This window comes from Ricinus communis, chromosome 1 (assembly GCF_019578655.1).
Source record: "Ricinus communis isolate WT05 ecotype wild-type chromosome 1, ASM1957865v1, whole genome shotgun sequence".
Lineage (NCBI taxonomy): Eukaryota > Viridiplantae > Streptophyta > Magnoliopsida > Malpighiales > Euphorbiaceae > Ricinus > Ricinus communis.
Window position 1 is genome coordinate 6,201,992 of NC_063256.1, and position 67,085 is coordinate 6,269,076.

Consider the following 67,085-nt stretch of genomic DNA (forward strand, 5'->3'; position numbering starts at 1 on the left):
TAATAATTAAGATCAAATTATTGAGATCGGGAACTTATCCAAACTCTGGTATTTAATTTAAGACGCACAGCAGAAAAAGTAGATTGTCAATCAGCGTCATGATGTTAACACGTGTCATCAAGTCCTACGATATGACCTTCCGTTTTAGTACCGAGTAGCTGCAAAATTGCTGTTTATGGGTTTACAAGTCAAATTTGGCCGTTAAAAACCAATAGATTTGCACTCTAATTATTCTTTAAGCCTTTCAAGTTTGACCTAAATTCTATTATTTCGTGGTTGAGACAGGGTCCCGACTCCATCATTTGGGTCAAATCAAAAATACATTTGATTTCTTAAAAAATCAATAAAAATGATATCATCAAATAATTATTTTTCTAATTAATAGATATATTATATCTAAGGGTCGGATGAATCATATAAAATCTAAAAATACACACATAGTAATAAAATAAATTAATATTTTTTTCATGAAAAGAAGTAGTTTTACTATAATTCAGTTCAGAAATTCAAACAAGCGACGTTCACTGTCTATCAAAGAAAATGAAAAAGAAAGGATATGCTGTAGAAATAGAGAAGAACTGCTATCGTTTCTATTCTATTGCAGTTTCTTTACTCTATGCTCGTGTAGATTGCATTTAATAATAGGTTTGTTTTTTCCTTTTCGGAAAAAGAAAAATAGAAGAAAATATATAATAATAAATAGCAAACATGTCCTAATTTGTGACTACAATTGAAGTCAATGATAATCTTTAATTTTGTTTCAGAAAGCTTTAAGTTTGAAGTCATAGTTTCATGCTTGAAAGTTTGTGGGATGAAATTGCAGGTGGGATGAACAAAGAATCAAGCAGTGGGAAAGACAAAGTGAGGAATTGGCTGCTAGATAAAGATTTGAAAACGCACACTAATATATATATACCAATCCAGTTAGGCGTGTGCTAGTAGAACTTGCTAAATAATAGTCATAATAATAACAAAAGGAACAAAATCAAAATTAGGTCAAGTAATCTTTTTAGCATATGTTTGGTATGTATGATTACTTTTTTATTACTTTTTTTCATGTGATATTTTAGAATTAGTTCAACTTCGACTTTTATATTCAATCATTAGATTAGTGCCATTAGATTAAGAGTGGCTTAATATACCAATTGGGAATGAGTCCATATTTATTCTAATAAATAACAATGAAATTTATAAATGTTAAAATATGTCAAAAATTAGATTCATTCAAAATTTCGATCGGACTAAATATAAACATCATATGCTTGCATTTTTTTAAAAATTTTAGTTAAATTTGATCCATTTAATAATATATATAATTTTTTTTACTTATAGTTTATTGGGGGACTAAATTTATGGATGAGCAAAGAGAATAACATTTTCAAGTTCAACTAAATAAATTAATTTCTTTCTAAATTGGAATTCAAATGGGTCGAGCGGATAGCCAACCTCATAAATAGAGCTATAGGCCACGATAGCAGTGGGCAAGTCGCCCTGGAACTGTATGATATGTACACATTGCAAGTAAAAGGGAGAAGAAACGGGTTAAAAATACTTATATAGATGGGTTTCCGGGATCCTGCCTCCTTTTGGGCGAAGGCACTAGTTACCCCGAAAGGAGTAGCCGGTTTTGGTGCATGTCATCTTCAATCATTTCTCTTTTTATTTAGGATTTATTTTTATTTTTTTGGTGTATTTAAAATTTAAAATAATTATAAAATATTTGAAATATAGTGAGAAATATTTAAAATATTAATGAATACACTATTAATAGTTTATAGTTTTTATTTCATAAATTTTATTTTATAAAAATTTAATTAATGAGCACTGTTGTGTTGATGCACACCAATCATTTTCCAAAATAAAAACTGGAATAAAAAAACAAAAGGGCACGAGGTGGGCAGCAAAGTAAAAATAAGAAAAAGAAAAAGAAAAAGAAAATGAACTATCACACGTGCCCTCTCTCCAACATTACTCTATACCCGTATGCCTCCAACCTCGCATTGAAACTGAAACAACAGTCCCCCTCCCTCTCTATAAAGACCATTGACACCCCCCACCCTCCCTTCACTCTCACCACTGCACTACCACCACTTCCTCCTCCTCCTCTTTCTCTTCCTCTTCCTCTCTAACGCCACTGACACCTTCTCATTAGAGCCAAAAACAGCTTTTTTCTTTTACTTTTTAATTTGTATTACTTGCGGAAATGGGCAACGGGGACTATGTCCACCCGTCAAGTAATGTGGAGTGTGCTCACAGTCACAGAGTGGCGATTCCACCACCACAGCCGTTTGTTAAGACGCTGAAATATAATCTCAAAGAAACATTCTTTCCCGATGATCCGTTTAGGCAGTTCAAGAACCAGCCTCCATCTAAAAGATTCATTTTAGGCCTGCAGTATTTCTTGCCAATTCTTGAATGGGCTCCTCGTTACACTTTAGAGTTTCTGAAAGCTGATCTTATCGCTGGGATCACTATTGCAAGTCTTGCTATTCCTCAAGGGATAAGTTACGCTAAACTAGCTAACTTGCCACCAATTCTTGGCTTGTGTAAGTGTTAAAAGATTTTATAGTAAGAATGTCGTAGCTAGTTTGAACTGGCTATATATATATCATCATGACTTGTATAGCCTGTACCTGATTTTTTTGTTTCTTCATTTTTAACCCAGATTCAAGCTTTGTTCCTCCACTGGTTTATGCAATGATGGGAAGTTCGAGAGATTTGGCAGTAGGGACAGTGGCTGTTGCTTCTCTCTTGACAGCATCTATGTTAGGAAATGAAGTAAATGCGAATGAGAACCCAAAGCTTTACCTTCACCTTGCTTTTACAGCAACGTTCTTTGCTGGAGCCTTCCAAGCTTCTCTTGGCTTGTTAAGGTAATATTTAACTGAAACTTCGATCTTACATATATAGTAAGTTAGATGTTTTTTTTTTTCAATCCTTCCTTTTTCTACCCTTTTCGAAGGCAAGATTCATTCTCATACCAAGTACAACTCTACAGCACTTACTATATACTCATGTAACAATAAGAACTAAACCCAATTCTTGTTTAGTTTAATAGTCATGCCAGAAATTGACAGAAAGGTTACAACAAAAAAAAAAAAAACATTTTGTCTTGTACATCTTTCTTTATTTAATTCTCTCTCTGCTGGAGTTTCTTTTCCTTCTCCTGTTCTTAATTTTCTTCTTTTGTAACTTTTTTACATGAGAATGTAGAAGGGTATTCTGTTGATACATATTATTAAAAAAAGTGTGATGTTTTTGGGGTTCAGGCTAGGATTCATCGTGGACTTTCTATCACATGCAACGATAGTAGGTTTCATGGCAGGAGCCGCAACAGTAGTGTGCCTGCAACAGCTAAAGGGGATGTTGGGGCTTGATCATTTCACTCATGCCACGGATCTTGTCTCTGTTATGCGTTCTGTCTTCACCCAAACTCATCAGGTCCATTTTTCTTCTCTATTAATTAATATTAATTATCTAACCTCGACCGAGTTATATAATTATTAATTACTAGGTAGATCCATTATGCTTGTATTCTCTTTCTTTCTTCTCTTCTTTTACTATATAATTACAATATTTTCATTTGCGCCTTGAGCTCATAACCTTACTAAAGTACATTTCGTGGTAGCTAATTTTTATTCTATCACGTTCTTTCTCTCTCCTGATACAATTACTCTCTATCTAATTTTTTTTTAATAATTGATGAACGATGATGATTATCAAATCATAGATGGTTACAGATAAAGAAGAGATTCCTTTTCAACTATAAATAATACCAATGTTGATTATGATAAACGACCTGCTAATTAAATATTTGGGCTTTTTTAAAAGGAAAAATATAATTAGCCAAATATCTAGTGATTATTTTGCATAAATTCATGAGCGGGTGCAGTTTTCCTTGTTTACTAATATTTAGAACATGTGATCTGCTGTTGGGTATCAGCCTATCTCTCTTTCTCTGTTAAAAGTTTTTTTTTTTTTTTTCCCCTTATATTTGTAAAGATGATAAAATGAATCAGAAAAACAGAAAGAAAGAAAGAAAGAAAGAAGCCAATTGAGCAAGAATCATGTGATCCATATTGTTGTCATTGGAATTGTACACATGTGGTCTGGAATGGTCACCAACTCGCCATACCATTACCTTCCTCTTATTATTACACCTTTTCTGTTTCAGTAAATTTCCTGGGTAAGCTATGTTATATATATATATATGTCTAACAGTAACTCTTTGCTTACTGCAGTGGAGATGGGAAAGTGCTGTTCTTGGGATTTGCTTCCTTTTCTTTTTACTTACGACCAGATACTTCGTAAGCATTCCTAATTAACCTAATACTTTCCTTGATTTCCTTAATTAACTCGAGTGGCAAACTTTAGGCTCTCTCTAGTGTATAATAATATATATATATATATATATACATTAATTCTCCTTATTTGCATATCTAGGCATTAAATTAATCATGATTTGGCTATCCTCGCTTTAAATTATGAATTTAATTTTGAATATGGGTTGGTGTACCTGCTTAATCTTTTGCCATATTTCCACCCCTAACAATAGAACTTTCCTTTTCTTATTCAATCATGCTCCGCGTGCAGCATGTTTTTCTTCCCCTTCTTCTAGTTCATGGCTATATAACTTTTGTACTTTGTGTTAAAAGTCAGATGCAGCAGTACTTTAATCTAGTTTGGTGGTCAGACATTTAATGCCAGAAAGTAAAGGCTCGATTACATCTCATTCATGATTATTCATAATTATTGCTAATTAACCATACCACTCTTAATTTCAAAGGATTAGTTAGTTACTTTACTTGATTAAAGGTCTTACTAAATGTGTACCCTTTTGACTTGCTTCATCAAAAGGAGTTTCTTTGTGGGTGTTTTGATACCAAAATAGTAATAATAATGAATAAGCTAAAAGGTACTAATGTTTAACAATAAATCAAGCTCAATTAATTAGTTGATGACGACTGACTGACTGTGCGCAGAGCAAGAGACGGCCAAAATTCTTTTGGATATCAGCAATGGCACCTTTGACGTCAGTTGTTTTGGGCAGTCTGCTCGTTTATCTCACTCATGCTGAGAGACATGGAGTCCCAGTGGTGAGCATTCCCATAAAATGTTACATTACATATTACTATTATTCTCCTTTTCTTTTCTATGATTACTAATTTATTGCCACATGAAATGTTAATTAAGCCCTTCCCCTAATTTATCAATTCGTCAAGCCGATTCTCTAAAACTTCCCATCTGCCAAAGAAAATTGAAACCGTTTGAAAATCTCCTAACAACTCCATTAAAGGAAATGCAAATTATTTTTGTCTCAATGCTGAAGGAGAGGTGAAAGCCGTGACCTGCAGCAAGAGGAAACATGTTTTTCTTAGGACCACAACTGCTCTAGGTCTCGTGGGGTACTCTTTTTAGTCTGGACCAATCCCAAATAATTTGTTCTCGCACTTGCTTGAGTGGGCCCTGACAATAATACAATTTGGGTGGACCCCCATCCTGCACTGGACCCATTAGTAATACCCAATCACTTCAGGGCTTTAATGCCCAAATCCTGAGGTTTATTGGTAGATCCAACAACGCTTGGTCTCTTTGTTTTTTTCTTCCTTTTTTGAGCCTTTCTGTGGTTCCTGACATGGTGTCATTTCTTACACAGATAGGAAATTTGAAGAAAGGGTTAAACCCACCGTCATTTGGTGATTTGGTTTTTGTGTCCCCTTATCTTACGACAGCTCTGAAAACAGGCATCATCACTGGCGTCATTGCTCTTGCTGTAAGCATATAGCATTTGTATCAAGATTAGCACTTCTCCAAATGCACACTAATGACCAATTAGCATTATTGATGAATCTATTGCTTGACAAAACATATTTTAGGAAGGAATAGCTGTTGGAAGAAGTTTTGCCATGTTCAAGAATTACCATATAGATGGTAACAAAGAGATGATTGCTATTGGAACCATGAACATTGTAGGCTCTTGCACTTCTTGCTACCTCACCACAGGTACCAATAACTAGATATTTTCTTTCTTTCTTTCTTTCTTTTCTTGGCGGAGAAAGTGTTTTGAGTTTTAAATCAAGAACTCCTGCGCCTTCTTGAAATTCTGGATCACTAACAAGTTTAATTCTCCAATTAAATGAAATTCCAGGGCCATTTTCAAGATCAGCAGTGAACTTCAATGCCGGGTGCAAGACAGCAGTATCGAACATAGTAATGTCATTGGCAGTAATGGCGACACTGTTGTTCCTGACACCATTATTCCATTATACTCCACTAGTAGTTTTGTCCGCTATTATCATCTCTGCTATGCTCAGCCTCATCAATTATGAAGAAGCAATCCATCTATGGCACGTTGACAAGTTCGATTTTGTTGTCTGCATCAGCGCCTATGTTGGTGTTGTTTTTGGCAGTGTCGAGGCGGGCTTGGTCATAGCGGTATATATACATGACTATTTTTCCTTGGGCCGAAATCCAAGTTCTTAAACAAGACAGCATGGTAATTTATTTTGTGCTAAATTGATGCAGGTGGCAATCTCTGTACTAAGGGTGCTTCTCTTTGTAGCAAGACCGAGAACTGTTGTTCTTGGCAACATTCCTAATTCGATGATTTATAGAAATGTCGAACAATATCCAAATGCAAGTACTGTACCTGGAGTTCTAGTGCTCGAGATTGATGCACCTATTTACTTTGCCAATTCAAGCTACCTAAGAGAGAGGTATTGCTGCCGATAGTAAAGTTTCATATATATGCTTAATTTTTGAGGAACTCTAAGCTCACTGCAAGTGCTACTTTTGTGGAAATTTCGTAATCAGGATCTCAAGGTGGATAAATGAGGAGGAAGACAAGTTAAGATCATCAGGAGAAACTAGCCTGCAGTATGTGATACTGGACATGGGAGGTAGGCCCAAGAAAATAATCCTTAAGTTGTTTTTCTTGAGGGATTTAATTGAGCTGAGCTCGTAATCTCACAAACCTGGAGATGACTTTGGTCAGAGGAAACTCATCGGTTTCTTTATCCTTTACCCGAGCATTAGTTAAAACAAGTATGCAATTAAACATGTACCACGTTGTTTTGCAGCTGTTGGCAACATAGACACGAGCGGAATAAGCATGCTTGAGGAAGTCAAGAAAGTTACTGATAGAAGGGAGATCAAGGTATATTTCCCAATATTCTGAAAAATTAAATTTCCTTCATTAAGGTGAAACTTGCTTATATATATTCTATGCTAATATGTTTGTAATGTGTTCTTTGCGTATATTAGCTTGTGTTGGCCAACCCTGGATCAGAAGTGATGAAGAAGCTAAACAAGGCAAAGGTCATTGAAAAAATAGGCCAAGAATGGATCTATCTAACAGTAGGAGAAGCCGTGGGGGCATGCAACTACATGCTTCATACGTGCAAGCCAAACCCTTTGAAAGATGAATCTCAACCATGTAACAATGTCTAAAGCCACCATGACCATATACATAGATTCATTCTGCAGAGAATGTACCATCAGTATGAGTTTAATTTAATCCTCATATAGGCAGAGCGCGCGCGTCCGCAATTGGCTAGGAATTAATCAGTAATGTAGTCATCCGATTTAACAGAAAAAGAATATATATATATATATATATATATATATCAAGCCCAAGTTGATCTGATGATGTAGATAAAAGTTGGAAGTATTTTGAACTTCCAGCAACATATAAATGTATGTTATACATGAGCACTCTAATTTTGGGCTCTTAAGAAATCCAAGCAGCGCATATATGTAGATAGCCGAAACTCTTTTTTCTGTTGAGTTGAGTTCTGTTTTCATGGGTACCAAACCCATTTCAAAAGAATTCTCCTCTTTCTGCTTCCAGACCTCAATGAAGTCGCAATGTTTTTTGGGTTTTATTGGGGAAGACTGCAGCAACTATCTCACTCTGGAAAATTAATCTGATAGATTCATAAATTTAGCTAATAAACTCTATTAAATTGTGAGTGGAAATATGATGATGGTTCGTAACATTAATATACACAAAAGTGTGCAGAGGACAATGTAACCGAATTATTTCAAAAGGAGCAATAGTCAATTGAATATTTAGAAAATGGTTTTTCTATTTTTCTTTTTCTTTTATAACTTTCATTCACCTAAACTTTACTATTTGGTTTTGGCTTTTAAAACAAAATCTTAACTGTGAGCCTCATCACTAAAAAACTGGAGCTTGTTATGCGGTAACATTCTATTTTTTTTTGGTTACTCTTCAATAATTGAAAAATATATTATTCAAATTAATTTAATTTATCACTGCTAAAAACACAAATATTCCCCAAATTTTATTTTAAAAATATATAACTGGATAGTTTCCCAGGAATACATTTACAACTGGAATATATATATATATATATATATATATATATATATATATATATATCCTGAAAGATACATATGTAGAATTATTATTATTATTTTTTGTTTAAGGATGTAACTGCTCTATTTTTAAAATTTTAGAGATGTAACTGAGCTACTTTTAAGTTTTAAGAATTTAATTGGACTTTGGCCAAAAGTTGAAGGGATTATTGTACCTTTTGCCAGAACGGAGAAACATAGGATTTAAAACGGCAATGTTTCATCCTTGTAATAAAGATTTCACTTAAACAGTTGTGACACCTCCCTACGAAGGCACTGATGGCATAGACAGTATATAAAGATATGGAGTTCATTGCAACTTCTCTTTCTCTTGCAAAAACATTTTCATTTTCTCTGAGAAAGACCGGCTTTGCTTATTTCTTTTGGCTTTCTCCTCTTCGTTGGTGTACAAGATTTCCCCCATTGACAAATCAGTGGGAAAAAGGTTTTTTCATTTGCAAAATGGCTCCTCCTAAAAAATCAAAGAAAAGCAAGAAAGCATCAAAGAAATTGAAGAAGAAGAAGAAATTTAAAAACAAAAGCAAAAACGTAAGCGTAGTCCCAATCGACCCCAATGCTATTGACTCCGATTGGTGGGACAATTTCTGGCGCAAGAATTCTTCATCTTCAGGTACCTTCTTTCTCTTTGTTCTTAATTTTTCACTTTTTTTTTTTTCTTTTGGGATTCTAGCAAACTTTCTTTTTAGTTTCGGTTTTGTCTTTTTTCGATTCATACCCATTACTCGGTGGTACATGAAGTTTGAGTTCTGCATTTTTACTGTTTGTCGCTTTTTCCCTCTTTTTGTGTTGTTGAATCTGCAAATGCCCACACAAACCCATTTAATTTTCTGTGAATTTTTTTTTTTAATAATCATTCTGAAGTTTAGTGATATTATAGTTTGGTGATCATTTCAGGGAATGCAGAAAGTTTGTGGGTTTAATTTGAAGTGAGAAATTATATACCTTCTGTGTGCAATTAGCCGATTTGAAACTTTTCAAAGCCAGGAATTTTAGAGCATATTGATAATGTAAAAATTGCTACAAGTTTTGGAATTATACATTGTATTATTTTGATTAACATTTATATATATGATGGTGAGGATTGACATTTTGAGCTTTGACATTGTAGATGCTTCAATACCATGTGATGAGGAAGAAGCATTCAAGTATTTCTTCAGAGTCTCAAAAAAGACTTTTGAATACATCTGTTCCCTAGTGAGGGAAGATCTTATTTCAAGACCACCATCAGGTCTCATCAACATTGAGGGAAGGCTTCTTAGTGTTGAGAAACAGGTGGCAATTGCTTTGAGAAGGTTGGCATCCGGTGAGTCTCAAGTCTCAGTTGGGGCTGCCTTTGGAGTTGGCCAATCAACCGTGTCTCAAGTTACCTGGAGATTCATTGAAGCATTGGAAGAACGAGCCAGGCACCATCTTAAGTGGCCTGATTCCAATAGAATGGAGGATATTAAATCCAGATTTGAAGCATTGTTTGGGTTGCCAAATTGCTGTGGAGCTATTGATGCAACACACATCATTATGACCCTTCCGGCAGTCGAAACCTCAGATCATTGGTGCGACCAAGAGAATAATTATAGCATGTTCTTGCAGGGGGTTGTCGACCATGAGATGAGATTTCTTGATATTGTGACAGGTTGGCCAGGGGGAATGACAGTGTCGAGACTATTGAAGTGTTCAGGGTTTTTTAAACGATGCGAGAGTGGAGAATGTTTGAATGGGAAATTAAGAAAATTGTCTGAAGGAATGGAGATAAGAGAATATATTGTTGGTGGGGTTTGCTATCCTCTTCTTCCATGGCTGATAACTCCTGATGGAAGTGATGAACACTCGGATCCACTGTCTAACTTCAATACAATGCATGCGGTGGCAAGGATGCTTGCGGTGAAGTCATTCTTACAGCTAAAAGGCAGTTGGAGAATCCTTAACAAGGTCATGTGGAGACCAGATAAGAGGAAGCTACCGAGTATTATCCTGGTATGCTGTTTACTTCACAATATTATAATTGACAATGGAGATCAATTGCATCCTGATGTTGCTTTGTCTGGTCATCATGACTCTGGTTATGGAGAACAGTTCTGTAAGCAAATTGATCCATTGGGAAGAACCTTGAGAGAGAATCTAGCAAAATATTTGCAGCATATGAAAGAGAGATCTCTATCAAAGTAGTCAAATTTCTCACTTTTAATTCAAAGATTATTTTTGTGGTATTGTGGACGCTCTCAACTGTAACCAGTATCGCATAAATTTACAATTGTTGGCGAAATTAATGAGATATGGGAAACACAGTATTTCTGTACAACATTTCTGGATATCAGCATTGCTGTTGATTTTATCTTTCTGTTTCAGCAGAAGCATCAAGTCCTATCTTAGTAACTGTTGTTGCAGTGCTGCTGGAATTTGGAATTGGCATTCCTGCAATATTACTAATCCCTTATTTTCTCATTTAAAGGAGCATTTCAAGTGAGAATAGATATCTTGAGATCTTACTAGCGGTTTCCTCTTCTAATCTATAAACTTTGTGGAAATTTGAGAGCAAGATAGAATCATTCCATCGGCTACAGATGAAAGGTTGCTATTAGAATTGTATCAATAAGATTGGTAATTGGATGTAAGGAGATGGTTATATCCTACGAGTATCATATTGTGCATCTTGCCATTATTATGATGGCTAACCCCATCCGCCCTGATGGGATCCATCCCGGGCGGGGAATTTCCGTCCCATCTATAGCAATGAGGTGGGAATGGGGTCGAGTCTCATTCCGTGCTGCTTCGATCCCCGCCTTAATTTCTGAAAAACTAATGTATTCATTATAATTTTATATATAACATATAATAAACTAATGCTTATTTTATTGTTTGTTTATTTCCCACACCAACAGGAAAATAGATTGAAATGAAAGCAAGAAATACATTTTTCGAGGAACTGTTCAGAAAGCTCTAACGGAGCTCGGAACATAAACAATCGACTTGTCAAACTTTTATTCTGAATCAACTTGATTTGCTTCATGTTTCTAATAAGCATGTTCTCTATTGAAGAAACAGCTCAAATACCACAGTTTCTCATGACATGCTGTTTATAGAATAAGAACAAGACCCAAAAATATTAATTAAGAAAAAGGAGAGAAGAAGAAAGAAAAAACGAAAAAAGAAAGCTCTTCACAGAGCAGCTCCTTTTGATCAGATGCAGCTCAACATGTACAGCAGGATTGCTAAACTAAGGATCTTTTTAACAAACAAGTGATATTATTCAAGTCTATGGAAGATCTCTACTAAGGAAAATTTATGCACAAAGCAACTAAATGTCTTAGTTTAACCTTGAACTACACCACATATTTGCCGACGAAATGAAATTCATCTCAATCACCTTTGGTTGGAGGTTGCACACATGCACAGAAGTGCCCTTTCTTTTTCATCTGGCTAGTTCTTGTCCCTCCATACAGATAGTCCCGCAGTAGAACTCTTGTTTTTCGTTCTACAATCTTGGTTTTTCCTCGGCTTTTGTTTTCATCATCGAGTTTCAGCAAAAGAAACTGCAATTTCTGCACCTCTAACTGTAACCTCCCAGTTTTTTCAGAGCCTCTTCTTGCCTGTTCTGAAATTCTTCTCCTCCTGACGCTTCCATTCTCATCTGATGCTAATGCAGATTTCTCATCAGAGGACAGCGATTCATCTTCAATGCTCTTAATCAATTTGCGATTCACATCAAACAACTTCGTGATGGCCTCCTCAGATTCTTCTAACTGTTCCTTCACACTGTCATATTCGATACCTTTTCCCTTCCTGTTCTTCTCTGTAATCTCCACTTTCCTCTTCAAGTCTTGCACAGTTATTTGAAGATTAGTTAATTTTTGTGCATCAGAATCAAGTCTTTCTAGAACCTTCCTCTCATTCACTTCTTGACGAGACCCTGACAATTTCCTAGAGATCTCTAATTTGTCCACACTAACATCTTTCTCAACTATTGATTCTGTAGAAGAGTAGCGCCTGTTCCGCTTCTTCTCCGCAAATGCAGCTTTTGCCTTTGGAGACATCCCAACAGTCAGGTCGATGCTGGAATTCTGGTTAGCAGTTTCCCATATCTCAAGCATCTGATCATCAGCCTCAACTGTCTCCCTTCTGCTGATCCCATATGATGAACATTCAGAAATCTGATCAAGCATTATGTCTTTTGTCATCACTTCATTTCCTCCTCCAAAGGTTTCAAGTCTCAGTCCCTTCCCCTCTGGATTTTGATTTCCATGCTTGCCTGCTTCAATGGGCTCTTGATGTAAGCTACTTAACTGTTTAATCTCTCCAATTGCCGCCTCAAGCTTGGAATTAGCACTTGATTGTTCCAGAATAACAAGTCTCTCCCTTTCCATCACTGCCTCTTCAATAGCTTTAATTCTCATGTGTGAACTTTGCAGGTCCTGAAGTCCATCTGGTCCCATGATATAACTAATTTGTCGAGAGCTTTCAGCTTGCACTGCTGATGTAGCATCCTACAGCAAAATGAATAAAGGACATGAATATTAAATGGTAATCACAATCAGATGAAACAGCAGCTAATGGAGGAAATAACAATTGGAAACTTGTTCAATGCATAATGCTGCAAACAATACAGTTCCAGTCAAATACCATAAAAACAAGGACCACATTGTTTAAGATGAGATTCAGGTATGATAATATACTACAGAAAATCTGGTGAAATATGTAACTGAAAGCCCTCTGTTTAATTGAGAAATGAACAGGAACAAGAGTGACTATCAATACATTGAATGTTCAGTCAAGAAGTTATGCAGGTCCAATCAAGCCTAGATGCCATTAACGCCTTAATGGTTTTCAAACTTAATTTACCAATGCATCCATCCCCCATCCTCTCTTCAGTTTTTAGGTGCATATGGGTGTGAGGTGGTTGGGAGGGTGGTTAGTACAGGTTATCAAAAGATTATGCTACAAAGAAGATACATGTGCAAACTATAGCTAAAATGGATGTAGAATTTCAGGTGAGAAAGATGAATAATCATAAGACAGGAAAATCTTTCTGCAAAATCTGAAAGTGAAGGAATTTTCAGTTGAGGATTCAATTGAACCAAAGCTTCAATAGTGAACTCGGAATAGGATAAACCAAATTTACCTTCGCTTCCTTGTTGTCACCTTCAGGAAGTATTGCATGTGAGAGAGTATGATTCTCCAACGATGTTATACTCTCCCTTAAAGAAATGAAAGCTGGAACATACGAAGTCATCCGAGTCTTTAGTTCTTCATTTTCACATTCCATGGTGCTAACTCTTTCTTTCAGCTGGTTGATCTCCACAGTTCTTGCTTCAAGGCTCTCACATGCTTCAATGAGCTCACGAGCCTTTCCTTCAAACAGTGCCTGTTGCACCTGAGATATCTGTAGTTCACCAAAAAGTACAGCAGCCTGAGACTCCCAATTTTGAGCCCCATATCTTGCTTCCTGCAGTTCAGTATTCAGACTTTCCTCCCTGCTTTTAATTTCTTGAAGTTCTCCATTCAATTTCCCCAGGTCAGTCTCCAATTCCCTATTTGCTTCACGAATGCATTCTACCTCCATACTTCGTTGATCATAATCCCCAGATAGTTTGATCATCTGCTTTTCTTGATCTGCTCGTATCATCTCAACCTCATCATACTTGCTCTTCAGGTCATGAGCCTTTCCTTCAAACAGTGCCTGTTGCACCAGAGATACCTGCAGTTCACCAAAAAGTACAGCAGCCTGAGACTCCCATCTTTGACCCTCATATCTTGCTTTCTGCAGCTCCGAATTCAGACTTTCCTCCCTGCTTTTAGTTTCTTGAAGTTCTTGTTTCAATTTCCTCAGTTCAGTCTCCAATTCCTTATTCGCTTCATGAATGCATTCTACCTCCATACTTCGTCGATCATAATCCCCAGATAGTTTGATCATCTGCTTTTCTTGATCTGCTCGTATCAACTCAATCTCATCACACTTACTCTTCAGGTCATGAACCTTTCCTTCAAACAGGGCTTGTTGCACCAGAGATATTTGCAATTCACCAAAAAGTACAATAGCCTGAGACTCGGATGTTTGAGCCTCAAATATTTTTTTCTGCAGTTCAGAATTCAAACTTTCCTCCCTGCTTTTAGTTTCTCGAAGTTCTTCATTCAACTTCCCTAGGTTAGTCTCCAATTCTCTATTTGCTTCACGAATGCATTCTACCTCCATACTTCGGTGATCATAATCCCCAGATAGTTTCATTATCTGCTTTTCTTGATCTGATCGTATCAATTCAAACTCATCACACTTGCTCTTCAGGTCTTCCACCATTTTATGAAGCTCTCTTTTCTCATGCTGCAATACACTAAGTTCCACTAACTTCCCCTCCATTCGCTTCACCTTCTCATTGAGATCATTATTGGCATGATGCAGTTTATCCAGATTTTCACTGAGCTGTACTACTTCTGAGAATTTTTCAGAGATGACGTCTCTGAAAATTACAGACAGGACACTTAAAGATACTGTTTCAGCAAAAATGGTACAATTCTCATCTTCTAAATCAGTTTTCTCCTCTGCCAAGTCTGAGACTGACTTCATTAAGGATCTTTGTTCATCAAGTACCTTGCAGTTCTCTTCCTTCAAATTCTTGTAAGCCCCTTGCAAGTCTAAGAGTTGTCCATGGAGATTATTCAGCTCAACCTTCAATACTTCCTCTTTGTTGTCTCTTTCCACAATCTTCAATCTCAACTCTTTGTTAGTCTCTGAAAGTTTTTGGCTCTCCCTATGCAAAACCAAGAACTGTTCCGACCTATGTGCCAACTCCTCATCAAGAGTGTTTTTAGCTGTCACAAGATTTTCCACCTCTTGCTGCAGTTGCCCAAGCAGGGTAAAAATAACAGAATTCTCAATGATCAACTGCTGATTTTCATATTGAGTCTCTAAGAAGAACTTCTGTGTTTCTTGAAGCTTGTTGACTGCATAATTTAGAAGCATTTGATCTTGCTCAGCCTTATCTTCACAACATTGGTTTGAATCAAGTTCAAGAGTTTTCAGTACTCTATATAAGCCCCGTCTTAGCATGTTAATTTGATCATACAAAGATTTTACCTCAACCTGTTGTTCAAGATTTTCATGCTCTAGTAAAGAAATCAGTTTCTCAGACAACTTAGATGCTTCCAGTAGCTTCTGACACTCGAGTAAGAGGGTAAAATTGTTTTCTCCAAGATCTTGCACACATTTCTGCAAGATGAAAGTCTGTGTCTGAGCAGTAAAGGCTTCCTCAAGTTCTTCTTCATATTCTTTCCTCATGCACTGGCCTTCTTCTTGTAGCAACCGAATCTGTGTGGCCATACCAGCCAATTGAGACTCACTCAACTGGGCAAGACTGGCATGTTCTTGCTTTTGAGCATCTAAGTAAACCCGTAACTTTTCTACTTCATGAAGTTTGGACTCTCTCTCTTTCTCCAGACTGAAATATTTCCCTTCCAAATCTGTATAATTATTCTCCAAATCTTCCAGTCTTTTCTGAGTGACATCCAACTGAGAAATTAAATTTCCTTTCACGGTGACCAGGTCAGACTTCTCATTAGCAAGCAATGTACATAAATCTTCTAAGCTCTTTGATTTTACCCGCAACCCTTCAACTTCAGCATGTGCATCAAAAAGGGAATTCTCCAGAAAATTATTCTTCTCTGTGAGTTTCTCTAAATTATCAGTTGCAATCTGCAACTGAGAGACTAATGCAGCCTTCTCAGAAACAAGAGCGGATTTTTCTCCCAGGAGAGATTGACAGGATTCCTCTAATGCCCTTACTCTCTCTCTCACCCCTTCTAGCTCAACATTCAAATCCGATAAAGAATTCTCTAAAAGAGCAGTTTTCTCTATAAGCTTCTCCATGATCTCCAACTTATCCAAAAGAGCAACTTTTTCGCTTCTCTCTTGCTCATAACACTCTTTTAGCTTTATGTTCTCATCTTGCAAATCCTTCACAGATGACCCAAGGCACTCTGGACTGAAGCCAACTGACTCCAACTGCTCCATGATAGCTTGGTATTTTTTGTTATGGTCACTAAGTTCCTCCTTTAGACAGTATATTTCCTGCTGAAGAGCATTTCTTTGGTCCAACCGAAGTTCGACATCTGCTTCAAGTTTGCCTATTATCTCCCTTAAGCTTGAAATCTCAGCTTGTAGATTCTCTATTGTCAAAGCTGAAGACATGTTTACTTCATTCAGGCCTTTGTTCTCCATCTTTACCTCCTCAACTACATTTTCTAAAGTCCGATTATGAGCTTCCAGGTCCTGTAAGATTTGAGCCTTATTCTGAATCTCTGCCACCATAGATCTCAGTTCTTCCTGAGACTCAGAGTGCAAATGCTGCAAAGTTTGAAAAGCGGTTTCAGCCTCCAAGAATCGCAAGCGCTCTTCTTGTACACAAGTCCAAAGTCGTCCCAATTCCTTCTGCTTGTCTGTAAGTTCTTCACTTTGGGCAGCCATTCTCTGTGCCACAGTCTCCAGCTCAGAGTGCATGCTCTGATTTGATTTCTCCAACAAAAGACACCTTTCTTCCACACCCTTCAACTTCACAATCCCATCATCTATCTCAGAGTTAAGTCTTTGCGCCTCCTCTTGGGCAGATGCTAGTTTTCTCTCCAGACCAGAAATTGTATCCAAGCATTGTTGAAAGAGAACAGCAGCAGCTTCATTCTCTTTAGTTAACTTGGCTACCTCTTGCTTCAAGGTTTCAACTTCTCTTTCAGCTTTATCAGCACGCTCACTAAACCTCCTGGCATCTTCCTCAGCATGCAATAATTTTTCCTGCAGATCAGAGATCTTTTCCAGACACTGGTTGTACTGGTGAAGAGCACTTTCTTTTTCAGCTTCTAATCTAGCCAGTTCTTGCTTGAGTGTTTGAACCTCAGTTTCAGCTTTACTAGCTCGCTCATTCAGTTCTCCTGCATCTTTCTGGGCATGGGAGATGCAGTTCTCCATATTAGCTATTTTGTCCAAACACTGCTGATATTGAAGAAAACTGGACTCTCTTTCAGCTTCAAGCCTAATAAGGGCTTCCTTTAAAAATTGAACTTCAGTTTCAGCTTTGCCGGCTCGTTCATTAAGTCCCACAGAATCTTCCTTAGCACGAGAGACTTCTGACTCCAGATTGGACAATCGCTCCAAACTCTGTTGGTACTGAAGCAGCCCAGCTTCCTTTTCGGCTTCTAATTTAGCAAGAGCGTTTTTTAAGGTCAAAATTTCCATCTCAGCTTTACCCACTCGCTCAGAATCAGATGGAACTCGAGCCTTGATATCGTTGTTTTGTACATTTTGTTCTTCCGTATCATGAAAATTGAGGCCTTTTCTTGCTTTTCCCTCAGTCACCTTTGCATTGTTCACCCCCTCTGCAGAACCAAACAAATCATTGGACTGTTTTGAACCCTTTCTGCCAGGAACAGAATCCGATTCCTCTGTAAAAGCTCCATTCCTCTTTATAGAATGCAAATGTGATGGTGAGACTCCCAAAGCATCCTTTTGCAACTCATCAGGATCAAAAAGTGCACGTATCGGTGGCATTTCAGGCGTACGAGGCTCACCATCACTAAAACCTGAAGGCGAATCATCTCCTAGCATGAAAGGTACTTGGTTGGGAAATGCTTCTGCCATTGTTCGATGTGCTTGGCGGATCACTCCAGTTGCATGATCATATCTTTCAGCCAAGGCACGGTATGCTCTGTAAAACTCTTCAACCAATTTCATAAGCTCCGGGCGTTTCTTATAGTACATTTCTGCCCTCCTTGCAAAGGAATCTGCATCTTCTTCTATGAGTTTGATCATATGTTTGACTTTGACATCCATATCTGTTCAAACAAAAGAGAATTATTGAATGTGTTGGGAAAAAGGGGAAGAGAAGGAGAATTACTGATAAAAATAACTGAAGGACAGAAAGCTATAGAATCCAAAACAAAAATATGGAGATAAACTGTTTAGTACAGTGACAAAAATTGTTTGGACAAATACGACTGCATGATATCCAAAGTCTTATACGTTACAATTTTATTAAACACAAAGTATTCAATATAACTAGAAGGTCAACTGGACGGTTACAGTCCTGTAGACATAGTTTTTGAGTTTAAAATGATCAGGCTTACTTAGGTTATAGATTGTAGAAACATTTAACAAATAACTCCTACAGAGAAATAATGCAGAATGGAATCCACACCCTTCATGGATGCTGAGACTGTTGTAAAGAAAATGAAGAACCTATTAACTGAACTTCCCTCTTAGAAACTCAAAAAATAAGAAAAGAAACAATGTACCATCTCTTGGACTACTCATCTCTAAAAGATCGGTCTCTCGCTAAAATAAGAGCAATTACAGGAAGAACAGAAGGAAAGAGAGGAGGAGAATCCACCGGAATAAACTTCAAAGTTAAATATTAAGAAATGGAGATATAAGTGATGATCTGTCAGATATCACCTATCAAACAAAAGAAAATCCAGGCACAAGCAAAGCACAGAAATAATTTCGGGAAAACATGAAAATCACATCAGCTTTAGCTTATTCATATGATAGATTAAGTTTTCACAACCAAATGTGTTGTCAAGTCCACTGATTTATCTGAGCAAGTAAACACAATATATGCTAACTACAAAAGACAGAGAATTGCACATTTCCCCAAAATATGCACAATGTTGTTCCTTTTGTAAGTTTTATATTTGTGGTTTCTCCAGTTATATTCATTCATAATAAAATACTTACCAGCCACTGGTTAATTCAATTTTAAGGTAAACACAATACACACTGGCCACTGCTTCATTCATCTGTTTGGAGTTCTTAAATTTAGTTTCCTTTCAAGGCAAGTTGTACAAAAAAGAAAGGTCAGGTGCTTTAAATCTCACTTCCTATCACGGATCTTCATTATCATCATCCACACGTTTTAACTATCGCTTCTCATTAAATCAACAGAAAAGAAAATTTTTGTTTTCCTATTCTAGATGAAAAAAAATCTTATGCAAATGATAAATAAGGCAAAATTTCATTATGTGTGTTGGTTAAAAACTTCTCAAATAGTCAGACCACTCTCATAATGCAGTAAAAGTAACTAATCACGACCCTTTTTGGAACTAGGAGAAAAGCTTTAGTAAAAACTTTGCAGACTATCAATGCGGATAAACCAATTTGGATTGAAGACAGAAGTCCCTATTCTTAGAATGACTATGCCTTTATTCACAACCCAAACATTTTTTTGCTGCAAGACATATACAGGCATGAGCATCAAATATGTTAGCCATTTATATATGAATCAGCATTGCCAAAAAAATAGATCTACTATTATCATCAGAATTCAAGTCATTCTTCTAGCACCGCCATTGTCAGATAACAGAGAAATTTCCAGTTCATAACCACATACAGAAAATCCACCATTGATTTCAATTTGTCTCTTAAACAGCTACAATACCACATCATAGCCTTATTAAAAACATCTCAATATGCATAAAATTAAGAAATTGGTGATGCCAGAAATGAGGACTGAAATGCAAACGAAGTCTCCAAAAAACCAATCTATACCTGTAAGATTCTCCTGAAGCCATTTTGAGTTCTTGGGGCTTATGTGGCTGTCCCACCACCAGGAATACTTTCGTTTTGAATCAGTTCGCGATGCCATAATATTTCAATCCGAGAACAAAAGCTCCCTTTTTTCAACAAAATTCTGATCAGAGAAAATTAATATCTTTATATGAGGATCCAACTAAATGATCAACAGCCAAAGAATTTGAAACGCTGATGGCTTATCTCTCACTCCCTGTACCTACCTAGTCAACAACATCAACAAAACAAGAGATCAGATCCTTTAAACCTCAAACCAAACTGAATTTTACTTTGTTGTACATAGAAAAAAATTAAGCAAATACCTCATGAGTTATAATTCATATCCTTTCGGCTATTATATATACACACAAAAATATAACCGTTATCTTCAAAATTTGCAAAAAGAAACCTGATCAAAGAAACAGCAAAAAATATGAAACAGTGAAAATCATTGAGAAGTTAATGAGCATAATAAATGAGATGATTCAGAGAATCCAGTAGTCAATATTTGATCACTGAATTATAAACAACTGTGCGATCCTAACGGACCACATGGCATAACTAGTAAAAGTGATCAAAACAAAACAAGAAAATGAATAGCACGAGGAAAAAGAACTCACTGCAGGTTAGCTTTGTTGTGATGAGAAGCAGCTAATGGAAAAGAGACATTTAGTTGCATGTATGTGTTTTTCTTGATTTTGAGTCTGTCTAACCCATGTTTGTTAGATCTGTACTTCTGTGATTCGCTTGTTTCTGTATGTTTTGCTATTAGCTTTTTCTTTGATGTTTTGTTTGGTATTACTATCTGAGAAAGAGAGAATTTTGTGTATGAAAGAATCTAATCGAATGACGCATGGAGTGGGACAAACAAAACAAAACCCTTTACTATTTCTTTTTTTCTTTAAAAGAAATTAAAAAAAAAAAAAAAAAAAAAGTTAAAAAATACAGTCGTCTTTGACACTCTCTACTTGTATTTTGGAGAATCAGAGTTTTCTTTCCCCTGGGAAATTATTAAGGATTTTGATTAAGGTAAAGAGCAAATGACTATGTTGTCCTTTTATTTTCTTTTTCTTTTTCTTGATATCTGGAACTATGACAGATTACTATGTAAGTAATCACTGGTTGTTGAGGAAAGATTGTGTTGCCATGTTTACCGGAGAATTCTTTATTGTTTTTGTTCATTTCCTTATGTGCGAGTATATAAATAATGGGTTTCGATTCACGCGATTTAACATTTTGATTTAAAATCTTAACTAATAGATGAAGTATCTTCCTAAAATTAGGAGAAAGGTTAGAATGTAAAAATTAAACTTATTTTATGAAATAATCAAAAATATATTCTTTAGTTATTTTATAAATTTAAAAGACATAATTACACCTAATTTAAATAATTCAATTACATTGAGAAAGAAAAAATAAAAAGGGATGGCATTTTGGGAAATGAAGAAGAGAGAATCTCGAATGCTTCGGTTGATGGCTGGTGACTTGGCGCTGAGGGGGCGGAAACAATACGGTGTCGCGCTTTCTTTAGAAAAGGCGGGCGTCTATTTTTGGACGGTGCCTAGAGAGAGGACGGTTGTCGATTTGTCATTCCTCACGCGACTAAGCAAAAAAATTAGAAAAAGAAAAAAGAAAAAGAAAATTCCCTCTCTCTGTACAATTATGACCACGTTTATTTATTTATGCAAAAATAAATGTACTATTTTGGTCACATTTCTTTCTTTTTGTGGTTTCCAATCCTAAAACCTTTCACTTGTATATTTTATAAGTTAAAAGAGGAAGTGTGGACGGTGAGAGTATTGAATTAGTCATCTTATTTTCTTATCCTATGCATATTAAATATCAAATTAGTGAGCTTATTTTTCAGAACAAATAATTGAATTGAATTTCTTCTGATTTTTATTTAATCCTTCAATGCAAAATAAATTATCGCTAGTTTTGGCAATAAAAAAAATATGGTCATTTACGAGAGAAAAAATTTAGAGTATAAATATTAAACTCGCATTTTAATTTCATAATTGGCTATGAAATTTTTTGTTACAGAGATAATCAATTATTCATTTTGACTTTTATTCGTAAAGACTAAAAGACCTATAGAAGAATTCAAGATGAATATAAAAATGATAATAATCTATTTTTGGTCCTACAGGCAAAATGTTTCTTTCTTTTTTTATCACTTGAGTTGGATTTAAAATTGAAAAACAACTGAGTATTAAATGTGGGAGCTCCCTTTTATGTGGAACACATAGGATAAACAGCTTTTCTGGTGGAATGGGTATTGAACACCAAGCCTAAGTATGGAGAAATCATTACATTTGTTGGGTGCCTGAAGAAACATTATCCCCGTCGATAAAGAATCATGATTCGTCAATATGCTTCAACAATTGTTTGTTTAACCAATTTGAATAAACCCCTGTTATAAAATACAGTCAATAAAAACTATTTTATGCGACTTTTCTCTGGAAATAATAGCATTCTTTTAAAATCAATTGCACTGATTGATTATTATTATTATTATACATAGAAACGTAGCTAATTGCATAGTTTGTAGTTTTGTCCCCATATATATATAGAGAGAGATGATTTGATAGGACAACCTGTTATCTATATTAAAGTTGGGGTAATATGATACAAAATTCATGTGTATTATTAGGAAGGCTGAGAGAGATTAATTGGCTTAAGTAGTCTCTCACATTATTGTTATCTTTATATGAAAAGGGAGATGAATAAACATAGGCAGAGTATATTGCCTTCAAAAGTCTAATTATGCAGAACCATAATCCTTGGATTCTTCTACTGACAACGACACTCATTCAAGTTGATTCCATCAAACATAAGAAACCTTGGAATTATTATTAACTTTTTTTTTTTCTTTTGGTTGTTTGGTGGAAAACATTAAATAATACGGATGATTAATTAAAATTTGTTCTTAGCAGCCGCTCAAATTTGGCCACAAGTTTGTACATGTTTGTTACATAACAAGAATGTAAAGCTTTAATCAAATCAATATATATATATATATTTACCAAAGTCAAAAAGATGGTTATTTGATGAAAGAAAGAAATAGAGAAAGGTAGGTGGTTAAGATGACTTCTAAGCTTGACATGGTCCCTTATCATTGATGTTGCCTAACCATCTTCCTTACAAGCTAACTATTACAGGCATGACCTTTGCCCAAATTTTGTAACTCAAAATTACCACTTATCCTTGGTTTTGGGCCTGAGGGTGATAGTTTCTTTTATTTATTTATTTGTGAACTGTACATAACTGATTAAGTGGGAAGGGTCCATGTCTAAATCATATCACTATTCACCAACATAAAATTGCACTATGAATGGGATGGAAAAGGCCATTTTGAATTGACAGGAAAGAGTACTCTACTATGTTCAGAATTAATTATTATCCAAAATATCATAAAGAATAATGTTGAAAGACCTGCCCAAACACCACCAACAATAGGATACTAGAAAGAGCCAATGCAACTTTTGAAATGCCAGCCCATCACAGATGATGAGCAGCTCAGCTAATTAAGTTGGTACTCATTGTTGATATATATGTAGTCTCAAATCTCCTTATGTGCATGTATTTATATGTTCAACTCTGTTCCTGTCTATGAGATTTGGATTTAAGACAATCTTTATGGTGCAATAGATTGTTGTTATCATCTACATCACTTGTTACTTAAATGAACAAGAAAGTTCGTCCATAAAATATTTAATACAGAAGAAGGTTAGATAAAGTGAGTTTCTTAATTAACTCGGAGGCTTCTAATTGACCTCTCCTTGCAGTACAAACATTAGGTGAGGCAAAATCATGATTTTGGCTTTATAAAAGCTGTTGCAGCAACTGCAGAAAAGTTAAATACCAATTCACAACAAAGATTGAAAAAGTAATTTGCTTTTGAAATAAAACCAACTTTGGCCAGCTCACTACTTGTTAGTAATTTGCTTTCATTTTTATGATTTATTACAAATGGTCCTAAGGTTTGCCCTATTTGAATTCTTATGAATATCATTTTTCATCAACTCATAATTATTACATCATAAAAAAATAGTTATTTTATTAATCGACCGTTACCAAAAATATATAAAATTAACCGAAAAGTTGAAGTCTCATTTTATTAAGGATAAAATATTCTTATAATACAAAATATTAGAAATTAAATTGTTGTATAAAAATAAAATAAGAAGTCTGGAAATTGAATTTTTTTTTTTTACATAAAAAAACTGAAAAATTTAATGTTTATTTTTTGTCATTTCGAGTTTGAATAAATGAAAAAATGTGATTTAGAAAAAGAAACATTAGTACAAAAATGCATAATAGGGTAAACCTTAAAAAGGTATATGTGACTATTCAATCCTATTGATTGAAGTTTAAATTTTGAAATTATATCATTAATGATCAACTCAAATCAACTAAACCTTACAAATTAAGTAGGATCGGCTTCTCTTCCTCTGTTTCAAATGATTTTGGAGTACATCTTAAAAAATATGTAAAGCCATTAAATCATCTTGTATCACTTTTCTCATTGTCAGTTTAGGTCTATTTATTTCTCACTTTACTTCACTAATCTTAATATGGTCGATTATTTTAGTGGGAGCATGGTAGATTTGCAGCTCACATGGCCAAAGCATCCCAAACCATTAAGTCGAAAATTAAAAAAGAAAAAGGAAGAAGAAAGAAGAAAAGAAGGCAATATTGAGGGCAATTGCTTTAGAAATCGATTAAAAAAATTTGCGAACTAAAAGAACTCATTAGCACATGAAAATTACTAGTGATTAACTAATCTCGATTATGATTATAATTGGAACCCAATAACGTGAGAGAGATAAAAGGAAAGAGTGAGGACTAATGAATGGATGTCCTCGTGGGTGAGTGGAGTGAATTCAATGACCCCTTTCTTTTCTTTTCTTCTTTTTTACCCGTTTCAGCAAAAGGAGTTCAGAGACATCATCATCATCCTCTATTGCACGGCCATCTCCAAGTTTCCAGTAAAACCCTAATAAAATAAACAAAAGTTCCCAACTTACTGCCTTGTCAAATAAGAAATAATTGGTTTGTGGTATATACTTAGCTACCAATTTTTGGGCAAGTGCTTTTGCTGGTTTAATGATATGATAATGCAAAGGGTGCAGCACACCTTATACCTCCGCCATTAGCCGAGAATGGCCCAGCTCTCTTCACCTTCTGTCTTTTATTTATTCCTTCCTGCAATACTTTGAAAAGAAGAAATCATGATGGCTGTGTAAAACATCCAATGAATTGATGGACAAAAGGTAACTATAAACCGTTTTTGTTCTTTGGAGCTTCTTGGTGACTCTAATTTCAGAATTAGCTAACAAAACCCGACTCGCATCCTTTGGGATCTCTTCTAATATTTACATAAACAAAAAGATAATGAAAAGAAAAAGAAAGAAAATGGCCAATTGTAGATGGGCCCTCAGAAGTCAAAATCAAAACTAAATACAAAGTTTAATTGGAAGGGTTCAGTGAGGTAGCAGCTGCACATGCCCGTTTTATTTCAATAGCTTGTGAAAAGCGAACCAACCCTATAATTGCCATGATTTTGTTAGGCAAAAGTGTTGGCAAGCGTCATGGCCCACTCCCAGCTGCTGCTATGAGAGCTCCCAATGCCATTGCCATCATCCTTGATCTTCAAACGCACCAACAGATTCTATTTTCCCTACTTTTTCAGAAATAAGAGTATAAAATATCGCAATTAGTACTTTCCTTTTAAATTTCTTAACTGAATTATATCGAATAAATTTATAAAATAAAATAATTCAAATAACATATTACCTAGGTATTGAATTCCGAATTACTTGGTTTCGAAGCTCAGCCTCGAGGATTAGGGCGAGCAATGCTATCTCTTATGAAAAGAAAGAAAAGGTTGCTATTGCTTCTTATTTTTTCTCAACAACCATTTTTCTTTTAATGTATAAGAAAGAACAGTAACTTAGATGTAATATTTCTTAATTCTCGTTCAATATTCGATATAAATATACTAGTAAGAAAGGCTCAATGAAGGCCCTTTTTTTTAGAAAAGATAAGCTTTAGCTAAATTGAATGGATTTTTCTAATTCACTAATATTAGCTGAACTGAATCAACTTTTCTAATTCAGAAATTTTATCTTCAAAGCTACAGAATATATTTGGTAGAATTAAATTCTACAAAATACCTTTTTCAAAAAAAAAAAATCGAAAAAATAAGTTTTAAAAAAAAAGAAATTACTAGGCCGGGTAGAATTTGAATATTTGATAAAGAAAGAAAAAAGAAAAGCGATTTCATATTATTCAAGTGCAAACTGGGGCCGAATTGCATATTGTAGGCCTTAAAATAACTTGTTGCTTTTTGCCAAGGCTTGAGTCCAATCCAGAAGCCCATATTCCCAAAATAAGCCATCTGTCCCATACGAAGGAAGACACGTAGACTTCCATCTCTGCATATAATCATAATTATGCATTTCGCAATCGGATTAGGAACACTTTCCTAGGTAAGCAACACATCAGATCCATATCCAATCTCCATTGTTCAATCAATCATCCAGTCAAAGGTTGCACCGCCTAACCATATCTCTCCACATCACTCTATCGCTCTCCTATTTTCCAACACTACCCCTCACATTTACACGAAATTATCAAAACGCCCCTCCCATCACCCCTTTTCCTAACGGTTATTATACTATTCTCCCTGGGAAAAACTCCAAAACAGAATAACCATGGCCTCGTCGATGTCATCATTTCTCCGTCGAAAACTCCAATACAAGCCCTTCTTCATCCAAGTCAGACTCTACTCCGTGAAGCCACCGTATGAAAGCAACAAAACGACGACGCAGTGCGTAGAAAAAATCTTAGTAGCAAACAGAGGAGAAATTGCTTGCAGGATCATGAGGACAGCGAAGCGGTTAGGGATTAAAACCGTTGCTGTTTACAGTGATGCCGATAGAGACTCCCTTCATGTTAAATCAGCTGATGAAGCTGTTCATATAGGTCCACCTCCGGCTCGGTTAAGTTATTTGAACGGTTCCTCAATTGTTGAAGCTGCTATTCGCACTGGTGCTCAGGTCAGTTGCGTGACTCATTTTTTCTTTAACTAATTTAATTTATTTATTGTTATTGATTGAATTGATTTTAAATTCTTGCATGATGTCACTGAATTTTACATTTAATTGCTTAGTACCAGCAGCTCATAGTCATAACTATTAGGCTCTACTAGTTCTCTACATAATATTATTTTTCTTGATTTTATAGAATTTTAGTTCATTTGATTATACTTGTATTTCTATTGGTATTGAATATATTAATTGAATATCTTAGTCTTAACCTCATGGCATGTTTGGTTCCTCTTGGAATTTAAGTGCAAAAACAAAAATTTAGTGACAGTCCTAGGAATTCGGCTTACAATATAGATGTCATTTCAATTCAAATATTAAAAACAGCAACCTTGAATTTGGATTTAAAATGTATTTGAATACAAGGATTAAAAACTAACATATGCTTAGGTTGTTATTTCAAATCCTTATTAATTGGCCTTTCAAACACTCTATGGATTTGTCTCAAATCCTCATTAATACAAATCTATGTAGTTCCCAAAAGAAGTATTTGTTACAAATCCAAATCCACATAATCTTGATATCCAAACAGAACATAAGAATTTGAATTCCTTTGTGAACCAAACAGGAGCACATGTAATCCCAAACATAGCCTTATTATCTTGCAATGCTTTGGTTTATGTTAATTTGAGATAGATGATGCCTTGTTAATTGCTTATTATTTTTGTTAATATTATCAGGCTATCCATCCAGGTTATGGTTTTTTATCAGAGAGTGCTGAGTTTGCTACTCTTTGTCAAGATAAGGGTCTTACATTTATTGGTCCTCCAGCTTCAGCTATTCAGGATATGGGTGATAAAAGGTAATTATTAATTCTCTGTTAACTCAATCACCATTCTCTGCACAAATGTGAAACTTTGTGATTGTTTAGAGAATCCATTGGTAATTGATAATTGTTTGTTATGCTTATGGTAGTGCTTCGAAGAGGATAATGGGAGCTGCAGGGGTGCCACTTGTTCCAGGTTATCATGGAATTGAGCAAGATATTGAACAAATGAAGTTGGAAGCAGATAAAATTGGATATCCTGTCTTGATAAAGCCAACCCATGGAGGTGGAGGGAAGGTATTCTGCAATAATCTTATACCTTTTAATTGCTATTATACGATGTAAATGTTTGTTAACAATGATGTCTGATGGACACATCATGTCTGTATATCTTGATAAATTAACATGGTAGGGTGTGTCAATGAATATATCTTTTATGATTAGATTATGCATATACAGTGCAAGCATGTTGGACAATGCTTTTCTCATTAAGTTAGAAGCTTATTTCCTTTCAGACAAACTACTCAAACCGTGCAGATTTTTTAGGGTATGAGGATAGTGCAAAGTCCAAATGAATTTGTTGATTCTTTCTTCGGAGCACAAAGGGAGGCGGCTGCTTCTTTTGGCATAAATACAATTTTGCTAGAGAAATACATCACACAGCCAAGACATATAGAAGTTCAGGTAGCGTCATCTCACTGTACTGATATATTAGCATTGTTTTCCAATCATACCCAGAAAAGTCATGCCGTGGTCTTTCTCCTTAATTTTCTTGAAAGTTAGTATAATTTTTATATTTTGTGGCTTGCATCCAGTTGGTGAATTGATTATCTATTCAGGTTATGCATTAATCTTTCTTATTCCGATCTTGATCTTTTAGGTATTTGGTGACAAATATGGAAATATACTACATTTATATGAAAGGGATTGCAGTGTGCAGAGAAGACATCAGAAGATAATTGAAGAAGCTCCAGCTGTAATTTTTAGTTTCTATAGTTGTAGTCAGGTTTTTCACTGTTTATCTTGACAAGTTTTAATTGGAAGTCCCTCTGATACAGCCAAATATTATGGATGAGTTCCGCTCCCACTTGGGTCAGGCTGCTGTATCTGCAGCCAAGGTAATATTTTGTGTATTTAGGTTTTCTGATTGCTTATATTTGGAAATGAATCAAGTCATTAGAGTGGAGTATGGAATTTTGAATTAGCTTGGTTGCAATACTAATAATTCCTGTTCTTGAGCAATCTGCTATGGTTTCAAGCAATACTAATTTGGGGATTTGTAGACCTACATCGATGCTACCATTTTCTCTTATTGAGTTATTTAGCTCTTCATATTCCAGAAGTCTCTTTATATTTTTTGTTTAAATATACTTTAATTCCTTTAATTACAGTTGCTAATTTTTAGCCCTTCACTTATATCTAAAGGCAGTTGGTTACTACAATGCTGGGACCGTGGAGTTCATAGTCGACATAGTCTCGGGGAAATTTTACTTTATGGAGATGAACACGCGCCTTCAGGTTCTTAATTGTCTATGTTAATGTTCTGAATCCCTCAAGTTGAACGAAAGTCTTACAGGTATCATTCAAATTCATCTGTAGGTTGAGCATCCAGTGACCGAGATGATTGTTGGTCAAGATCTTGTAGAGTGGCAAATCCGTGTTGCAAATGGAGAACCACTTCCTCTCACTCAATCACAGGTGCCATTGCTGGGTAGGCTTGCTTCTGAAATATGATCTTCTGAACATCCTTTTTCTATTTATTGCTTGGATTTATGGAAAAATCAAGATTGGTACTTGACAGAAAACAAAATGGTGTACCAATGATTCAAAAATAAACAGAGTAGAGAATAGGGAGAGATGGAGGGCGTACACAGTCGAAGAAAATGATTTGAATGTATTATGTAAGCTTTGTGCTACACAAGTTGAAATATATTGTTGGGTTAGTATGTCAAGAGGAAAACTTCATTTTTGTTTTTCACATAAAGTATAAAAATGAATAAGCTATATTTATCATGTAAGTTTTCTGCGCTCTTACGTTCTTCTTTTGATAGGTCATGCATTTGAAACCCGAATATACGCTGAAAATGTTTCTAAGGGATTTCTTCCTGCAACTGGAGTTCTTCATCATTATCGTCCCATTGCAGTGTCATCAACAGGTGAAATTGCAATGCATAAAACAGTTACTTATACATGCTTATTGTGAGCCCAAGCATTTATTTTGCATAAATGGTATTTTCCACATGACTCTTAGCTAATTTACATTCTGACTGGTTGTCTAGGCAATCCCTTATCAACTATGTTTCAATTAGGTGTTCCCATATGCAATTTTCCAGCCAAATCAAGTTTAAAAGAGCACACAATGTACAATACAGAGGATTTTTTGGGATTCATTTATCAATTGTCATACATAAAGTCTACCAACAGCTTTGAGTTAAATAGTCCCTTTATTAATTCTTGTTATTTAGTATGTTAGCTTTCCAGCTTAAGTTAAATCTGTCTACTTAGCAGTTCGTGTCGAGACTGGAGTTGAAGAGGGGGATACTGTTAGCATGCACTATGATCCTATGATTGCAAAGCTTGTAGTTTGGGGAGAGAACCGTGCTGCAGCATTAGTTAAACTGAAGGATTGCCTATCCAAATTTCAGGTATAAACTAAATAGAATCATGTAAAAGTTTCAATAAATATCTAAAGCCAACTTGTTGAGCTCGATTTTTCTTTGGCATCTGTTAGTATCAATATGCAATCATTCAAGATCAATTTGTTTGCAGGTTGCAGGAGTACCAACTAATATTAATTTTCTCCAAAAACTTGCTAGTCATACGTCATTTGAAGATGGCAATGTGGAAACACACTTTATTGAGCACCACAAACAGGACCTTTTTACTGATCCTAATAATTCAATGTTAGCCAAGGAAGCATATAGTAATGCCAAATACAGTGCAAGTCTGCTGGCTGCATGCCTTTGTGAAAAGCAACATTCTGCTTTAAAGGAAAGCCCCCCTGGTATGTTGAACGGTTGAAGGCCATTCCTCTTTTGCAGAGCACACACCCCTTTTCAGTCTTCATGATATCAATGTCTGTGCTATGTCCAGGGCACAGCAGCTTACACCCCATATGGTATTCGCATCCCCCTTTCAGAGTCCATCATCTTGCTAGGCATACTATGGAATTTGAGTGGGACAATGAATATGATAGCAGTGGTTCAAAGCCTTTAACAGTAGCGCTTTCCATCACTTACCTGCCAGATGGGAACTATCTGATTGAGGTACTTGTCTTCTTGTAATGAATGCAAGTGGAATGTTTGAGTGGTCAGTTCTTGTACTTGAGGTGATCATCCTTCAATATCTATCATGTGTGCAGTTAGGAGAAATTGGTTCCTGTGGCTTAGTAGTCAAAGCAATGCACCTGGATGACTGCAATTTTAGGGTTGAGGCTGATGGTGTAAGCATGAATGTTAGTTTGGCTGCTTATTCGAAGGTAATTAGTTTTCTGTAAGCAAGAGTTAACTTTTGCACATTGCTGAATGCAAATTCTTTCTTTATCAAGTACTTGTCTAGAATTTTGACCAGCCCTTATTGTCCCATTGTCATCAAATGCTTTGTTAAAATTAATCACATGGCTGTTATGAAATAATGATAATCACTTCACAGCTAGCACGTGCCTATGACCATGTCTGTTGCAGTAGTATTGTCTTTTTCTGCTGTATTGCTCGTTATTACAGGGTAAAACAGTCTTTTTGACTTGTCAGTGCATGAACAATCCTGTCTTCTGGACCTGCCTATTGGCATTCCCTACCAAGATCTGTTGTTTTCGTAGGACTTCTACTCTTGAAAGCATTTCATTTAAGCTTGGTGTCTTGTTATAAAATTCATGTTGCTATCACTAGTGCTGCTTGTTGGAATGAGTTTTTGTTAATAAAAGCTAGTATAACACTTTGGCAATTGAATATTGCTGATTAATAATGGAAGAGCATTCCTCTTTGTACGTCTGTGCCTGTCGTGTCTGTGTCTATATCCATCATTGTGTCTTTACGTGTGTGCTTCAGTGCATGTCTGTGTTTTGAAATATAATCGGCGACATTTGGGTGGCAGGATGAGACAAAGCACCTTCATATATGGCATGGGGCACACCATCATCATTTTAGGCAAAAGCTGGGGCTTGATTTATCTGATGATGACAAAACCCAACATATGACTGATGTTGAAACTGCATCTCACCCTCCAGGAACTGTGGTAGCTCCCATGGCTGGTTTAGTGGTTAAGGTTCTGGTGCAGGATGGATCAAAGGTGGAGGAAGGTCAACCAATACTGGTGTTGGAGGCAATGAAGATGGAGGTTTGTTGTGCTTGCCACTAAACATTGGATCAATTTATTTTCTTTGCTAAGTTATAATATTAGTTTCTTTTAATTGAATAGCATGTGGTAAAGGCACCGTTTACTGGCTATGTTCGTGGACTTCAAGTCACAGCAGGCCAACAGATTTCAGACAATAGTCTTCTCTTCAGTATTAAGGTTAGTTGATATTATTTTATGCAATTGAAATAAGCTCACGTTTAGATTTACTGCAACGGAGTAAAAATATTGATGTTATGGTTTACGTTATGTTTGGGGGGGCGGGAGGAGGGGGAGTGGGAATGTCATCAAGGCTGTGAAAATGTTACCAACAATTAAAGTAACCAGCAGAATTGGTCAAACTAACAGCTTCATATGCACCTAAGAGCATGAAAATTATTTGTGGATGGAGTACTTCCTGATATTTAACTTTTCCAACTTGCATAATCTTTTGGTAGTATCAAATGTTTAAATTTGAAACTTTGTTCAATTTTATGCATGCTCTATCGACAGTTGTTGAGGGATATTATTTTCTTTATCAGGATGAGTAGAGGACCCTGAAGTTCTGTTTTCATGACTGCCTGAGGAAAACACAGCAGACTTAAACTGATTAAGGGAATTCCCCAGAGGAGTAAGTTCCTCGGTGGAAAAATTATTAGTTTAATGCTTCAACATAGAAATGAGGCATGCAGGAACAGATAATCTTGTAAACTGTACATTCCATCATGATGCAATAATAGATTTATAATTTCTTCGAATTGCTTCTGCCTTGCAATTCGACATTTGGTGCATTGTATATCTACATCTCTCTCTCTCTCTCTCTCTCTCTCTCTCTCCCTCCGCACACACCCCTATCAGAGAAAACTGTTGATGGCCTAAGTAGCAGTAGCAATTGCTGTGCTTATTTGATCGTGACCAGCAGAGCATTAGTCCAATGAAATTTTTCATTGAAAATTTGGAAGCAATCCTTGTCTGGCCTAAGTATTATCGTAGCCTTTTCCTCCTAGTCAAAGTATTATGGCGTTGCATGAGTTGGAGAAGGAAGCAATCATCATGAGAAGATGAAAAATGTTAATGGATCGAATGGACTGACAGGTCTTGTCATGAATCATTCTTGGTGCTTGCTTTTGCCAATTGCCAATTGGCGTGGGCTTGCAAGACGTAATGATTGTGAGGCTGTGTTCAATGCATTAGGATTTATTTGTAGCTTCCTACAGTCTTAAGTTATTGATAAATTCTGTTTGTAGTCATTACTTATCCACTTAGAAGTCATGTCAGCTGTTCTCAATAACGGTCAAACTAGGTATTATTATTTTTTGAGGAAAGTTTAACATTAGTGAGATTTGAATCCTGAAAAAGGTTATTATTGCTTGCTTGGCATTGTAATACAAATACCTTGGTCATATAACTAAGTTCCCTCCTTATTTTAGCCCGGATTTTGACATGTTTTACTGTAATTAATCTGTGCTGTCAAGAATTTAGTTAGAGGGAAGCTTTAACAAGCGGAAGGGAGGGGAAGAAAAGTGCAATCAGGAAGTTATTGCTCGGGAAGATATTCTTTTGCGTATCTATTCGGAAATGTTCTGTAAGTAATATATCTTTATTCTGTAGTCTGTACTTCCACTTTCCTTTATGCCAAGCACTTGGTTGGTTTGAGTCACCCGTATGTGCTTGTCAAGGCATATTCACAGGCGGCCATAGGCATAGCAGGTAAAGTATTCTTCCAGTAAATTCCTTTTTCTTCCGGTGGCTGCAAAGAATTTTGAATGTTTGATGTGATACAGAACAACTCATTTGATTCTCGAAACCCTAAACGTATCATGTTGATCAACTTTTGATAGAGAACATATATATATATATATATATATATCAAATTTAAAATAAGTTTAGTTTTTTGTTGGATCGATGGAGATTACAGTGTCGCCACCTTGCTTTGCTCGCTAGTTGGCCATCTTCCCTAAATTCTCATTTCTTCATGTGTTTTTTTATCCCATGTAATGACACGTACGTACAACATTGTGATCATTTTAGTTTTAGGTATTGACAGGTTTAGCACCAATACAGTGGGGCTATTATGCAATATATCCCTTGTTTAAAAATATAAAATAAATACCGTAAGATTGATTTTGAGTTTGAGGTTTTTTCATTTGTAAGTTTAAAAAGTTGTAAAAGATGTACAGAGATATGATTATTAAAAAGGCCTTCCAAATTTATCTATAAGGGGCTGACTAAAATATTTTTATTAATTTTATTTTAGTTATATATATAATTAATTTAATTTTTTAATTTTAATAAAAAATTTAAAATAATTAATTAATAATTAATTTGTTTCAATTATAATCTTACATACATAATATATATTTATGATGAAATTTAAATAATTTAATATAAATTTTTATAAAAATAAAAAAAATAATACTTCTAATTTGATTTTATTGATGTATCAATTTATATATTTATTGTTATTATAATACTTTATTAATTAATTTAAAGTTTAAATATCCACATAAAACTTTACTAAATAACAGTAAATATTTTCAATAAATAATATATATTAATTTTATTTTATTAAATATTTTTATATTATAATTTTTATAATAATTATTCACGGGCGACTAACAACAGTAGTAGTTGATATATATAGTTACGATTATAATTTATTCATAGGCATTTTTCCCATTTCCTTATAAGATTCTAACTTCTGATGTCTTCCGTATAGGTTGAGTTTCATATATTATTCTTTTATGTGGGGTCCATGTAGTATATTCCTCCTTTCCTATTTGCAAAGCACAGTGCATTTTCTTCCGAACATGCGAGTATTCTTTTTTACTTTTTTTATCTTCAATTATAGTTGGAGATAGAAACTAGGAAATGGGTACATCGATAAGAATGATTCTAGAACGTGTAGCAGAGGAATCTGCTACAATAGGATGATGCTTAAGAAACATCAAAGTATATTATGGATGTTTTATATCTTAATTACCATTAACACATACTAACTTTCTAAATCTGTCCTTGTCCTGATTAATTATTATATATGATGAATATATTTAAAATTCCATTCTTTAAAATCGTAATAATAATAAAACAAATATTATTATCTCATAGTATGTCTATAGCTAGAAGGATGAGCTCAGTATTTAGCAGAAAGGCATTTAATTTTTGCTTTTGATATATTTTGGCTCTTGCGAGGCTTAAAAGTCGTTAAGAACTATCGAGACCAAAACAAGTTATTACCCTAAAGTCTATTAGCTACTCAATAAAGCATAAGATTCAAACATATCCATTTAATATTCTTCATCTTCTTTTAAATATATTTTATTTCGTTAAAATTTATAAAATTTATTTATAGATTTAAAATTTATATATTCTAATTAAATAAAATTAATTTAAAATTTTATATATTTAAATTTTTATAAAATTAATAGTAATTAAATTAAATTCTATAAAAATATATAAAATTTTTAAATAAATTTTATAATTATTTATCAATAGAATATAATATTAAAATATTTCTTTCAACTTTATTTTTATCGACCAAATATAACATTGAAATAAATATTTTTAATTTTTAATTTTAATATTTATTATAATAAATTATATTAAAATATCACATTATGCTTTTTAATTTTTAATTATTATATAAAATATACGGTCTGAATCTTTATATTTAGAGAATAAAATTTTGTTATGTTATATTTTTATTTTTACTTAATATTTTAAAAAATAAAACTAAAATCATTAATAAATTTAGATAAAATCATACATTTTATATTTAAATATTAGTTAAAGTTTTTATTATAATTAATACTATATACTTAACAAGGTATGATTGCACTTCTCAATTTTGTTAGTTCTTTTCATAAAAAAAAAAAAAAAAAAAAGAAAAAAGAAAAAAGACCGGTAAGTCAGTTAAAAAGGGGTATAAAAAGAGTTGAAGCTTGTTTGATTTTAAAACAATGACGCAGCTATTTTAGGCCACAATCCTGGCGCCTTCTCTCTCTCAAAAGTCTATCTCCCATTTTCTTCCTTTTTCCTTCCTTTTCTCCCATTGGTTCGTTTCTTCTCCTCTCCTCCACAAAACCCTACCTTTTTTTTGCCTTTTTCTTGAAGGAAAAGAATTCATGTGGGGTTTTGTTTGAGTGCTCTTAATTTTCTTTAATTACTACCGACTTTCTTTTTTCTATTTCTTGGGTTTGGTCGATTTTTTTTTTTCATTTGCAAAATGTAATTTTTTCTTCTTTTCTTTGATCGGGTGGAAAGGAAATTTTTAGATTTTCTGAAAGTTCATAGACCATAATTGTGAGATTGGATTGATAAAAAAATAGCCACTTTCTCTTTTTAGCTTATTGATTGATTAAATGTTTCTTTTCTTGCTCTACATGGTTTTGGAGGTCTGATAGATTAAAATTTTCTGCTCCCAGCATTTAATTCTGTAGTCAAACTTGTTAGAACCTCATATTAGAGAAGAGTTAAAGCAAAATGGAGTCGAGCAATAGCAAGGAAGCTGGAGTAGGTCTAAAATCAGCCAACGAAGTAGTAGATGGTACTTCTAATGCTCAAGAAAATAGCTTGAGTTCAAAAGTGAAAGATTCGGGTAGTGTTAGCAATAAAGAAATGTATTTTAGAGCAGATAAGATTGATTTCAAGAGCTGGGATATTCAGCTAGAGAAGCACTTAAGTAAAGCTTGGTCAAGGAATGAGGAAGTGCAGACAAAACGAGAAGAGTGGGAGATTGATTTGAGTAAACTTGATATGAGGCATGTTATAGCACAAGGGACTTATGGGATTGTGTACAGAGGCAATTATGATGGCCAAGATGTTGCTGGTAATGCTTTCATTCTACTGCTTCTTTTTGGTATTTGTCAATTTTAAACTTAGAAGTTCTATTCCCTTGCTGTTGAATACATTTCTTGTTTATGTTATTGAAGCAGAATGGCATATTTTGTCTTTTAAGTGATTATTTTATTAGTTTCTTTATGCTGTTGTATAACTGTTAAGGACTTCTAATGTAATTAAAATGAAGCAAAAAAAGAAAAGAAAAGACTAATAAGTGTATAACAAGCAAAAAGGTGTTCTATGGAGTTGCCATGGATGTCTTTCATTACATACCAAAGATGATAGTTTTTGTCAAACAAATTTGCTATAGTTGCTCAAACTTCTACCTGATATATGTAAAGCTGCTTTATAATTCCTTAATATAATCTTTTTTTGCCATCAAGAATAATAATCTTGATTCTAGTCTGCTGAATCAAAATTTGCTATTGTATATGCATTTCTTGTTTTACAACCAGAGCTTCTTCTTTAAACTTTCCCCAGCTTACTTTCATTCCTCACTGCAATGACCACCCATAGTTTTTGATTCTTAAATCTGTGCCAATGTGTAAAATTATGACGGTTGTGTCAATTGTATACTAACTACTTTACCACCCATTCTACAGGACCTCTAAAACAATATATAATAAGTACTTTTTTTTCTTAGAGATATACTCATGACCAAGTCTTATTCTCAAACATTATAGTGAAGATATTGAATTGGGGGGAGGATGGCATTGCCACTGCTGCTGAAATTGCTACTATTCGGGCATCATTCCGGCAAGAGGTTGCTGTTTGGCATAAACTTGACCATCCAAATGTTACAAAGGTAAAATATGTGGGTTAATTAGTTCACTATTCTGATTGCATTTCAAAAATCCTTCAATGTATGGCTAACTGTTTGAACACTCAGCTATCTTGAATCCTATTCCACTAGTATTATCTTCATTTGTTGTATTATTTGGATTCATGACTTAACTTACACTCTTTGTTGACATATTGCCATTATTTATTAGTATTTAGGTTATAACTAAAATTATCTACTGCAGTTTGTTGGAGCTTCAATGGGAACTTCCAATCTTAAAATTCCTTCCCAAAACCCAATGAATGGAAGTTATGACTCTCATCCTTCCAGGGCATGCTGTGTTGTTCTTGAGTACCTTCCAGGTGGGACGTTAAAGAAATTTTTAATCAGAAATAGAAGAAAGAAACTTGCCTTTAAGATTGTGATTCAGCTTGCTTTGGACCTTTCAAGGGGGTAAGTACAAATTTTTTGATGAGGTAGCCTGTATTTCTCGCGTAATTAATATATTTTATCTTGTTTGACCACTTTTGCAGTTTGAGCTACCTTCATTCTAAAAAGATTGTACATCGTGATGTTAAGACAGAAAATATGTTGTTAGATGCTCATAGAACTCTTAAAATAGCTGATTTTGGTGTTGCCCGAGTTGAGGCTCAGAACCCAAGGGACATGACAGGAGAAACTGGCACTCTAGGGTACATGGCACCAGAGGTACCTACATGTTCTTTCATTCTTTGGCTACAATTTCCGATTTCATCTGAAATATGCATAAAAGACTAAGAAAGTAACTTGTTCAGGTCCTTGATGGTAAGCCTTATAATAGGAAATGTGATGTGTATAGCTTCGGTATATGCTTGTGGGAGATTTATTGCTGTGACATGCCCTATCCAGATCTCAGTTTTGCTGAAGTTTCATCTCAAGTAGTTCGACAGGTTTGTTGTTGTATTTATTTTGATCTCCAAAGTTGCAGGTTTAGATAATTGCTTAGTTTACTGCTTATACTTTAAGATGCCTCAAACTTCAAGCATGCTTATTAAATTCTTTACTTCATCAATTATTTCTTATAAATAATATATATTATGGTTCCTTATGTAGTAATAAATTTCTGCCTTCCTAGAGATGAGGATTTGAAATTGGTGAAGCCAAAGGCTAACTTGCATAACTAGATAATTGCAGCTGTATGATTTGATAATTGATGATGGTCGTAGCGGCAAATATTATGAATTGACTTCTTATTGCATGTATAGTTTCTTTTTCTTTCAAAATGTTTCATCTTAGAAGCAGCAACCAGACTACCAGGTTAGAATTAAAACTAATTGGTTGTGCAAGACTAGCGACTCTTGGTACATGTTGGGTAAACCATTGCAGACCACAATGAAATGATTTAAACTAATTGATCGTATTTCAATACATTCTATCCTATGTTCCATCTCATTCTTCAAAGCATGGTCTGTCTTCCCGGTTCCAGTTTTAGCACCACCTTGATGACAATCATAATAAAAACTATTACGAATTTTGACAGAATTTGCGGCCTGAAATCCCTAGATGTTGCCCAAATTCAGTGGCAAGCATAATGAGAAAATGCTGGGATGCAAACCCAGACAAACGCCCTGAGATGGATGAGGTAGTGAGGCTGCTAGAAGCAATAGATACAAGCAAAGGAGGTGGCATGATTCCTGAAGGGCAATCTACTGGCTGTTTCTGTTTCACTCCTGTTCGCGGTCCATGACTCCTCACTTTAAATTCTTCGTATATACTTGCAGAGTACTGTAGCAGATTTTAGCAGTTCATTGCTGGAAAACAGCAGGTCTTTGGATGACTAGATCACCAGTTTCTGTAGCAGATGAGCATATAAATTGGGAAGGTAACAGGGATTCCAGGTTGTAGTTAAGTTCTTGCAAGATTAAGAATATGGAAGGTTAAGATTTGATTCTTGTAATTAATATTGCTGCACAAAATTCTTGAAAAATGGAAAATTGGACTTGCATATCTATTATTGTAAAACATTCGTAATAGAGATGAAATTTACGATAGGCCTATATTCTGTAGAAGAGCTCACTGAAGCTATGGTGATCATAATTTATAAGAATTTCAAGAAATGTATGGCATTAGCCATCAACAGAAGTGGTGTCACATATACTCCTGTGCTGCACTTCAAGAGGATATGCTTTTTGTGGAAAATTGCAGTTTTACAGAGTGAAATTCCTGTCGGCAACAAAGATAGGATTAGGCTTAAGCAAGCCAATCCACTGAGAACTGCGCCTAATGATAATCATTAGCCCTAATTGTTATTTTAATTAGACGTGGCTCTAAATTTATGTCTGTCTTCAATTTATCACCACTGTGTGCTTATTTATAACTGAGTCGTATTTCCATTTCCTGCAGAAGATAAAATTATTTTATTCTGTTTCTTTTGACAGAAACATTATTTTGTTAATGAAAATACATACAGTTAACAAATTCTTTGTGCATGTAGAATTACAAAAATTAACTCCAAATGAACAAATTTAAATAATTTTCAAAATAATTGATTTATTTAAAATATGCGTGTTCCAGGTTTGTTGGTGTTGATCTGACTTGAATATTATTTTTGAGTTTTAAGAAAGCATTCTATTCGAGTAATTTGCCCAACTGGTATCAATCCTTGGTACTATGTATCAATTTGATACTAAAACTTTAATTTGAATTAATTTAGTACCAAACATACGTAAAAGTATATCAATTTAGTTCAAATGTCTAATTTTCGACAATCGGTGGTGACGTGGCATGCTGAGTAGGTATATTCCGGTTGTTTTGCCCCCTCGGCATGTGCCACGTCAATTAATGAATCTGAATCGGCAAAATTTTCAAATTAAATTCCAATTCCCGTAATTATTCTCTTAATTTCTCCTAAATCAACCCTAATTCTATTCCCCTCTCTTCATGCCTTAGTTTTCCCAGCAGCTGCATCTGCTGGATAAGTTCTTTCTTGCTCAAGCAATTCATATTCTTGACTCTTTTAACAACAATGACAGCATTGGATTCCAGGTTTGATTTGTAGGTAGTGCCAAATTTCCCCTTCCCTAACACTTCTATTGATGACCTTAGAAAATCATTCAAGTCAAATACAGGTATATTCCTGTTGTGCATCTATTTGTAGCAGCAAAAGCAAATAAAGGCAAGCAGGAAGGGAATCAAGGCAGCTGCCACCGCAATTGATACAATGCTTTAAATTGGAAGTTTGTTTTTCCTATCCTTGGGTGGAATTATAGGCGGAGGTGGCAAAATGGCAGGTGGAGGAGGTGGAACTGGGCAGAGTTTTAATAGAAAGCCACAAGCATCCAAGTTACTGAAGGAAGTCTCTGGGAACCTTCAAAGAACATCTGTTTCAGGAATTGAACCTTGGAGGGAATTTGACCCTGCAAATAATTCTGTTGAAGCTCTAACTGTTGAAGACTTGGCAATTCGATGTAGTCAGAAGGGATTGAACCCGCAAATCGATTGTAGGAAAGCAAACTAGATTGCAAGTGAGCAAGATTGGTGAGATTAGGAAGAGGTCTAAAGATAGAATTGTTTGTAAAGCTGAGTGTGGTCAGAAAAGTAATGTGGCATAAGAATGCAGGGGGAAGAGAACCCGAGAGCTGGATCCCTTCAAGGACAAGGTGAGTGACGTGCCAATCGGAACAAACAACCCCAAACTATCTGCTTAAATTTCCAATACAAGGAGGTCTGGTCCAATTACTGTGCAAATTGAAAAAGGAAGTCATGAAATTCACTCAGCTGCAATAACGCATCTTGTTCTCTAGGGTAATATTCATTGAAGTAAAAGGAACTAACAGGAGATGTTAACAGAAAGTGCAGAGGCAATGCTGCTGGAAGAATTAGGGTTGATTTAGGGGAAATTAGGAGAATAATTAGGGATTTGGGATTTAATTTGGGTATTTTGCTGACTCGGGTTTATTAATTGACGTGACACAAGCTGAGAGGGCAAAACAACCGGAATATACCTACTCAACATGCCACATCATCACCGGTTGTCGGAAATTGGACATTTAAACTAAATTGATATACTTTTACGTACGCTTGGTACCAAATTAATTCAAATTAAAGTCTTGATATCAAATTAATATATAGTGTCAAGAATTGGCACCAGCTGAGCAAATTACCCCATTCTTTTCCCTTTAATCTTGCAACCCATACTTGATGAGTCGAGTAAACTTTGAAGAAACCATACGTCTACTGTAATTAATCTTATTTTAAAAAAAAAAATAATGAGATGCTTATTAAAACAATATACAAACTTAAAAGAAATAATTTTAAGAAATAATGTTAAGGAATGCTACCATTACCAGTGGTTTCTTCTGAACACATTTTTTTGACACTCTTTTATAATTTGTTTACCTCATTTATTATTTTTAATAAAATTTTATATTTTATTATTATTAGATAATAATAAAAATTTAATTTAATCTTCTTTCTCTCTTATTAATAACTAATATTATATATATTAAATAAAATAACAAATGATTGTGGATCAAGTATGAAAAGAATGTAAAAAAGTTTAGGAGAAAGCATTGCTAACATATTAAAATTTATATGTGATAGAAAATCAAGATTTGTAAGTATTCAAGCATGGCGGTCTCGTTATATATTTACAAAAACTGAAAAGTTCTTTTCGATGATATGTTATATTTTTAAGAGAGTGTTAGTATCATGAGAACAATGAAAATAACATTCCGTAATAATTTATACATAAATTCATTAATATCGTTAATAATTTTATTAATTGAGTTTTATAAATAACAAAATAAAAAATTATTTAGTGTTATTAACTTATTTAAAATTAATTAAAATTAAAAAATCTAAGTTGCGAGATTCTGAATTTTTCTTAAATTTACTAACATGATTAGTTTTAAATAAAAACTAAATTGGTAAAAAATAATTAGTGGTAGAATTATAAGCAACCGACACAAAATAAATGACTACCAACTATTGAATTAATAATATTAATAAATTATATATAAATTATTAATTCTCAAATAGTAAAACGTGACAAAAAAAAACTAGTCTTTTGAGTAGAAGGTTAAACAGCACAGTGAAAATCTCATACTTTCCCCTATTTATAGATAGCAATAGCAAATAAACTGTGACAAAATCGTGTCTAACATTTTTATGTGCTAAAAGAGTTTGCATTTTGCAGTTGTTCTACACCAGCAACCAGAGTACCAAACAACAAAAGTAATATCACTAAAATTCTCCAAGCTTGCTGTAGGTCCGGAACAATTTGCAAATGAGGCATTCTTCTGGCGCCAATCCCTCGTCGTTGATGACGGATTTCCTGAAGCAGTCTGGCGGTGTAGCCGTCATCGACGGTGGTCTAGCGACGGAACTTGAACGACACGGCGCTGACCTCAATGATCCACTCTGGAGTGCCAAGTGTCTTCTCACTTCTCCTCACCTTATCCGTATGGTACTGCTTCTCTCGCTTCATATCTATCTATCGAAAATGCATGCATCTGTTTTGTGTTCGTATTATGCTTTAATTGGTTAGATTTCTGGTTTTAGATTTGATTAAAAACTTCCAATAGGAAAAAAGAAGAAAAAAATAAGTGTTGCTTTTAGAGATTAGATCTTTGTTTTATTTATTTATTGCCACAGAAGAGAGAGAGAGAGAGAGAGAGAGAGAGAGAGAGAGGTGCTGTTGTTAAATTTGTAATTATCTGTGTTTCTATGACTGGGTACTGGAAGCTTTTACTCATACATCTAAACAGAGATGGGGCAGTGATTTTTGATCGTGTGCAGATATGGACCCCCATATCATGCATTATCACTGTGGTCCTTCTTTCTCTTACCTTGTATTGAATGTATGGGATTGTCTATCTTAAACCAACTACAAACATTTGTTTGTTTTTGTTGTTAAAGTTCTCTGTCTTTCCACGGAAATAATATAGTATAACTCATGTAAAGGTTAGAATCGGAAAAATAGTGGTAAGTATCTGAATTTGGCTGCTGTGGTTTCTTTTTCAGAACACGGTTAATTAATGTTTTGCAGAGAGGGTCTATATGGGAGTCCCCCCCTCCCCTTCTATATCTTCTCTCTTTCCACTTGCCGTTGTTTGGTGTGTATTCATTGTTTTGAAACTAGAATGATCCAGAGTTTATCCAAAGCACTATTATTTTGTTGGTTCTAGTAATGAAAGCTGTGGCTGATAGGCGAATAAATTAAAGCTGCTGGTTTGGTGCATAAAAACTGTAACTTAGATGGTTTTGATGAATTAAATTGTGTAGAAAGAAATTCATCTCAGTATTCAATAAATCATAAAGAATCATAAGTTGCTCAGAAACCCCATGTCAAGTTGAACTTGGTATTATAAGTATTGTTTGACAAAGCTTATCCATGTTCTTTTTTTTTTTTTAAATTTTACGGTCCCGAAAGAAGTATATCCATGGAACAAACGAGCATGACCTATATGAGCTTGCACCCTTTCACACATGTATACTGAGCATATTCTGTCAGTTATAGAATTGGTGAGTTTTAAACGAGCTTCTAATATCTAAACCTAATATGCTAACCCTGAAGGTAAATAATTAATTTAACATCATTTTGAAATTTGAACCTACTTTAGAGGGTCATGTTGGTATCCCTGTTTCTGCCTAAATGTGCCAATTTATGGCTAGTGCCTTAATCATATTAGAGGTACCGACTTTATTGTATGATCTTCAATTTTTATAGTGCAATTGTGTAAAATCAAATACAATACTCTGTTAGGAACTGAAACCATCTTTTGTTAATTAGTAACACATTCAATTTGATTATGCAATATACCCTTTAGAATGCTAATAGTATTATCTTTTTATTGTAAACCAGTTAGGTCTTACTATGGGAGAAGTTGGATTGTTGAGCTTCATTATGGGATTATTGGTAGAAAGAGGTCCAGTTTAGCCCCATTTTTTAAGGTTTAGGGAAAGCTGGTGGGGACTAGAATCAGTAAGAGGTCAAACTAGAGGTATGACTAGAACTAGGAGCAACTACCTCCTGCCGATAAGAGGTTACCTGTTGAGCTAGTAGCTGTTCTTGTTGCTCCTAAAGGATGAATAAGCTTGACTTGCTATCAAAGCTTCCCCAGATTTCTGGGATGATTACTGCATGTGTTATCCTCTATATTGTTATCTCTTTTGCTTTTAGCTTATCAAGTATTTAATTTATAATAAAAAAGACTATTATTAGCTGATTTTCAAAACTGGGCAGGTGCACCTTGACTATCTTGAAGCTGGTGCTGATATTATTATCACAGCTTCTTATCAGGTATTATTAATGATCTGCTCTGTCTACATGCATGTGTGTGAAACTAACATTCAGTTTATTTCAATTTGTGCAGGCCACCATTCAGGGATTTGAAGCAAAAGGTTTCTCTAGTGCAGAAAGTGAAGCCTTGCTTAAAAAAAGTGTGGAAATTGCCTGTGAGGCAAGAGAGGTTTATCATGACAAATGCCTAGCAGGAGCTTGTGATGATAATAATGACGGCAGGGTTTTGAAAAAGCGGCCTATTTTAGTTGCAGCTTCTGTTGGCAGCTATGGAGCGTATTTGGCTGATGGATCTGAGTACAGGTGAGTTAACATGTTGTTTAAGACATTTGATAAGCTGCATTACTATTGATATCACTTGCATCATGTACCAATTAGGAGTCATAGCTTTTCTATTACATGAATATTTTATTCTACAAGTGTTTATGCTGCTTTATTGTCAGGACACTTCGTGTCTGATAACACGGTCATGTATGTAGTTTTGAAGAATATGAACAGTTCGTTTCATGTTTGAAACCCATACAACTCCTAACATGTGTTGGCATGTCATGGATCACACAGTCTGTTTCTCTTTTCCCCTCTTTCCATTTTTTCTCTAAGTTTTTGACACAAGCAAACAACCCAAATTAAGTTTGATTGTATCAAACTGGTTGAGCATAGCTTTTTCTCTATTTATCCTCTTTGCATTTAATTTTGATCTTTGCATTCTGAGTTTCTAGCACAAGCAAACAACCCAAATCAAGTTTGTTTTTAGCAAACTGGTTGAGCATATCTTTTCTAGAAACAAAATTTTAACTTATACTTACTGTATCACTCCTTTTCAGTGGAGACTATGGTGAGGCTGTTACCCTGGGCACATTGAAAGATTTTCATCGCAGAAGGGTTCAGGTATTGGCAGAAGCAGGTGCTGACCTCATAGCATTTGAAACAGTTCCAAATAGGGTAGAAGCTCAGGTATTAACTTGACCCTTTTGATAATATAACATTGTAAATTTTGTTTCTTAAAGGATAAAAGGAATTGACTCTTTTATTGGGAAAAACTATTTGGGGACATAAGGAGGCGAGAGCAAATATGGGGGATAGGGGCAGAAAGTGAAAGGAAGAGATTATACCTTGCTTTTTTGTTTGGTTTGCGTAAAAATGGGAGGAAGAGAAACTGGGGTAAAAACATTTTTTTCTGGTTTGAGTTGGATTAAAAGTAAAATTTGTTCATTATTCCTATTAGACTACAGATCGTAGGCAAAGCACAGAATCATATGAAGCTTAATCGAGGAGTGAACTATATCTGTGTGTTGAAACAAAAAAAAAAAAACAAAAGCCCATGTTAGCATTTTGTAATAACTTGTCTCTGGAAAGATCAAAAGGAGTAGGAGCTTTTTTTATCAGTAGATTTACCTAATGGATCATGTGCATGGAGTTAATAAAAGATAATTTAAGTAGACATTGCAGCCTGTGAGGTAATTCTCTCTCCTCATTCTTTCTGATTTGGCAGAAGGGATTTTGTGGGATAATGGTAAGTCAGTTCTCTGTTCAAATTTATATTTCCTGCATTTTATCTTCCAATTTAAACAAGAGAAAAATTCAATTCCCTTCCCATTTTTGCTCTCCTCACTCCTTTTACTTCTGGCCTCTTCAGGCCTTCCAGATTCAGGATTAGCATAGGTACTTGATTTATATCATTGGTGGATGATCCCTAATCCTATGCGTACTCTGAAATTTCTCTATTATGAAATTCCGTGCTCTAATAAGTTAAAGCATGGATTGTAGAACATGTAGTTAACATATTAAGGAGTTTCTAGAATAAAAAAGTGGCTCAATGGTGTTATGTTCTGTTTGGTGCTTATTTCTAATCGTCTATTATTTCCATGTAGGCATATGCTGAGCTTTTAGAGGAGGAAGACATAAAGGTTCCTGCATGGTTCTCTTTTAACTCTAAAGATGGTATCAACGTGGTTAGCGGTGATTCTTTGCTTGAATGCGCCTCAATTGCTGAATCATGTAGGAAAGTCATTGCTGTGGGAATCAATTGCACACCTCCTAGCTTTATTCATGGACTGATTTTATCTATCAAGAAGGTACCAGTTCTTGCTTTCAATTTTTTATAGATAATATTTCACATTTTCTTAACTTTAGCACCCAAATTTTGGTGTTTAATATTTAGTCCATTACATGTTCGTTTGCTGTTCAGTATTCAGGAGTTCATGACTTGTTTCAAGAGATGAGATATAAAAATTAGAGGCATTTACTAAAACCAAAACTGAGGAAGAGCTAGATTTCCACTTCTACTGTCGTGCTCCATAAATTTTTTTCTTGTTCAATCTATTACCACTAGCCTATTTCCCAAAATGTTCTTTGAACATTTATTAATTACCAAATTATTTTGGCAAAATTTGCTTAAAATCCAAAGAAATTTATAGACAGATGGATTTCTTAAGCAAAAGTAAGTTGTTTCTTTTTTTATTTGTTCTATCTTTAAATAATTATTATGATGCAACGACTAAGACTGCCAATGTGTACATCTTGGATTAGAAAGTCATCTGGTGATACATTTAGTGAGGGTTATGATAAGTTGGTTGTTTTCCTGTAATGACAGCAATTATGCTGTTTCGATGCCAATTACAGACTGCACGTCCTATGTTATGTGAAAAACCTTTTTCTGTGCCTGTTTGTATACGAAAGCAAAGAGTAGTTTGCATCTTCTCTTATATTTATAAGCATTTTGGAAATAAGTACTTCTTATTTGCTACAGAATTTCAGTATTTGTTAGAGAATTTACTTGTTGAGAGACTTAATATTTTATTGAATAATTTCTTCAGGTGACCTCCAAACCAATACTTATTTATCCAAACAGTGGGGAGAGTTATGATGCTGATCGCAAGGAGTGGGTGGTAAGCTCATTCTGTTTGGTTGTTTTAGAAAATGACCTCTAAATTGTTCTTTTATATTAGTTATTAGAAAATCAGTCCTTTTTTATCTTTCTTCTCTTCAAAACGCCTCATAAAGTAGTAGCGAACAATTGCAGTTGTTTATATTATAAGTATTTTCTCTGTGAATCATTAAAGGAATATTGAAATAACGTATTCAAGCAATATGTGGATTTACTTTGCATATTTCTCGTGCTTTTTCATCTGTAATGTAGTCTCACAGCTCCACAGCTGGAGGTCTAATTTCTTGATGTGCAAAACTAACAGTAAAATTCGTTGATGTTGCAGCAAAATACTGGGGTAACAGATGAAGATTTTGTGTCATATGTAAATAAATGGTGCGAGGTTGGGGCTTCACTGGTAGGAGGTTGTTGTAGAACAACCCCAAATACTATCAGAGCTATTTACAGGACTCTGTCCAATAGATCTCCTGATATGCCATTGTAGCAAATGCCTCATTTCACGCCGGCAGAATCCAAAGCTGCTGAAACTGGCGTATAATTTTTGCTTTAAGCTGCAACGTGGAGAGGATACCATAAACTATGTATAAGGCGGGAATATCACTTGCTTACAGGATTAGTTGTGAGGATTACTATTGCGAGCCTTGTCTACTGTTTACTTTGATTTAGGTTTTCCCCACTGAAATGCCAACTCTATGGTATTTTTTCACATTTTTATGTTTTTTCTTCCGGTAATAGAACTCCTGGAATCAAACTACTCAAATTGATCTTATTACTATTCTCATATAAAAGAAAATCATTTGTTTGGTTTGCCAGTTGGCTCGTATTTTAACTTGAGCTATGTTTTAAATTTATTTTTTACTCATTTCTAATAAAAAGTTAATTAATAAAGTATATTGACATGATTTTAAAAAATTTGTTAAAGGAAAATAGATATATTTTTATGACGGAGTTTATGTTCTGGTAAATCTTCTAAGACGGATTTAAAAAAAAAAAGAAAAAGAAATTAAAAGTTAAGGTTATTCATAAAGGAGGTTCTGCTGTTATTTATGAGCTATCAAGAATCAAAACTAGAGTAAATACCACTTTCCCTCAGCAATCTCTTCTCTTCTTCAACGTAATTCTTGCCTCTACTAGCCTGACCCAGGTCTCGCTTCCTCTTCTCCTTCTGAGAGAAGGATAAGCTTTTCTTCTCTCTGGTTGTTTTCGCATTCGCAAGTAGCTCCCCCTCAGCTAACGCAGCTCTAGTTCTCTGTCGCTCTTCAATAGACTCTTCAACCTCCCGGCGATCTTTGCCAGTAGACCAAGTCCAGTCTTGCGGCGTGTCATCTTTCGGCGGAGGCACATTTAGGACTGATAGTCCTCCTTTGTAGCCGTGTTTCCTCAATGCATCAAAGTCTATAGCACCACTCTTACGCTTTCCAAACTTGCCTATATAATAAAATCATTAGGTCGATAGTAATTTAATTATAAATATAATTCTAAAAGAGCAATTGAATTGAATAATACCTTGAGGTTTCTTATCCTTGGATTCGTCAGACGATGAAGATTCATCAGAGGATGAAGAATTATCCTGATCATTCCATGGCATTGTCCTCTTCATGGCATCCGATTTTATTACTCTGAACCCTAAACAAAAAAGAGGATTCAATTAGCCACTTTTTGGATATTAAGCGACGGTCTAGGATTTCTTCTCTGAAAGTGAAAGGCCTTAAAACGTCGCCGTTATAAACTTATTATTTTTATTGACCGCATTTACAAAAACACCCACCCTCCCGACCAACGAGGTAAAATATAGGGGAAAAGAAGAATAAAAGTAGACGCTTAAACGCCGTCGTTGTCGCCAACAAAATTGGAAGAAGGAGGAAAAGGGTTTTTTAGCTTTCCGAGTTATCTGATAGAGCGGCCGAATTGTGCAAATATGGAGATTGATTCAGATGTCAAAGATGGCTCTCTTATTCTCATAAAGCAAGGCGCTGAAGCTGTAAGTTTCTTTACAATGTTTGCTTTGGGTAAATTAAATTAATAACTTAAAAGCAATTCTTTCTCTTTCAGAGAGTGTTTGAGTCAAGTTTCGTTGGGAGGAAGTCAATTGTAAAGGAACGCTTCTCAAAGAAGTATAGGCACCCATCTTTGGACTCTAAACTTACTCTCAAACGCTTAAATGCTGTGAGTTATATCTTAGTATTGGTGGGTTTCCTTGCTTTTTTCTTCTACCTGAAAAATTTGATGATGTTTGTTATGTGACCTGGGACTGGGAGCTCAGGAAGCAAGGTGCATGACAAAGGCTAGACGACTTGGGGTATCTACTCCTGTACTGTATGCTGTTGATCCTTTATTGCAGACCCTCAATTTTGAGTTTGTTGAGGGCCGTGCCGTCAAAGATATTCTTCTTGAATTCGGGTTACTCGGTGTTGTCCAAGAAGAACGTTTGGATGATATTGCAACTCAGATTGGTGATGCAGTTGCAAAACTACATGATGGGGGACTCATTCATGGTGATTTAACCACTTCAAATATGCTCATCCGCGATGCTAGTAATCAATTGGTGAGTTTCTCTGTGACATTTTTACCTTTCTTTTGTTACTTTCTTTTTATGTTGGCATCATAACTAGAATATATCTTCCCTTTTAGGTTCTTATTGATTTTGGTTTGAGCTTTACATCGACCCTTCCTGAAGACAAGGCAGTCGATTTGTATGTACTTGAACGAGCCTTGCTTTCTATGCACTCCTCATGTGGGAATGTAGTAAGTCTAACATCTCTATTTTCACTTGTGCTCTGTTAGATTGCTGATTGATATGCACGCAGAATTAAATTTTAGTATATATTGTGAATGAAGGAGGGGTGTTATTTTTTGTTTTTTACTCGTCTGCGTCTGCCAATTGAAACTGCAGCAGTGATTTGATAGCACTATTCAGGTGATTTATGGAAGTGTAAAATGGAAATGGTGTTTAAATCTTAAACTGGATGCAAAATTGAATCTTTGTCTGATGGCCTGCATTCTTTCTTATATAGATGGATCGCATACTTGCTGCATATAGGAAGTCCTCAAAGCAATGGTCATCCACAATAAACAAGCTAGCCCAAGGTAACAACCTTCCTCTCCTATATGTTCATCTTTTCTATTCTTTCAAATTTTTTTTAATTTTCTTCTGAAAACTTCCATCACAGTTCGCCAAAGGGGTCGAAAGCGCACTATGGTTGGATAACAGGTTCTCCTGCACAACTGGGAAGAGGAAGAAACTTGTGCACTTGTGTTGAACTGTGTAACGTTCTCTGTTGAATTGATCAATTTTAGAACGTGATTTATAGATTTATCTGCATATTGCAGCTGTATCCTTGTGCGCTGACCTACAATCAAACTCTTTATCCTTAAATTCAAAATTAGATGAGTTGAAGCATCCATAGATGCATATGATTAAGTTGAGAATGTTTATGTAGAACAAGACTGCTGTTTTTCCTATATTTTCTATCAATAAAATCCTTGTACGCATCACTTGTACAAAAGCTTTAACCCAGTAGTTGAAAACCCCAAAAACTTCTTTTTTTCTTTTTTGAATAAAGAGGGAGCAGAAAAGCCTAAATACAATTACAAAGGATAAAATCTGGGGGATAGTGACCCCAATATTATCCTGAAAAGTAATGGGCTTAACAGCATCATGAGGAACCTCGAAAACGTGGCAGCCAAGGGGAAGATCATGGCCAATATTAGCAAGCTTGTCAGCCCACCAATTAGCTTCCCTGTAAACATGAGAAATCTTAGCCACCCAATCACTGACCTGGGCTTCTTTAAACAAAGCCATGTACTTCATAGTGGGAGATGAGGATTTCAACAAAATATTCAGTAGACACTCTTTATCAACCTCCCTCCAAGATTGATCTTCTGAGCCCCCCATATTCCCGGTAATCTAAGGCTGTTAACTCCAGAATCAGGAATCCAGATTTGCAGCAAATCCAGAAATCTAAATCCCATAATGCTTTCGAAGAATGCCACACCAAGAGCTATTTTTGTTACTACAAGATCACAGTCCACCCCTTTTGTTTTATTAATGTGTTATATCGATCAATAAGGTAATCAGCGCTAGATCAAAAGCTTTCCCGCCAACTATTGCCATAAACAGAACTTATCTAAGAAAAAGGAAAGAAAAAGCCATTAACCAAAAAATGGATCAAAAATTCCAAAACATACACGTAAAACTCCTAGCCTTGGATCTCGTCTCTCTCACACAAACTCCACCGTTTTCCCCCTCAGACCCAATCTCATTCTCTCACGCAAACAAGTCCTTCTCACGCGCCGAAATCCTCGGTATTGTCACTTCCTGCGAGCACAAACCACACAAATTCCTGAAATTCACAATCGACGACGGCACAGGCTGCGTTTCATGCATTCTCTGGCTCAACCAGCTCACTTCCCCTTACTTTTCTCGCCGGAGCACACCAGCTGTTCGACTAATTGCCTCAACGGCCACTCACTTTGCCTCATTGATCAAGATTGGAGTTGTAGCTAGGGTTCGTGGCAGGATCACGAGCTATAGAGGTACTGTGCAGATTACTGCATCTGATGTTGTTATCGAAAGAGATCCTAATGCCGAGATTTTTCACTGGTTGCAATGCGTTAAGCTCGCGCGTAGTTGTTATCATGTCAATGCTTCTCCACGTAAGTAGTGCTTTAGGTATATACCTTTTTTTACTATCCCATTTTGTTTATTTCCAGATTAAGATGATAATGTGATAATGATAGATGAATATTCGTGCCTACTTGGGTGTATTACACTGTTCTCCGATAGAATTTTAGATTTGAGGAGTTAAGAGTGGAAATGAATATAGTGAGAAAGCAGTTGTGAAAGATGTTACTACTCTGGAGAATTTGGTTAATGGATAGTGATGTTAACCTACCGGTATGGAGTTCTCCGTTAATGTATTTAAGATTCTGAGAGCTACAAAATCAAGTCATGACAAATAGTAGATGGTGATGATCCGAAAATATTAAAGTTTGTGCCATGAGAGAGCTCAAACAAATAGAATATTCATGATTTGCGCACTTATGGCTAAGCATTTGAAAAGTACTTGGCATGGATTACTCTCAGTATGTCAATCACTAACTTGGGTTGAATTAGAGTTGTTCTTTGTCGATAGTCTGAGCCACTTGTTCCATGGTTTTATAATTAATGCTTATTGGACAAATAATTGGCTTTTCACTGGACATTTTACATCATCAATTTTGGACCAAAATGATTTGGATTATAGAAGCAATAGATGAACTTTATGATTGAATTGTTGTATTTGACAATTCGTATTGAAATCCAATGTACGTGGCACTGTTTTCCACTATGAGGTTGATTTGTCAATAACAGATGATGAACTTCACTATATGTTCTTTATAGTTCTTGCTGCCCATAGACTCAACTGATATCATTTGCAAATTGTCGATATCTGCTGCAAACTAGTGCCTGATTATATTTTTTGCATAAAGTCATAAAGATTTGGGATTTGTTGTAGTCGTGTATATTATTCTTTGTGGTTCTTGGATTTATGCTAAATAATTGTTTTTATTTCTAATTGTTAACATGATAGGATTAGGAACTTTAATAATGCAGCAATACCATTTTCCTCATAACATTGCACTCTTTACTTGTCACTTATTGATCTCTACATTTTGGGAGTATAGAAGGCAATTTGAACAAATTAAGGTTGTATTTGATTGGATGGGAGGGAGGATCATAGGTGCTGGAAGCATGTAACTGGTGCTATTATTTGATATTCTTGGAGCTAGAAAAGAACTGATATATGGAATATGCTTATATTTAGATCAGTGATGGTGAAGTAGCTCGAGCAATCACATTGTTTGTGGTAGGTGAAACTAATTCGGTCAGTAACAAGGCTCGTTCAAGTTTTAACCCAAAGAGACCTCTTATTTTAATGTTTGTGGGGAAGAAATTATTGGGTAAGGTACTGTATTGCCTTTCCCTCTCACAATCACAAACATGGTGTGAGAAGAATGGATCACAAAGCAAATCCTATCCAAATATTTTTGATGTGAGTATTATTAGTATTACAGTGTTGAAAACACGGTATTATTTAGATTTAGCAACCGTGTCAAGCCAGATGGAAAAAGGCTGGCGTTGTAGTCTTCTTGATTTGATGGGCAATACGAAGGATGGTTTGAGGTAAAAACAATAAATAAATAAATAGAAAAGACAAGAAAGCTGGTGACAAGATCTTTGCCCAGGTCAATGAAACTAGATGGCTGAAGGTAAAACTCAATCTCAATTTTTACGGAAAGTGAAAACATTCACATCAATATGAAGAAGAAGAAGAAGAAGTCAATGATTTTCTTTTTGTTTTTTCACCCTGGAGGTTTTAACGTACAAAAGTACCCACATTATCTTCAATTGGGAAGTGGTCCATTGTTGAGCCTTCTTTATAAATGGCCTTAGACATATAAAACATGGATTTGCACATAGAGAACACAAGAAAATATGCTAAGGATTTATCATAGAGAAGCAGATGGTAGGAGGAAATAAGTGCTTTCATGGTACCCTGAATGAATGATAGATCAACTAGTCAAATCCAAAGCTTTCTTAATAGATAGTGTCTAGACATTAAATTGGTGGTGACCCTCTAAATGGCCCATAGTGGAGCTTTCTTTTTGAATGGATAGTGAGAGAGGAGGTCCGTAGGTTAGCGTACAATTTGGACAGTCCCAACCAATTGCTTGGCCATGTGACTTTGCTACCATTAATATGACCCTCAAAGATGCATCCAAAAAACCCTACTAATTATTTGGTATATCATTATTTGGGATAACCACACAGGATTTTGAAAGATCTTCCAATTGAATTTTGTTGATTATGAATATAGTATTCATGGGTGGAAAAGATTTATGTGGCATCCTCTAGTGAAATGCACAATAAGCAAACAATCTATGGAGCCATGAGCGTTTGGTTTACAAAATATAAATATATGTATAGATGAGAATCATCATAGTATAGTGAATAAGTAAACTGAATTAGTTATTTACAATTAAGTTTAATGGGTTTGAGCTTTAAAAGACTGGATTGGGTTTTCAAATTAGCTAATTAATAAATGGCTTTGTTGTAATAAAAGAATAACTATAAAACTAATCTAATACGAATAATTGCTATATATATGTGTGTGTGGAGAGAAAGATGGAGAGATGGGAGATATCTGAGAGAAAGCAGAGGTGGGTGAGTGAATATGGAGAATTTAAAAGCTGAAAAAGCAAAAGGAAACGGAAGCAAAATGGAGTTCCTCCCGACTGGAGATACTTTGCCCAAAGTATAGATCAAAGATCATCCCATCCTTTGACTGCCTTGTCAGTCTATCTTCTCACTTAATTTAAACAATTCAAAAGACTAGCTTTGAGAAAGAAAAAATAAATCATCTTTCTGTTGTATCAAATAATAACAATTACATACAAATCTTTTAATTGGCAAAGAGTGAGCATTTTCCATCAGAATAAAAACATTCATACCAGAAAAATAAAGAGAAGAAAAGAATGTCATATTCTTGTATTTAGAGTTTTTAGATGTTACAAAATGCTCCTAAGCGTATGGATGGTGGACCTTATATCTATTATTGGCCAGACATCACCAAACATAGACCTAATAGAGACATGTGAAGGAAGGAAAAGAAAATTGATTATGTTTTGTATAAAAGATCAAATAAAATAAAATAAAGAAACTCTATAAACAATCAATTTGGTTATAATTTTGGGAATTATGTGAGGGCTGCAGCTGCACATAAGATAACACGTGGCAAGAAAGGGGATAAGGTACAAGCCATAGAGAGAGAGAGAGAGAGAGAGAGAGAGAGAGAGATCAAGGAATCATAATAAAATTCATGATATCTTTATTGAATCCAAGTATCATATGTGGGTGTCCTCATTAGATACCATTTTCATGATGATAATGGCTGTATATTGTGTATGTAATGTGTAATATGGCTCTTACTCTGTGAGAAAATGAAAGATCTTTTAAAAGCTGTTGGCAGAGAATCTCCTCTTTCCCTATAGATAAAGCATTTAACTACAGGGTCCCATTGCTCTTTAATTTTGCTACCACTCTTCCTCTGCTATATTTACATTACCTCTATTTTCCACAGTAGCTGATGGGTTGAAAGGTTTCAATGGAGAGAGAGAAACCAGGACCTGTCATATTTAATGGTCTTACATTACATACAACACAAACACTCGCCTATTGTGTTTTATGTTGTCTTCAAGCCCTAACATACTAATACAAAACTAACTCTTTTTAACTTTCATACAAGTATTACTAAAGAAAAGGGTATTGGGTTTTAATTCCTTAACTTACACGTTAAGATACAAAAATACATAAACATTTCATTAAACGCATACCCTAATGCTATCATCTCTTTGTTTCATTTTGTGAAGGGAGGGGAATTTGAATAAAGATTTTATTTTCCCAGATCTCCAATTAACTTCTATTATAGCCTGTTTAGGGTTTAAGCTTTAAATTACTCTTTCTTGAAATTATTGTTCCGACATATATATATATATATATATATATATATATATATATATATATATATATATATATATATATATATAGAAGAAAGCAAATAATTTATGTTGCTGGTACTGGTAAGTAAGTTGATACAAATACAAAGAGAAAAAGGCACATTACCAACTACCTAATCACAAAATTTAATGCTTAATCACCCACTTATCATGAGCAGAACTGAAGCTCTTTCCTTGTCTCCATGATAACGGGTTGCCACGTTGCTAGAAGAAAAGAAGATGCAGTTTGGCTGGACAACTATGAATTGTTCAAGCTTCAGACAACCTATAAATTGTTAATATAGTGGAAGCTTCACTAAGGTGTGGTGGGGTTGTATTGTAGTAGTAGTTGTAGGAGCAACAGTCGTTAGGGATTTCCATTTTGGAGATAAGATTAGGGTTTGTTTTGTTTTGTTCCTATCTTTGGATTGTTTTGCCGTCAATTCCATTAGTTTATCCCCTTGTACACATAAACTAGCTTGTTAATTGGTTGCTAATTGTCTTGAAATGTGAAATATTTTTCAGATTAATTAAGCTAAGGGAACGTAGACACGGTCTCCCACATGCGTCATGTGGTATTAAAGATTAGTCAATTAAGAAAATCAAGATTTGAGAGCTTAAACCAAGAAAATTAATTTGTTCTGGCTAGGTTCATATTAGTAACACTTAACATTAATACCCTACCCTTGCCATGACAGATAGATGCACAAAACCCTAGGAGATGGCGTGGGCTGTTGAGGTGCATTGGGCTAGGGTTGGGGACCCTTCTCGGCCTAACAAGATCCTATATCCATGTAAATAAATGTAGTCCCATGAGGGGGAACTGAAAGCACAATATATCTTTTTATGCTTTTAATCTATGCATGAAAACAAGATTAAACTTTAGAAGACATCAAAATAGTAGAGATTAAAAGCCTAAAATTGGCAAAATTGCCTTGTTATACTTGGACACTAGTCTAGATTGGGTCAAAAAGAGCCTCTAAATTGCTTAACAGACCGGCACATGGACACACTACTAAAAAAGCAACAAACAAGGTTTTTGTGAAGATAGATGCATTTGCTTCCAAAGTTTATAATTAAAACTTTGTTTACATAAAATCTCCCAGTACCCCAAAAAGAAATGTATCTACATTTCATATATAAATTGAAGAAATGAATAAATAAAGATTCTTCATATTAAAAATCCCCTATTATCAAAAAACCTATACACCTTATTATACACTAAGACATGCATGTCTCAAAGCTCAAAAACCCAGAGTCCCTAACAAATAAAATAATAAATAAAACAAACATACCCGACTTGTATCCTTAAAAGATATATATAAAGAAGCGAAAGGGAAGCAAATCCATTAATAAACAAACTCTCCAACTTCAAGTCTTCCATTCTAAACCAATATTCTCTTTGTTTCTTGCCTTTCTTTTTTCTTTTTTTCTTTTTCTTCTAACCATGGAAAGACCAGATAGAGGATTGGTGAGGTACAGTATTAGTATTTGCTCAAACCTAACTTTGCTGACTGAGTTCTGAGCGAGAAGTGATAATAGTAGAAAAGGAGGGCAGTTTCTGTTGGGTATGACTTTAGACTTTGAACGGATGAGCTAAGTAGCACCCATTTGGCTCTTTTCCTCTTCGAGTCCCCAAAATAATTTTAATAATAATAATAAAAGAAAGATTAAAAAAAGAGAGAGGGGTTTTTGTTGAGTTGGCATTGGTTTTTGGTTACTTAAAATTAAAAAGGAGAGAAAGAGAAGAGTTTGTGTGCGTGAGGGAAGCTCTTTAAGTTAAGCTTGCAAATTGTGCACTTTATTCTCTTCTTCAAGTTCGATAATTTGCTCTCTGTACCCAGAACGAGGTTCTTTTTTTTTTTTTTTTTCTTATATATTTATGTGTCTCGCCTTCAGAGTTCTCTCTCTCTTCTCTTTTTATTGTATCCTACATTGTCTTGTTTCACTCTCAGAATCTCATAGTCTTACTTTCACGCATCACTTCTCTCTCTCTCTCTCGCCTTGTTTGTTTCTATTCTTAATTGCCTCTCTTTCAGTTTCTCAATCTTTGCCTCATTTCCTCTGTTTTCTCTGTACTGGACGCAGAACACCTCAACTGGGCAACTGGGTATCTCTTGGATTTCATTTTCTTCTTTATAAAATGCCGAGGAACTGGGGCCTTCTTTGTTTCTCAATTGTTTTCTCTTCATTACCTGACGGAATAAGCATTCTCATTTGTTCTCTCTCTTCTTCTTCTTCTTCTTCTTCTTCTTCTCTATAGCTTTAATCATTGAGTTTTTTAATTATTATATTCTATTTTCTTTTGTTTGGTTTTAGCATAAAACAGGAGGTCAAGCTTATTCTTCTCTGTTCCTAGGAAAAAGTCTGTTTCTTGGATTCTTTCTATTCTTCACCTTCCTTTCACATTCTATTCTGTGCAAGACCCAGAAGGAATACCATCTTAGTTATAAAGTTTTAGGAAGCTATATGAATTTGTGAAACAATGAGACATGGGGACTCGAAGAAAAGCAAGGTGCGCGACATGCTCGAAAAAGAAAGTCTTTAATTTTTTCATGAAGATGATGTAGTTATTTCTGACTCAGTTTTTGTACTTTTGGTGAAGCTTTCATGGCCCAAGATACTGGTCAAGAAGTGGTTCAATATCAAGAGCAAAGCTGAGGAATTTCAAGCAGATGATGTTGTTTATGGAGGTGATTATTGGTCTTTTTCTTCTTCTGGGTTTGAGAATCTTGGCCATTTATGTCAAAGAACAAAAATGGGATTTTATACTGCAACTTGTTAAATGAGTTGCTTTTGGATTCTTCTGGACACTGAATGCTTAGCATTATCTACATTCGAATCAATATTTGTTTTGTGCAACACAAATGTGTGTGGATTTTATTGTGGGTCTGCTACTTCTACTTGCAGCTAGAGATCTGTTAATTTGTTCTTTTCTGCATCTGAATTTGAATAAATTTTGTTTTTCTTCTTGCCCAAATATATCTTTGTTTTTTGTGGTGTTTCAAGATGCATTGGCAGTAGAAAGAGCACAGCTTTAACCACTTTATTGTGTTTCTTTTTCAGGTGGTGATGAAGATTGGAGGAGCAACTTCTCAGAGAGAGAAGCATGCACAATCAAGAAAAGCAAAACAGGTTCAGTATCAGCTTATTGCTTTGGACCACATCTTCCTTTGACCCCTAAATATCTTGATAAGAGGAATATTTGTGTTTTACATTTTTATATCTTCTCCCCATGATTCTTAAACTCCCAATTTGATGCGCAGAGAGACCCAATAAGAGGAACTCTGATCGAGTCCGGCGAAGTAGGATCGATTTTGATGCTGCACAAGTTACTGATGTTCACAATTATAGGTGTGTCTTCATCGAATTCATTAGGCATTGCCCCTCTCTGCACATAAACAAAAAATATCAGTTTTCGATTTCTTTCGAGCATACGCCACAATCTTGATCTTTTTTCTAATAGCTCATTTAATCATATTTACACCTGCATAAGAGCCCTTTTCTTTTCATTTATGTTGGAAGGGAACTTATTCTTTTCCAGCGCTGAGTTGGATTTTAATTGCTATATGACTGCAGGATCTTTGTAGCAACATGGAATGTGGCTGGAAAATCTCCTCCAAGTTATTTGAATCTTGAAGATTGGCTTCATACCTCTCCTCCTGCTGACATTTATGTTCTTGGGTAATCCCAGTTAATCACAATGTTCTTCAGTCTCATTTGTTCTGGCCAAGCAACTTGTGTAATGCTAAAACTCCTTTGATCTCATGAATTCAGGTTTCAAGAAATCGTACCTCTGAATGCTGGCAATGTCTTGGGCACAGAAGACAATGGTCCAGCACGAAAATGGCTTGCTCTGATTAGGAAGACTCTAAATAGTCTTCCTGGTACAAGTGGTGTCTGTCATACTCCTTCCCCAATTCCTGATCCTATTGTCGAACTGGATGCAGACTTTGAGGGATCAACGAGGCAGAAGGCCTCATCCTTCTTCCATCGCCGCTCCTTTCAATCATTGAGCCGCAGCATGAGGATGGATAATGACATGACGATGCTACAACCTAGACTGGATCGGCGTTTCAGCGTTTGTGATAGGGTTATCTTTGGTCATAGAGCGAGTGATTATGACCCTAATTTCAAATGGGGTTCCTCTGATGATGAAAATGGACCTGGGGACTCACCTGGTACCACTCACTATTCACCAATTGACTACAGTGGGTCCTTCTCAATGGAGGACAGAGACAGGCAAATGGGGCAGTCAAGGTACTGTTTGGTTGCCAGTAAGCAAATGGTGGGGATATTCCTAACAGTATGGGTAAAGAGTGACCTTAGAGATGATGTTCGCAACATGAAAGTGTCTTGTGTGGGCAGAGGATTAATGGGATATCTTGGAAACAAGGTACACTTTTGCTTTTTTCTTGAATCTTAGGAGCAAAACTGTGATGAGTTAATGACAAAAGAACGTAAGATTCTTATTCTCTTGGTTTTTCAGGGTTCAATTTCAATTAGCATGTCATTGCACAAAACAAGCTTTTGCTTCATCTGTAGTCATTTAACATCTGGGCAGAAGGAGGGAGATGAGCTGCGGAGGAACTCCGATGTAATGGAGATCCTTAGGAAGACAAGGTTCCCAAGAGTTCGTGGTATGGGAGATGAGAAGTCACCTCAAACAATTCTGGAACACGAGTAAGGCCTTAATCATCTTCTTTTTAGTTTTTGCTTTCTTTGTTTTCTCCTTTTGGACTTGGGGAAATTGTGCAGTATTTAATACTTCATGTGTTGGTGCAGTCGAATTATATGGCTAGGGGATTTAAATTATAGGATTGCCTTGTCTTACCGCATGGCAAAGGCTCTTGTAGAGATGCACAACTGGAGAGCATTATTAGAGAATGACCAGGTTGGTTATGACTTTAGCTGTTAATTTGATGGAAATGCAATTTGGCTTTCTTTCCTACTTTTCATAGGGCTGCATTTCCGTTACCAAGAAATGCTCAATCTCACCTCCTGATGGTTCTTACTTTCAGCTTCGGATAGAGCAGAGACGTGGCCGAGTTTTCGAGGGATGGAATGAAGGGAAGATATATTTCCCTCCCACATACAAGTACTCTAATAATTCTGATCGATATGCAGGGGATGACAGGCACCCAAAGGAGAAGCGAAGAACTCCTGCATGGTAACATCCTTTTCTCTTACTGTCTTACCTTTTTGAAAAGAAAGAAAATTTCTTCTTGCAGTATAAACTGTGAGTACAAGTACTCTGAATTCCACACACAATAACTTTATATCTTCTTGATCTTCTTATTACAAAGCAAATGATCAAATCTACCTACATGGTTGTAGGTGTGATCGTATATTGTGGCATGGAAGAGGCCTGAACCAGTTATCTTACGTACGTGGAGAATCAAGATTCTCAGATCATAGACCAGTTTATAGCGTATTTGTGGCTGAGGTTGAGTCCGTAAACTGCAGCCGAATCAAGAAAAGCATGAGTTGTTCCAGTTCAAGAATTGAGGTAGAAGAGCTGCTGCCACACGCACGAGGATACACTGAGCTAAATTTCTTTTGAGAGTTGGTATTCTGAGTCATGCATATTGCCAATATGCTCAAGCTAGTTGAAGAAGGATTGTTTGCGCTACAGCCAAGGTCATTTACCATATTGGATTGGAATGAATTGGTTTTCAGTTGCTGGCATATCCTTGTGATTTCACCTCACAATCAAGCATGTTCTGCTGCTCCATGTGCAGGAATCGAACTTGTACACTTCTCTATAGAATGCAAATTACCCAAAATTCTCAAGCCCTTAGTTTGAGTCCTAGGTAAGTGCTTATTCCATATGCATCTCATAATTTTTGCTTTTCATGCACCCCATGAAATATAAAGTAGCCGACCAGGTGAGTGGTGATTATATGAGCCTGCCCAAGTGGAGCTTTCAAGTTTGAAGCCATGCAATGCTGTACCTGTAGGCTAAATGAATGCCGAACTTTTTCTTTAAAAAATTGTTGATGTACCATTATGCACATTTTCTTTAAGGATTCTTGCAAATATTGTCTTCTTTCCAATTAAAGTTTCAGTTGGAAAGATCAGTTGCTCTATCTTATTTGTGTCTATTGTTTGGTCCCTTGTATTGCAGGTGGGCACAGTTGCTACGACACTCTGCCTTGCTGGCGATGGAGACACTCTGTTGCTTACAATCCAGTAAAGGTTGGTCCTCCACTTTCTTTCCCTATTCCTGTTTGGGCTTTGGTTATTCTTCCCAATTCATTATTCTAATCTGTCCCATACTTTTTTTCTCCTAATTACAGATTGCGTATATTTTGTCGCTACCCGCAGATCCGGCGAGATCCCAGCTTGAGTATTTTTCACATTAAAACGTGCTGATTTGCAAATATAGCTGCTGCTCCTGGTTCAGGACGAACGTAGAAATAAGGTAAGAGAAGTTAACATGTTATTGCATATCATTGCTATAGGATCTTATTATCTTTGGCTTCGTCAGAATTGAGTATATGCCGCCAATATTTAAATTTCCTAACAAAGAACTCTGAAAAATCTCAATTGCTCAACTACTTTTTCTTTTTCTTTTTTTTTTTTTTTTTGCAGGGCAACAGTTGCTGAGTTGCCAGAGCTGATTAAAGGTCAAAATCACTCACGATTCAATTTGTAAAGCAAATGCAAATAAAAAAGAAAAAAAAAAATCATAGAAAGCTCTTTTTTATATTCTCCAAATTGAGGTATTAATCTACAAAAAAGATTAGTAAAAGAAGTGAGCGAGGGATATGATGGCTACTCATCACAAATTTAAAAGAAAAGAGGAGTTAAAATCCTGATATATATATATATATATATATATATATATATGAAGCTTCTTTTTCTGTTTCTGCAAATGATTTTACTGAAAAGGAAAAGTAGCTTGCTTGATCATCTCTATTGTCATTTTTATCTTCCTTCTCAGAACAAGCTGAAATTAAACAGAACATAAAAAGAAGGAAAAAAAGAAAGAAAGCAAGAACAAGCTTTTGCTTTCTTATGCAGCCATGTCAGGTGGTTCTCCAGGGTGTCCTGCTGTATAGTATTTTGATTTTTGATTTTTGATGTCTCTGTCACCGCACCACTAGTTCTGTTGCCAAAGTTTCTTTTATGGACAATGGTGCCCCTATCAGTTTTGTTTTGGTCGAATTAAGCATGAAATGAGAGTCAAACCAGGATTGTAGAATTGGTGCTTGGCAGCTCAACTTGCAAGCCACCTGCTATTTGTACAATTACGTGTAACTTATTTACCAACTTACCCTCTGATTGTCAGAAGCAAGATATTTATGAAAGTGATGGGCAAAAAGAAAAATCAATCTTTACTTTCCCTATAACACCCTTAACATTAATGGGATATTGGGGCATCACCTTTGCTCAATAAAAACACCATAAGAATATGGTGCAATTATGCTTGCTCCTATTTAGTGACAGCACAGTCTGATCCAAGCACAGAAAGGCCAAGGAGAAGGAGAAACCACTCCCCTTTTCATCTCTTCTGGAGTGCCCCATTTCAAGTCAACTCAAGCAATCTCTTTGTTCTATTGCCCAAAGTTGGACACTTCATTGAAGGCCACTATGTCGACAAAAATAGTTAAAAGATCATTATGCTCAGCTCAACTAACACCACCTCTTGTTGCTATTATTCGGAATTTGCTTCCATAAAATGGCCTAATGGGCAGATTCAAGCAAATACCCAACACCACTGGAGATTGAATTGTTCGTTGGATTTCTCTCTTATTTTGAATCTTCTGTAAATAAAAAGCATCAGTAAAGATCAAAATACTTTTAATAAATCAAAAAAATAAAATAAAAAACACAATTAGAAATCAAAACACCCTTAGAAGAATTTCGAAAATCTAATAAAACAATATCGGGGCATATAGCATTAAGAATTTGTGGCAGACTGCTACATGTTACGTACGTTGCTTCAGAGTTGCAAGAAGGAAAATGGCTATATTATAATTTTTTCTTTATTAAAAAAATAAATTCAACTGTTATTCCTTTTTTGGTTGGTTTGTTTAAAAATCTCAAATGCTCTGCGGTGAAAAACATTAAAAAGTTTACAACAAAATGATCTGAGAGAACAGTGAATAGGAAGTAGCAATTTTCCTATCGAAACGGCCTTTTGTTTTTCGGACATGTCACCGTCACTCTGGTATTCCGTGCCCTTATGCTTTTCGTTTTTTCACTTTCTTCTCCTACTCTCTTAAGTAGCGCGTACATTACAACTCCACCATTAACAACGTTCGTGCGCTTGATAAAAATGTTGAAGTTTTCTTTTTCTGTACGAAGGGGTTGACGGGCAGTTGAATAGTAAGAGGATCGTTTTCTTACTCCGTTGGACAGAGTACACGTGGCAATAAGGTGAAGACTGCAAATAGAAAAGCTTTAACCCAACATATTCTGCCATGTGGCGCCTTGTTCCCCCACAGAAATTTGTCTGCCTGGACAAAACAAAATCAAAAAGATTAAAAAAGAAAACCAATTAAGTATATGTTTGGTTGTGCTTATTTACATGAAGATTCTCTGCTCTCTCCCTGCTTGTTTTTCTGCTTTTAGCTGCACTTCAAGCACTCATAATCTATTTTCAACTACCCAACACAATACAATTGGGTAGTGTTTTATTTTTAAATAATATTAATGCACTATATTATATTATATGCGTCTTTCATTCAATAATAGAATAAAATATACAAAAATAGATAAAAAGAGATTTTCATTTTAAAAAAATTAATATATTTTCTTTAAATCGAGTACAAGTAAATATCCATTCTTTTTTCCGGACTTAATTTATTTACACATTGTATGCAGTTAAGGTGATAACTATTGATTTCTGAAAAATAAATTAGGATGAGTATAGGGAAAGTGATGATATATTATAGTACAGTTGTGTTGAAACTGAACTTGTTTCCTTTTTCACGCATAGCTTAAGTTTGAGGAATAGTATGGGTACGAGCAAATAGAGCTGATTATTTGTGAGAAATAAGGATAGGATTTGATTAATTGAACAAACATTTAAGAATATATTAGCAAATCGCAACTGGGTATATCAGATTAGATTAGAAAAAAGAAGAAGAAAAAGGGTTTTAAGGATCTTTGTGGGGTTATTGCTTTGATTTAGTTGACCTGTATTATACATTTAACATATTTTAAGGAACAGTCCAATCAAAATATATAATTCATATATGTAGTCATCGTATTCAAAATAGATGAAAGGGGGGGGGGGACCTGCTTAGAGATTAAAAGAAAAAGCATAACAAACTGTGCATGTCTGCTGCCTCTGCTCCAGAATTCAGGGATTCAAAGCTTTCGAGAATCGACTTCATTGAGATCATTGAATAATATTTTCATTCATATGCTATGCTGTCAATATCATCTTCATCGTATAAAATGATATTCGTTTAATAATTTTTAATTGCCATTAACAAAAATAGATTAAAACTTCAAAATAAGAATTTTTGACTATAGCAGTAGAAAACCAATACTGAGCAAAAGAGACAAGAAAAGAAGAAAAAGTTCGCAAAGTTTCTTTTTTCTAATAAGAAAAAGAAGATGAAGAAGAAAGAATGATGTGATGTGGCAAAAGCCTCGTCAAATAGAATGCTTACTGTATATACTAATTATCCGAAGAAACACTCGAGGAATTCTACCTGTAATTAAAATAAAAAAGTTGGTGATTTGAAAACGATGACAGTCAAAAACAAACAAACAAACAAAAAGTTGATAAAATGGCAATTAATTGGATGCAGAAGCAAATCCAATGATGGACATAAAAACGACATGTTTGGACGTTTACTGGTTTAGCGTTTTGGAGAATCTCCTAAAGCCTGCAATCAGACAGACGTGACATTTGTCAAGCTCTTTTCTTTTTTTTTTTTTTTATTGGGACCTGGAAATTCCCCATGCTCAAACTTTTCAGTTTTTCTATTTTCTACATTTTCTTTTTAGATTAAAAATAATAATTAATCTTCATTATTTTTTTATCTCCCTATACTGCAACAAATAATCTCTGTATCTAATTAGTCTGTAATTGAGACATGACGGTGGAGGGTTTCCTCTTTGGTATTGAGCCTACCCTCGGCCCCTCTTTCTTTCTTGCTATGTGTCTTTCTTTTGTCCAAAAAACTCTCCCTATGAATTTTAAAGTACCTTACAATGTAAATACATAAACATTTATGTATTTTCATGTATTTAAAAAGATTGCATGCATGCATGTATAAAGCGATTGAGAATCCGAGACCTAGAATGCGAACAAAAAGGGTTGAGACACAACCCACTACTTTAGAACATGGAAACCTTAATTCTTTGTCCTTATACTTTTTACGCAATTTGATATTTTGAGGCTCAATTCTGTAGACAAGAAAATCCTTCCCTATGGACGGTTGTTCATGGCCTTTTCCACCTTTTTCTGGGTTAACCAAATCTAGCCACCACCCTCGTTTTATGTTGTTATCGAATTACTTGCTACAAGGTCGTTACAGTTGTTGCTTTCAAGGAGACATCCATCCTGAATTAACTATCAATTTATTCTAGCACCATTTTTTGGCATCTCGCAGAGAAAAAGAAAGTATTATGTATAATTCTAGTA

At 35.2% G+C, this 67,085-nt stretch overlaps 10 protein-coding genes and 1 long non-coding RNA gene across 17 annotated transcripts; 8 read left to right on the forward strand and 3 right to left on the reverse strand.

Moving 5' to 3' along the window:
• The first annotated feature begins 1,812 nt into the window (after positions 1–1,812).
• LOC8275411 (sulfate transporter 3.1-like) lies at positions 1,813–7,762 on the forward strand. The gene is made up of 12 exons (XM_048375224.1): positions 1,813–2,546; positions 2,666–2,873; positions 3,270–3,441; positions 4,242–4,307; positions 4,983–5,096; positions 5,657–5,773; positions 5,877–6,003; positions 6,149–6,435; positions 6,526–6,716; positions 6,814–6,899; positions 7,080–7,156; positions 7,264–7,762. The coding sequence occupies exons 1-12, from the start codon at positions 2,204–2,206 to the stop codon at positions 7,447–7,449; spliced, it is 1,974 nt and encodes a 657-aa protein (XP_048231181.1). The 5' UTR covers positions 1,813–2,203; the 3' UTR covers positions 7,450–7,762.
• Positions 7,763–8,626: 864 nt separating this feature from the next.
• Positions 8,627–10,693, forward strand: LOC8275412 (protein ANTAGONIST OF LIKE HETEROCHROMATIN PROTEIN 1). Its single transcript, XM_048375225.1, has 2 exons — positions 8,627–9,010; positions 9,509–10,693. The coding sequence occupies exons 1-2, from the start codon at positions 8,683–8,685 to the stop codon at positions 10,561–10,563; spliced, it is 1,383 nt and encodes a 460-aa protein (XP_048231182.1). The 5' UTR covers positions 8,627–8,682; the 3' UTR covers positions 10,564–10,693.
• An 845-nt stretch (positions 10,694–11,538) lies between these two features.
• On the reverse strand, positions 11,539–20,842 carry LOC8275414 (protein NETWORKED 1D). 2 transcript variants are annotated; one of them, XM_015722722.3, is made up of 5 exons: positions 20,560–20,842; positions 20,263–20,348; positions 19,919–20,159; positions 13,514–18,207; positions 11,539–12,878 (listed from the first exon to the last, which is right to left on the reverse strand). In XM_015722722.3, exons 3-5 carry the CDS (start codon positions 20,013–20,015, stop codon positions 11,754–11,756), a joined length of 5,916 nt encoding a protein of 1,971 aa, XP_015578208.1. In that variant the 5' UTR covers positions 20,016–20,159; positions 20,263–20,348; positions 20,560–20,842; the 3' UTR covers positions 11,539–11,753. The 2 variants fall into 2 exon arrangements, with proteins under 2 accessions (XP_015578208.1, XP_002524736.2); XM_002524690.4 differs by having other exon boundaries at positions 19,919–20,163.
• A 3,643-nt stretch (positions 20,843–24,485) lies between these two features.
• On the reverse strand, positions 24,486–26,360 carry LOC8275415. Its single transcript, XR_001535608.3, has 3 exons — positions 25,739–26,360; positions 25,080–25,622; positions 24,486–24,938 (listed from the first exon to the last, which is right to left on the reverse strand). It is a non-coding gene; the product is annotated as an uncharacterized LOC8275415 (long non-coding RNA).
• Positions 26,361–26,506: 146 nt separating this feature from the next.
• LOC8275416 (methylcrotonoyl-CoA carboxylase subunit alpha, mitochondrial) lies at positions 26,507–33,734 on the forward strand. 2 transcript variants are annotated; one of them, XM_048377700.1, is made up of 17 exons: positions 26,507–27,003; positions 27,732–27,853; positions 27,967–28,114; positions 28,364–28,501; positions 28,698–28,793; positions 28,876–28,935; positions 29,243–29,335; positions 29,417–29,515; positions 29,619–29,718; positions 29,869–29,973; positions 30,323–30,462; positions 30,587–30,821; positions 30,911–31,083; positions 31,179–31,295; positions 31,910–32,152; positions 32,234–32,329; positions 32,692–32,940. In XM_048377700.1, exons 1-17 carry the CDS (start codon positions 26,659–26,661, stop codon positions 32,698–32,700), a joined length of 2,319 nt encoding a protein of 772 aa, XP_048233657.1. In that variant the 5' UTR covers positions 26,507–26,658; the 3' UTR covers positions 32,701–32,940. The 2 variants fall into 2 exon arrangements, with proteins under 2 accessions (XP_048233657.1, XP_048233679.1); XM_048377722.1 differs by lacking the exons at positions 29,619–29,718; positions 32,692–32,940 and adding an exon at positions 33,625–33,734 and having other exon boundaries at positions 29,417–29,528; positions 30,326–30,462.
• Positions 33,735–36,631: 2,897 nt separating this feature from the next.
• LOC8275417 (serine/threonine-protein kinase STY13) lies at positions 36,632–40,101 on the forward strand. 2 transcript variants are annotated; one of them, XM_015722750.3, is made up of 6 exons: positions 36,632–36,977; positions 37,672–37,793; positions 38,014–38,222; positions 38,303–38,477; positions 38,564–38,698; positions 39,289–40,101. In XM_015722750.3, exons 1-6 carry the CDS (start codon positions 36,632–36,634, stop codon positions 39,493–39,495), a joined length of 1,194 nt encoding a protein of 397 aa, XP_015578236.1. In that variant the 3' UTR covers positions 39,496–40,101. The 2 variants fall into 2 exon arrangements, with proteins under 2 accessions (XP_015578236.1, XP_025014134.1); XM_025158366.2 differs by having other exon boundaries at positions 36,700–36,977; positions 37,632–37,793.
• Positions 40,102–42,878: 2,777 nt separating this feature from the next.
• On the forward strand, positions 42,879–48,750 carry LOC8275420 (homocysteine S-methyltransferase 2). 2 transcript variants are annotated; one of them, XM_002524696.4, is made up of 7 exons: positions 42,879–43,215; positions 44,995–45,051; positions 45,125–45,354; positions 45,876–46,005; positions 46,923–47,126; positions 47,868–47,939; positions 48,264–48,750. In XM_002524696.4, exons 1-7 carry the CDS (start codon positions 43,036–43,038, stop codon positions 48,420–48,422), a joined length of 1,032 nt encoding a protein of 343 aa, XP_002524742.1. In that variant the 5' UTR covers positions 42,879–43,035; the 3' UTR covers positions 48,423–48,750. The 2 variants fall into 2 exon arrangements, with proteins under 2 accessions (XP_002524742.1, XP_048232855.1); XM_048376898.1 differs by lacking the exon at positions 42,879–43,215 and adding an exon at positions 44,223–44,273.
• A 191-nt stretch (positions 48,751–48,941) lies between these two features.
• Positions 48,942–49,626, reverse strand: LOC107261697. The gene is made up of 2 exons (XM_015722731.3): positions 49,445–49,626; positions 48,942–49,366 (listed from the first exon to the last, which is right to left on the reverse strand). Exons 1-2 carry the CDS (start codon positions 49,536–49,538, stop codon positions 48,993–48,995), a joined length of 468 nt encoding a protein of 155 aa, XP_015578217.1. The 5' UTR covers positions 49,539–49,626; the 3' UTR covers positions 48,942–48,992.
• A 79-nt stretch (positions 49,627–49,705) lies between these two features.
• Positions 49,706–51,359, forward strand: LOC8275421 (EKC/KEOPS complex subunit TP53RK). Of its 2 annotated transcripts, XR_007216680.1 has the most exons (7): positions 49,706–49,919; positions 49,991–50,104; positions 50,202–50,483; positions 50,570–50,683; positions 50,777–50,855; positions 50,953–51,025; positions 51,109–51,273. XR_007216680.1 is itself a non-coding variant. In XM_002524697.4 (6 exons), exons 1-6 carry the CDS (start codon positions 49,857–49,859, stop codon positions 51,144–51,146), a joined length of 684 nt encoding a protein of 227 aa, XP_002524743.1. In that variant the 5' UTR covers positions 49,729–49,856; the 3' UTR covers positions 51,147–51,359. The 2 variants fall into 2 exon arrangements, 1 of the variants encoding a protein (XP_002524743.1); XM_002524697.4 differs by lacking the exon at positions 50,777–50,855 and having other exon boundaries at positions 49,729–49,919; positions 51,109–51,359.
• A 208-nt stretch (positions 51,360–51,567) lies between these two features.
• On the forward strand, positions 51,568–53,320 carry LOC8275423 (CST complex subunit STN1). The gene has a single exon (XM_015722730.3). It carries the CDS (start codon positions 52,102–52,104, stop codon positions 52,600–52,602), a length of 501 nt encoding a protein of 166 aa, XP_015578216.1. The 5' UTR covers positions 51,568–52,101; the 3' UTR covers positions 52,603–53,320.
• Positions 53,321–57,022: 3,702 nt separating this feature from the next.
• Positions 57,023–63,789, forward strand: LOC8275425 (type I inositol polyphosphate 5-phosphatase 4). Of its 2 annotated transcripts, none has more exons than XM_048376840.1 (14): positions 57,023–58,991; positions 59,082–59,169; positions 59,543–59,611; positions 59,743–59,830; positions 60,056–60,160; positions 60,254–60,872; positions 61,041–61,159; positions 61,262–61,370; positions 61,498–61,646; positions 61,814–62,116; positions 62,218–62,289; positions 62,604–62,674; positions 62,776–62,900; positions 63,071–63,789. In XM_048376840.1, the coding sequence occupies exons 1-10, from the start codon at positions 58,962–58,964 to the stop codon at positions 62,037–62,039; spliced, it is 1,602 nt and encodes a 533-aa protein (XP_048232797.1). In that variant the 5' UTR covers positions 57,023–58,961; the 3' UTR covers positions 62,040–62,116; positions 62,218–62,289; positions 62,604–62,674; positions 62,776–62,900; positions 63,071–63,789. The 2 variants fall into 2 exon arrangements, with proteins under 2 accessions (XP_048232797.1, XP_002524747.1); XM_002524701.4 differs by having other exon boundaries at positions 57,031–58,991; positions 60,966–61,159.
• Positions 63,790–67,085: the final 3,296 nt, after the last annotated feature.

Bases quoted from the DNA above. Each gene is read 5' to 3' on its own strand.
- LOC8275420 (XM_002524696.4), top strand. From the start codon at position 43,036: ATGAGGCATTCTTCTGGCGCCAATCCCTCGTCGTTGATGACGGATTTC. The intron at 47,127-47,867 runs GTACCAGTTCTT...TAATTTCTTCAG, and splicing joins TGATTTTATCTATCAAGAAG to GTGACCTCCAAACCAATACT. The intron at 47,940-48,263 runs GTAAGCTCATTC...TTGATGTTGCAG, and splicing joins CTGATCGCAAGGAGTGGGTG to CAAAATACTGGGGTAACAGA.
- LOC107261697 (XM_015722731.3), bottom strand. From the start codon at position 49,538: ATGAAGAGGACAATGCCATGGAATGATCAGGATAATTCTTCATCCTCT. The intron at 49,367-49,444 runs GTATTATTCAAT...TTTATTATATAG, and splicing joins CAAGGATAAGAAACCTCAAG to GCAAGTTTGGAAAGCGTAAG.
- LOC8275425 (XM_002524701.4), top strand. From the start codon at position 58,962: ATGAGACATGGGGACTCGAAGAAAAGCAAG. The intron at 59,831-60,055 runs GTGTGTCTTCAT...ATATGACTGCAG, and splicing joins ACTGATGTTCACAATTATAG to GATCTTTGTAGCAACATGGA. The intron at 60,873-60,965 runs GTACACTTTTGC...TTGGTTTTTCAG, and splicing joins TGGGATATCTTGGAAACAAG to GGTTCAATTTCAATTAGCAT.
- LOC8275423 (XM_015722730.3), top strand. From the start codon at position 52,102: ATGGATCAAAAATTCCAAAACATACACGTAAAACTCCTAGCCTTGGAT.
- LOC8275412 (XM_048375225.1), top strand. From the start codon at position 8,683: ATGGAGTTCATTGCAACTTCTCTTTCTCTTGCAAAAACATTTTCATTT. The intron at 9,011-9,508 runs GTACCTTCTTTC...TTGACATTGTAG, and splicing joins CAAGAATTCTTCATCTTCAG to ATGCTTCAATACCATGTGAT.
- LOC8275417 (XM_015722750.3), top strand. From the start codon at position 36,632: ATGGAGTCGAGCAATAGCAAGGAAGCTGGAGTAGGTCTAAAATCAGCC. The intron at 38,223-38,302 runs GTAAGTACAAAT...CCACTTTTGCAG, and splicing joins GCTTTGGACCTTTCAAGGGG to TTTGAGCTACCTTCATTCTA. The intron at 38,699-39,288 runs GTTTGTTGTTGT...GAATTTTGACAG, and splicing joins CATCTCAAGTAGTTCGACAG to AATTTGCGGCCTGAAATCCC.
- LOC8275414 (XM_015722722.3), bottom strand. From the start codon at position 20,015: ATGGCATCGCGAACTGATTCAAAACGAAAGTATTCCTGGTGGTGGGAC. The intron at 18,208-19,918 runs GTATAGATTGGT...TTGTTTGAACAG, and splicing joins GCTTCAGGAGAATCTTACAG to ATATGGATGTCAAAGTCAAA. The intron at 12,879-13,513 runs GTAAATTTGGTT...ATTTTGCTGTAG, and splicing joins GTGACAACAAGGAAGCGAAG to GATGCTACATCAGCAGTGCA.
- LOC8275416 (XM_048377700.1), top strand. From the start codon at position 26,659: ATGGCCTCGTCGATGTCATCATTTCTCCGTCGAAAACTCCAATACAAG. The intron at 27,854-27,966 runs GTAATTATTAAT...TGCTTATGGTAG, and splicing joins CAGGATATGGGTGATAAAAG to TGCTTCGAAGAGGATAATGG. The intron at 28,115-28,363 runs GTATTCTGCAAT...CAGATTTTTTAG, and splicing joins CCCATGGAGGTGGAGGGAAG to GGTATGAGGATAGTGCAAAG.
- LOC8275411 (XM_048375224.1), top strand. From the start codon at position 2,204: ATGGGCAACGGGGACTATGTCCACCCGTCAAGTAATGTGGAGTGTGCT. The intron at 6,436-6,525 runs GTATATATACAT...AAATTGATGCAG, and splicing joins AGGCGGGCTTGGTCATAGCG to GTGGCAATCTCTGTACTAAG. The intron at 6,717-6,813 runs GTATTGCTGCCG...TTTCGTAATCAG, and splicing joins TCAAGCTACCTAAGAGAGAG to GATCTCAAGGTGGATAAATG.
- LOC8275421 (XM_002524697.4), top strand. From the start codon at position 49,857: ATGGAGATTGATTCAGATGTCAAAGATGGCTCTCTTATTCTCATAAAG. The intron at 49,920-49,990 runs GTAAGTTTCTTT...TTTCTCTTTCAG, and splicing joins TAAAGCAAGGCGCTGAAGCT to AGAGTGTTTGAGTCAAGTTT. The intron at 50,484-50,569 runs GTGAGTTTCTCT...CTTCCCTTTTAG, and splicing joins GCGATGCTAGTAATCAATTG to GTTCTTATTGATTTTGGTTT.